This window comes from Trichomycterus rosablanca, chromosome 23, assembly GCF_030014385.1.
Source record: "Trichomycterus rosablanca isolate fTriRos1 chromosome 23, fTriRos1.hap1, whole genome shotgun sequence".
In the NCBI taxonomy this organism is placed as follows: Eukaryota; Metazoa; Chordata; class Actinopteri; order Siluriformes; family Trichomycteridae; genus Trichomycterus; species Trichomycterus rosablanca.
The window spans coordinates 10,125,887-10,197,975 of NC_086010.1; the positions used below are offsets into that span (position 1 = coordinate 10,125,887).

Here is a 72,089-nt window from a genome sequence, read left to right on the forward strand (position 1 = left end):
CCATGGTAAACTTTAGTGGACCTTGGTAGACCTTAGTGGACCTTGGTAGACTAAATTGGACCTTGGTAGGACTTAGTAGACCATAGAGGACCTTTGTAGACCTTAGTGGACCTTGATAGACCTTAGTGGACCTTGGTAGACCTTAGTGGACCTTGGTAGACTTTAGTGGACCTTGGTAGACCTTAGTGGACCTTAGTGGACATTGGTAGACCTTAGTGGACCTTGGTAGATCTTGGTAGACTTTACTGGACCTTGGTAGACCTTAGTGGACCTTGGTAGACCTTAGTGGACTTTGGGAGACCTTAGTGGACCTTGGTAGACCTTAGTTGACATTGGTGGACCTTAGTGGACCTTGGTAGACCTTAGTGGACGTTAGTGGACCTTGGTAGACCTTAGTGGACCTTGGTAGACCTTAGATGACCTTGGAAGACCTTAGTGGACGTTAGTGGACCTTGGTAGACCTTAGTGGACCTTGGTAGACCTTAGTGGACCTTGGTAGACTTTAGTGGACCTTGGTAGACGTTAGTGGACCTTGGAAGACTTAACTGGACCTTGGGAGACCTTAGTGGACCTTGGTAGACTTTAGTGGACCTTAGTAGACCTTAGTGGACCTTGGTAGACCTTAGTGGACCTTGGAAGACTTTAGTGTACCTTGGCAGACCTTAGTGGAACTTGGTAGACTTAACTGGACCTTGAGAGACCTTAGTGGACCTTAGTGGACCTTAGTAGACCTTAGTGGACCTTGGTAGACTTTGGTGGACCTTGGAAGACCTTGGTAGAACTTAGTGGACCTTGGTAGACTTTAGTGGACCTAAGTAGACCTTGGTAGACCTTGATGGACCTTGGTAGACTTTAGTGGACCTTGGGAGACCTTAGTGGACCTTGGTAGACTTTAGTGAACCTTGGTAGACCTTAGTAGACCTTAGTGGACCTTGGTAGACCTTAGTGGACATTGGTAGACTTAACTGGACCTTGGTAGACCTTAGTAGACCTTAGTGGACCTTGGTAGACCTTAGTGGACCTTGGTAGACCTAGGTAGACCTTAGTGGACCTTGGTAGACTTTAGTGGACCTTGGTAGACTTTAGTGGACCTTAGTGGACTTTGGTAGACCTTAGTGGACCTTGGTAGACCTTAGTGGACCTTGGTAGACTTAACTGGACCTTGGAAGACCTTAGTGGACCTTGTCAGACCTTAGTGGACCTTGGTAGACCTTAGTGGATCTTGGTAGTCCTTAGTGGACCTTGGTAGACCTTAGTGGACCTTGGTAGACCTTAGTGGACCTTGGTAGACTTTAGTGGACCTTGGTAGACCTTAGTGAACCTTGGTAGACCTTAGTGGACCTTGGTAGACTTTATTGGACCTTGGTAGACCTTGGTGGACCTTGGTAGACCTTGGTAGACCTTGGTAGACTTTAGTGGACCTTGGTAGACCTTGGTAGACCTTAGTGGACCTTGGCAGACCTTAGTGGACCTTGGTAAACTTTAGTGGACCTTGGTAGACATTGGTAGACCTTAGTGGACCTTGGTAGACCTTAGTGGACCTTGGTAAAACTTAGTGGACATTGGTAGACCTTATTGGACCTTGGTAGACTTTAGTGGACCTTGGTAGACATTAGTGGACCTTGGTAGACTTTAGTGGACCTTGGTAGACCTTAGTAGACCTTGGTAGACTTCACTGGACCTTGGTAGACCTTGGTGAACCTTAGTGGACCTTGGTAGACCTTAGTGGACCTTGGTAGACTTAACTGGACCTTGGTAGACCTTAGTGGACCTTGGTAGACTTAACTGGACCTTGGTAGACCTTAGTGGACCTTGGTAGACCTTAGTGGACCTTGGTAGACCTTAGTGGACCTTGGTAGACCTTTGTGGACCTTGGTAGACCTTTGTGGACCTTGGTAGACGTTAGTGGACCTTGATAGACTTTAGTGGACCTTGGTGGACCTTGGTAGACCTTAGTGGACCTTGGTAGACTTTAGTGGACCTTGGTAGACCTTGGTAGACCTTAGTGGACCTTGGTAGACCTTAGTGGACCTTGGTAGACCTTGGTAGACCTTGGTAGACCTTAGTGGACCTTGGTAGACCTTAGTGGACCTTGATAGACCTTAGTACACCTTGGAAGACTTTAGTGGACCTTGGTAGACCTTAGTGGACCTTGGTAGACTTTAGTGGACCTTGGTAGACCTTGGTAGACCTTAGTGGACCTTGGTAGACATTAGTGGACCTTGGTAGGTAGACCTTTGTGGACCTTGGTAGACCTTGGTAGACCTTAATGGACCTTGGTAGACCTTAGTGGACCTTGGTAGACCTTAGTGGACCTTGGAAGACTTTAGTGGACCTTGGTAGACCTTGGTAGACCTTAGTGGACCTTGGTAGACTTTAGTGGACCTTGGTAGACCTTTGTAGACCTTAGTGGACCTTGGTAGAACTTAGTGGACATTGGTAGACCTTGGTAGACCCTAGTGGACTTTGGAAGACCTTAGTGGACCTTGGTAGACCTTAGTGGACCTTGGTAGACCTTAGTGGACTTTGGTAGACCTTAGTGGACCTTGGTAGACTTTAGTGGACCTGGGAAGACTTTATTGGACCTTGGTAGACCTTAGTGGATCTTGGTAGACCTTAGTGGACCTTGGTATACTTAACTGGACCTTGGTGGACTTAACTGGACCTTGGTAGACCTTACTAGACCTTTGTGGACATTGGTAGACTTAACTGGACCTTGGTAGACCTTAGTGGACCTTTGTAGACTTAACTGGACCTTGGTAGACCTTAGTGGACCTTGGTAGACCGTGGTAGACCTTAGTGAACCTTGGTAGACGTTAGTGGACCTTGGTGGACTTTAGTGGACCTTGGTAGACCTTAGTGGACCTTGTTAGACTTAACTGGACCTTGGTAGACCTTAGAAGACCTTAGTGGACCTTGGTAGACCTTAGTGGATCTTGGTAGACTTAACTGGACCTTGGTAGACCTTAGTAGACCTTAGTGGACCTTAGTGGACCTTAATAGACCTTAGTGGACCTTGGTAGACCTTGGTAGACCTTAGTGGACCTTGGTAGACTTTAGTGGACCTTGGTAGACCTTGGTAGACCTTAGTGGACCTTGGTAGACTTTAGTGGACCATGGTAGACTTTAGTGAACCTTGGTAGACCTTAGTAGACCTTAGTGGACCTTGGTAGACTTTACTGGACCTTGGTAGACTTTAGTGGACCTTACTGGACCTTGGTAGACCTTAGTGGACCTTGGTAGACCTTAGTGGACCTTGGTAGACATTAGTGGACCTTGGTAGACTTTGGTAGACCTTAGTGGACCTTGGTAGACGTTAGTGGACCTTGGTGGACTTTAGTGGACCTTGGTAGACCTTAGTGGACCTTGGAAGACTTAACTGGACCTTGGTAGACCTTAGTAGACCTTGGTAGACCTTAGTGGACCTTGGTAGACTTTAGTGGACCTTGGTAGACCTTAGTGGACCTTGGTAGAACTTAGTGGACATTGGTAGACCCTATTGGACCTTGGTAGACTTTAGTGGACCTTGGTAGACATTAGTGGACCTTGGTAGACTTTAGTGGACCTTGGTACATCTTAGTAGACCTTGGTAGACTTCACTGGACCTTGGTAGACCTTGGTGAACCTTAGTGGACCTTGGTAGACCTTAGTGGACCTTGGTAGACTTAACTGGACCTTGGTAGACCTTAGTGGACCTTGGTAGACTTAACTGGACCTTGGTAGACCTTAGTGGACCTTGGTAGACCTTAGTGGACCTTGGTAGACCTTTGTGGACCTTGGTAGACGTTAGTGGACCTTGGTAGACTTTAGTGGACCTTGGTGGACCTTGGTAGACCTTAGTGGACCTTGGTAGACTTTAGTGGACTTTGGTAGACCTTGGTAGAACTTAGTGGACCTTGGTAGACCTTAGTGGACCTTGGTAGACCTTGGTAGACCTTAGTGGACCTTGGTAGACCGTAGTGGACCTTGGTAGACCTTAGAACACCTTGGTAGACTTTAGTGGACCTTGGTAGACCTTAGTGGACCTTGGTAGACTTTAGTGGACCTTGGTAGACCTTGGTAGACTTTAGTGGACCTTGGTGGACTTTAGTGGACCTTGGTAGACCTTAGTGGACCTTGGTAGACTTAACTGGACCTTGGTAGACCTTAGAAGACCTTAGTGGACCTTGGTAGACCTTAGTGGATCTTGGTAGACTTAACTGGACCTTGGTAGACCTTAGTAGACCTTAGTGGACCTTAATAGACCTTAGTGGACCTTGGTAGACCTTGGTAGACCTTAGTGGACCTTGGTAGACTTTAGTGGACCTTGGTAGACCTTGGTAGACCTTAGTGGACCTTGGTAGACCTTAGTGGACCTTGGTAGACCTTAGTACACCTTGGTAGACTTTAGTGGACCTTGGTAGACCTAAGTGGACCTTGGTAGACTTTAGTGGACCTTGGTAGACCTTGGTAGACCTTGGTAGACCTTGGTAGACCTTAGTGGATCTTGGTAGACCTTAGTGGACCTTGGTAGACATTAGTGGACCTTGGTAGACTTTAGTGGACCTTGGTAGACCTTGGTAGACTTTAGTGGACCTTGGTAGACCTTGGTAGACCTTAGTGGACCTTGGTAGACCTTAGTGGACCTTGGTAGACCTTAGTGGACCTTGGTAGACCTTGGTAGACCTTAGTGGACCTTGGAAGACTTTAGTGGACCTTGGTAGACCTTGGAAGACCTTATTGGACCTTGGTAGACTTTTGTAGACCTTAGTGGACCTTGGTAGAACTTAGTGGACATTGGTAGACCTTGGTAGACCCTAGTGGACTTTGGAAGACCTTAGTGGACCTTGGTAGACCTTAGTGGACCTTGGTAGACCTTAGTGGACTTTGCTAGACCTTAGTGGACCTTGGTAGACTTTAGTGGACCTGGGTAGACTTTATTGGACCTTGGTAGACCTTAGTGGATCTTGGTAGACCTTAGTGGACCTTGGTAGACTTAACTGGACCTTGGTGGACTTAACTGGACCTTGGTAGACCTTACTAGACCTTAATGGACATTGGTAGACTTAACTGGACCTTGGTAGACCTTAGTGGACCTTTGTAGACTTAACTGGACCTTGGTAGACCTTAGTGGACCTTGGTAGACCTTGGTAGACCTTAGTGGACCTTGGTAGACGTTAGTGGACCTTGGTGGACTTTAGTGAACCTTGGTAGACTTAACTGGACCTTGGTAGACCTTAGTAGACCTTAGTGGACCTTGGTAGACCTTAGTGGATCTTGGTAGACTTAACTGGACCTTGGTAGACCTTAGTAGACCTTAGTGGACCTTAGTGGACCTTAATAGACCTTAGTGGACCTTGGTAGACCTTGGTAGACTTTAGTGGACCTTGGTAGACTTTAGTGGACCTTGGTAGACCTTGGTAGACCTTAGTGGACCTTGGTAGACTTTAGTGGACCTTGGTAGACTTTAGTGGACCTTGGTGGACTTAGTAGACCTTAGTGGACCTTGGTAGACCTTAGTGGACCTTGGTAGACTTTAGTGGACCTTGGTAGACCTTAGTGGACCTTGGTAGACCTTGGTGGACCTTAGTGGACCTTGGTAGACCTTAGTGGACCTTGGTAGACCTTAGTGGACCTTGGTAGACTTTGGTAGACCTTAGTGGACCTTGGTAGACGTTAGTGGACCTTGGTGGACTTTAGTGGACCTTGGTAGACCTTAGTAGACCTTAGTGGACCTTGGTAGACCTTAGTGGATCTTGGTAGACTTAACTGGACCTTGGTAGACCTTAGTGGACCTTGGTAGACCTTATTGGACCTTGGTAGACCTTGGTAGACCTTAGTGGACCTTGGTAGACTTTAGTGGACCTTGGTAGACCTTGGTAGACCTTAGTGGACCTTGGTAGACTTTGGTAGACCTTAGTGGACCTTGGTAGACGTTAGTGGACCTTGGTAGACCTTAGTGGACCTTGGAAGACTTAACTGGACCTTGGTAGACCTTAGTAGACCTTAGTGGACCTTGGTAGACCTTAGTGGATCTTGGTAGACTTAACTGGACCTTGGTAGACCTTAGTGGACCTTGGTAGACCTTAGTGGACCTTGGTAGACCTTGGTAGACCTTAGTGGACCTTGGTAGACTTTAGTGGACCTTGGTAGACCTTGGTAGACCTTATTGGACCTTGGTAGACTTTAGTGGACCTTGGTAGACCTTAGTAGACCTTAGTGGACCTTGGTAGACCTTAGTGGACCTTGGTAGACTTTAGTGGACCTTGGTAGAACTTAGTGGACCTTGGTGGACCTTGGTGGACCTTAGTGGACCTTGGTAGACCTTAGTGGACCTTGGTAGACCTTAGTGGACCTTGGTAGACTTTAGTGGACCTTGGTAGACTTAACTGGACCTTGGTAGACCTTAGTAGACCTTATTGGACCTTGATAGACTTTAGTGGACCTTGGTAGACCTTGGTAGACCTTAGTGGACCTTGGTAGATCCTAGTGGACCTTGGTAGACTTTAGTGGACCTTGGTAGACCTTAGTGGACCTTGGTAGACGTTAGTGGACCTTGGTGGACTTTAGTGGACCTTGGTAGACCTTAGTGGACCTTGGTAGACTTAACTGGACCTTGGTAGACCTTAGTAGACCTTAGTGGACCTTGGTAGACCTTAGTGGACCTTGGTAGACTTAACTGGACCTTGGTAGACCTTAGTAGACCTTAGTGGACTTTGTTAGATTTTACTGGATCTTGGTAGACCTTGGTAGACCTTAGTGGACCTTGGTAGACTTTAGTGGACCTTGGTAGACCTTGGTAGACCTTAGTGGACCTTGGTAGACCTTAGTGGACTTTGGTAGACTTTAGTGGACCTTGGTGGACCTTGGTAGACTTTAGTGGACCTTGGTAGACCTTAGTGGACCTTGGTAGACCTTAGTGGACCTTGGTGGACTTTAGTGGACCTTGGTAGACCTTAGTGGACCTTGGTAGACTTAACTGGACCTTGGTAGACCTTAGTAGACCTTAGTGGACCTTGGTAGACCTTGGTAGACCTTAGTGGACCTTGGTAGATTTTAGTGGACCTTGGTAGACCTTAGTGGACCTTGGTAGACTTTAGTGGACCTTGGTAGACCTTAGTGGACCTTGGTAGACCTTAGTGGACTTTGGTAGACTTTAGTGGACCTTGGTGGACCTTGGTAGACTTTAGTGGACCTTGGTAGACCTTAGTAGACCTTAGTGGACCTTGGTAGACCTTGGTAGACCTTGGTAGACTTTAGTGGACCTTGGTAGACCTTAGTGGACCTTGGTAGATCTTAGTGGACCTTGGTAGACCTTAGTGGACCTTGGTAGACTTTAGTGGACCTTGGTAGACTTTAGTGGACCTTGGTAGACCTTGGTAGACCATGATAGATAGGTAGACGATGATAAGGAGGAATGGGCCCAACAAATGAGGCGATCACGAAAATGAGCCTGAACATATTTACGATTAGATGGACATAATTCAGGTACCGACTGAGTGGATAATGCCTCATCGATCTCCTGATCTATTTGCCAACGGATCGCTGCAGTAATAACCTCAGGTGCTAGAATAGGTTTCCTCCTATCCTCGTAGTCGATCGTCTGCTCACAAAACATACGTGAAAGTGCATCAGCTTTAGTATTACGGGAACCTGGACGGTAAGTGATACTGAAATTGAACCGGGAGAAGAACAATGACCATCTTGCCTGTCTTGGGTTCAATCTTTTAGCACTTCTTAAATATTCCAGATTCTTATGATCTGTAAACACTATGAATGCGTGTCTGGCTCCCTCCAGCCAGTGTCGCCACTCCTCAAACGCTAACTTAATAGCTAAAAGTTCTCTATCTCCAATCCCGTAGTTTCTCTCTGTAGAATTGAGTTTGTGTGAAAAGAAAGCCACCGGATGAAGCTTAGTAGGAGAGCCGAGGCGTTGTGATAATACCGCCCCTACTCCTACCTCAGAGGCATCAACCTCAACGACAAATGGTTCATTTGGGTCCGGATGTTTCAGTACAGGTGCTGACGTAAAAGCTTCTTTAAGTTCCTGGAAAGCCCTCTCAGCTGAAACTGTCCAGTTTAGGGTCTTCGCACTACCCTTCAGGAGAGAAGTCAATGGGTTAGCCAAACTGCTGTAATTTCTAATAAACCTGCGGTAGAAATTAGCAAATCCCAAGAACCTCTGAAAGTCCTTGATAGAGGTTGGAATAGGCCAACACAAGATAGCCTCAACCTTGGCTTCGTCCATAGCAATGCCCTCCGGATTGATGATATAACCCAAAAAGGTGGTGCTAGATAAATGAAATTTACACTTCTCAGCTTTTATAAATAACTTGGAAGAATATATTCTTCCATGGCCAGTTCGTCAGCTTGGGTAAGAGGATAAACTCGGGCTTTGGGAGGTACTGCACCCTCCTTGAGATCAATGGCACAGTCATAGCTACGATGTGGTGGAAGTTCAGTAGCCTTGTTTTTGCTGAATACTTCACTCAGATCTGCATACACCTTGGGAATGCTGAATGGTTTTTCAGAATCTGGACTTTCAATAGTAGTGGATGTGATACCTATATTAGGGTACTTCAAACAATGAGTGAAACAAAAAGGTGACCAGCTTATGATTTCCTGATTGAACCATGAAATCTAGGGATTATGCCTGCATAACCATGGGAGTCCCAAAATGATCGGATATGTAGACGAGTTGATTACAAAAAAGCTAATCTCCTCTTGATGCAGAGCACTAGCCGACATAGTCATGGGTACAGTTATGGTTGCCACCACACCATCTCCCACAGGGTCACCATCCACAGCAGAGAGACGGAGTTTCTTCTTTAAAGGGACCACCAGGATCTCCAGCTGTTTAACCAAGTTCTCATGAATAAAATTTCCTTCAGCTCCTGAGTCGATCAGTGCTGGAAAGGTAGAAACAGACTTAGGGCAGTAAAACATTACCTGAAGTAGAAATGATTTAGACGTTAACCCCAATATGGATGTACTCACCATTTTTGGAGTCGGTGCTGCTACATGGAGAGGACGTAGCCTACAATTGCGTAACACATGACCAGCTTGTCCGCAGTATAAGCATAAACCCTCCTGTCTTCTGCGCTGTCTCTCCTCAGGTGATAAACGAGAGGACTCGCACTGCATGGGTTCTTGAAGGTCCCTTGGAACTGGAGATCCAGCAGAGATGAGTCTAGATTCGGAAGTAGGGACTCGCCGAGTACCACTACTGACAGAGTTGCGTGGATGACGTAACTTTAACTGGTCCAAACGAATTGCTACAGTTCTAAGTTTCTCAAGAGATAGTTCATCGTCACGACAAGCCAGTTCAGTTAATATCTCCGGATTTAATCCATTTCGAAACGTGATCAATAGGGCTGGATCATTCCAACCACTGCCCGCTGCAAGGGTGCGAAACTCAAGAGCGTAGTCGGCTACAGATCGGTTGCCTTGTCTGAGCTTCATTAGAAGCTCCCCCTGGGAGCGACCCTCATGAGGATGATCAAAAACAGTCTTAAAATCGTCCAAAAATTGATCATACGAGCCATTTTGGACCTGAGGCCATATAGCTGTCGCCCATTCAAGAGCTTTGCCCGTGAGACGGGAAATAACAAATGAAATACGTGCTTGGTCTGAACTACGAGGTGAGTTGTTGAAATAAATTGAGCACTGTAACAGAAAGCCACGGCATAAATTAGGGGTGCCATCAAACTTATCCGGTTTGCTTACCGGAAATGTGTGTACCACTATCAACAGGTGGTACAGTAACAGGTGTGGGCAGAATATTGGCAGAGCTAGGAGGAGATAAAAGTTGTAATCTCGATGTAATCTCCTTCATGCCTTCTACAATGAATGCCATCTGATTCTGTTGTGCACCCTGTAGTTGTTTAACCGATTCAACTGATTGAGCTAAGGAATCAAACAAATGGTGATGCTGATTTATTGTTTGTTCCTGATTACTCACAGTTGCGATGAGCTCCTTTAAATCCGCCGTCTGCATGTAGGCGAAGTATTCTGTAACGGTGTACAAACAGACGAGACGCTCGCGGATTATAAAGTAGAAAAGTGGTTTATTTGCGAAGAACAGGCACGAACTGCAGCAAAACACGAAACAGGCAGAGGTACAAAGGGCTAGGCTAACACGAGACGGGTAAACAGGCGAAAGTCGGCAACGGGAATCAATAATAACGGCAACCAAAACCTTAGGGCAAAGACGAAGAGAGTAAATCGGTAAACAAAGATAATTCGTACCAGGATATCCCAACCATAGAAAACGCTCGGTATGCATACGACAAGTCGGTGGCAATACTTCGCAACACAAGTCTGTTTGAACCGGGTTTAAATACTAGCATATACAGGTGATTGTAATTAGAACTCAGGTGAATGTGATCTGTCAAGCGCGTGTTGATTGGGTGATGGAGTCACATGATCGGCTGTTGTATTCTGGGTGTTGTGGTCCTGTAGTGAATCTGTAGGCAGATCTACGCTTGAAGCTCTGTTAGAGACAGCTGCTTGGTTCTGAGGCGTGACACCTTAACAGACCTTACTACACCTTAACAGACCTTACTAGACCTTAAAAGACCTTACTAGTCTTTAACAGACCTTAACAGGCCTTACAAAATCTTAAAAGACCTTACTAGACCTTAACAGACCTTATTGGACCTTAAAAAGCCTTACTAAACCTTATTAAACAATAACAGACTTTACAAGACCTTAACAGACCTTACAAGCCCTTAACAGACCTTAGTGGACTTTAACAGACCTAACTGAACCTTAAAAGACCTTAGTAGACCTTAACAGGCCTTACTTGACATTAACAGACATTATTAGACCTTAACAGACCTTAACAGACCTTACTAGACCTTAACAGGACTTACTAGACCTTAACAGACCTTAATAGACCTTAAAAGACCTTACTAGATTTTAAAAGGCTTTACTTGACCTTAAAAGACCTTACTAGACCTTAAAAGGTTTTACTGGACCTTAACAGACCTTACTGGACCTTAAAAGACCCAACTAGACTTTAAAAGACCTTAGAAGACCTTAAAAGACCTTACTGGACCTGAACAGACCTTACTGGACCTTAACAGACCTTACTGGACCTTAACAGACTTTACTGGACTTTTACAGACCTTACTGGACCTTAACAGGCCTTACTGGATCTTAACAGACCTTACTGGACCTTAAAAGGCTTTACTGGACCTTAAAAGGCTTCACTATGATTTAACAGGTCTTACTTGACATTAAAAGACCCTACTAGAACTTAACAGGCCTTACTGGACCTTAAAAGACCTAACTAGACCTTACTAAACCTTAAAAGACCTTAACAGCCCTCACTGGACCTTAACAGACCTTACTGGACCTTACTAGACCTTAACAGGCCTTAACAGACTTTAACAGACTTTAAAAGACCTTAACAGGCCTTAATGGGCATTAAAGGGCCTTATCAGACTTTAACAGACCTTACTAGACCTTTAAAAGCCTTACTGGACCTTAAAAGGCTTTACCAGACTCTAACAGACCTTAATATACCTTAACAGACCTTACTAGATTTTAAAAGGGTTTACTTCACCTTAAAAGACCTTACTAGACCTTAACAGGTTTTACTGGACCTTAACAGACCTTACTGGACCTTAAAAAACATTACTAGACTTTAAAAGACCTTAGAAGACCTTAAAAGACCTTACTGGACCTTAACAGACTTTACTGGACTTTTACAGACATTACTGGACCTTAACAGGCCTTACTGGATCTTAACAGACCTTACTGGACCTTAATAGGCTTTACTGGACCTTAAAAGGCTTCACTGGGATTTAACAGGTCTTTCTTGACATTAAAAAACCCTACTAGAACTTTAAAAGCCTTACTGGACCTTAAAAGGTCTTACCAGGCTTACTGGACCTTAACAGGCCTTACTAGACCTTAAAAGACATCACTAGACCTTAACTGGCCTTACTAGACCTTAACAGTAGGGCTGGGTATCGCCACTAATTTCCTGGATCGATTCGATTCGATTCACAAGGTCCCGATTCGATTCGATTTCCGATTCGATTCGATTTCAATTCAACACAGTTAGGCATATTTGAGTTACATTAACAGGTTTTGTTTAAATATGTACAGATGTTCAGAGAACGAATGTGATAATTGTACAAAGAACACTCATTATTAAAAATATTTGTGTATTTTGTTTACATAAATAATTAATCCAAAACAGAAAACAGTAACATTCATTTTTTATTATTATTTTATATGTCTGACATACTACAACAGTGTAAATGTAATGTAAACATACACCTGGCTGTTGAACAGCTTATGCCAAGTTCACACTACACGACTTTCTGATTTGGCGGGTCGCTGTACAGTTCACACTGCACGACTCACAGGTGATGGGGGGTTTTACACTACACCATCTATCACCAACTGGAATCACAGGCGAGCTTCTCTGGTCTCCAAAACTACGTTTTGTCACGAAAACAAACGTGAGAAGTGATGAAAGGTTTAATGATACCACGTCCAAACATGCACATCAACAAGTAGCGAGAGATCAAAGTTTGTGCACTGATGTACAGCGTAAAATCAAGGAGAAAAATAAAGGAATCTGAGTGGATTTGGCAACACGAGCAGCAGGGATCGTTCTGCAGTGAGTTGGAGGTTAATAAATATTTTGTTTTGTAGAGAACAATCAGGTCAGAAATACTGTAAAACTCATGTGCTGATGCATTTTGATAGAAACTATATTACGCCCCTGTACCACTTGTTTACAACCTCTCCCCTGTGTTTCCCCTCGCTGTTTCACACATTGATTGAGAGCCAAGTTTTGATCGCAGAGCGAACACCGAGTTCCTCCCGAACCGTAAATCTACTCTAGCGCCGACCCGTCGCCGAGCGAAAATCAGGGCAGAAATCGTGTAGTGTGAACTAGTCATAACTTGAGCTTCTGCCATGCTGAACTGATGTGCAGGTCAGATCTCGTTGCGCAAAAAAACAGTGGCTGGTCACGCGAAATTAAAGGGGTAACAGATTTCCGTGTACACCGTAAAAAGGGGCGTATTTAAAAGATCGATCTCGCGTTTATATAAATCGATATCGGATCGTTCGAAACCGATTCGAATCGAAAAATCGATTTTATAAACCCACCCCTACTTAACAGATCTTTTTAGACCTTAACAGACCTCACTAGACCTTAACAGGTTTTACTGGACCTTAACAGACCTTACTGGACCTTAAAAGACCTTACTAGATCTTAACAGGCCTTACTGGACCTTAGCAGACCTTACTTGATTTTAACAGATTTTACTGGAATCTTATAGACCTTACTAGACATTAACAAACCTTTCTGGACGTTAGCAGACCTCACTGGACGTTAACAGACCTTACTGGACATTAACAGACCTTACTGGACCTCAACAGACCTCACTAGATTTTAACAGACCTCACTAGACCTTAAAAGGCCTTACTAGACCTTAACAGGCCTTACTAGACCCGAACAGACCTTACTAGACCTTAACAGGCTTTACTGGACCTTAACAGACATTACTAGGCCTTAACATACCTTAATGGACCTTACCAGGCTTTAACAGACCTTAGTAGACCTTAAGAGACCTTCCTAGACCTAAAAAGACCTTACTAGACTTTTACAAACCTTACTACACCTTAACAGAACTTATTAGACCTTTTTACTAAAACTTAAAAGGCCTTACTAGACTTTAACAGACCTTAACAGGCCTTACTAGATCTTAACAGACCTTACTAGACCTTAACAGACCTTACTAGACCTTAAAAAGCCTTACTTAACCTTATTAGACCTTAACAGACTTTACAAGACTTTACAAGACTTTACAAGACCTTAACAGACCTTACTAGACCTTACTAGACCTTACTAAACCTTACTAAACCTTACTAGACCTTACTAGACCTTACTAGACCTTAACGGACCTAACTAGACCTTAACAGACCTCACTAGACCTTAACAGGACTTACTAGACCTTAACAGGTCTTACTAGACCTTAACAGGCCTTACTGGACCTTAACAGACCTTAATAAACCTTAATAGACCTTACTGGACCTTAACAGACTTTACTGGACCTTTACAGACCTTACTGGACCTTAAAAGGCTTTACTGGACTCTAAAAGGCTTCACTGGACCTTAACAGGTCTTACTTGACCTTAAAAACATTACTAGACCTTAACAGGCCTTACTGGACCTTAAAATATTTTACTAGACCTTACTAGACCTTAACAGGCCTTACTGAACCTTAACAGGCCTTACTGAACCTTAACAGACCTTAATAGACCTTAACAGACCTTACAGGACCTTAACAGGTTTACTGGACCTTAACAGACTTTACTGGACCTTAACAGCCCTTACTGGATCTTACTAGACCTTAACAGGCCTTACCAGACTTTAACAGATTTTACTAGACCTCAACAGGCCTTAATGGACCTTAACAGGCCTTACTGGACCTTAACAGGCTTTACTGGACCTTTACAGACCTTACTAGATCTTAACAGGCCTTACTGGACTTCAACAGACCTTACTGGACCTTAAAAGATTTTACTGGACCTTAAAAGACCTTACTAGATTTTAACAGGCCTTACTTGACCTTAAAAGATTTTACTGGACCTTAACAGACCTTACTAGACATTAACAGACCTTACTAGACCTCACTAGACCTTAAAATGCCTTACTAGACCTGAACAGACCTTACTAGACCTTAACAGACCTTACTAGACCTTAACAGACATTACTAGACCTTAACAGACATTACTAGACCTTAACAGACATTACTAGACCTTAACAGACCTTAACAGACCTTCCTAGACCTTGAGAGACCTTGCTAGACCTAAACAGACCTTACTAGACTTTTTCAGAACATAACAGACTTTACTAGACATTAAAAGACCTTACTAGATCTTACTACCTTTACTAGACCTGAAGAGACCTTAAGAGACCTTACTAGATCTTACTACCTTTACTAGATTTTACTACCTTTACTTGACCTTAATAGACCTTAAGAGACCTTAAGAGACCTTACTAGACCTTTAAAGAACTTAGCACAGCTTACTAGGCCTTAACAGACATTACTAGACCTTACTACCCTTACTAAGTGGGCTAGTAATAAGTATGAATTTCAGAAAGTAAATGATGAAGAAAATGATATACCTTTGTGTCTGCTATGATCTTATTAACTTTTATATGTTTTTTAAAGAAATGCAGAATAACACCATACAAATAACATTTAAAAGTAATGTAAAAAGAATATTTCATTTTAATATTACTGGACATATTTTAAAGTTGCCCTATTAAAAACATCATCATTTTAACTATTATACACCTGACTATTTATAATGGTTTTTATTACTAAATTTCCCTTGTTTCATTGTTTATCTGCACATGGTTACATTGTATTTGGATCCATTTCATGCAATGTATAAAAGGTAAAAGGTATTACAGACTACTGTGATACATGACACTGTATATACATACATACATACATACATAACCTATATATACATACATAATTACAATATATAAACATATTTATACACTGTGGGTGAAAAAGGGATCTCTGTATCTTTGCCCATAATTTAGTCAAATCATAATCAATTTTTAAAATTATTTTACTGTTGAATTGAGGATTAACCTGGCAAAAAAAAGTGATTATTAAACTGCCCACCACACCTAATGTTGTGATCTAATAATTTTTACAGTGATTCTTATTAACGATACATGACAACTTTAACTATGAATAATAATACAGTATGTATGAATTTGACTATTTGTTTTTGCAATTGCAAGAATTGTGAAATAAAAATTGATCAACACAGATGTACAGAAGTGTTAGACTCTATATAAACCAATACATATAAACCATAAAAAGTAATTATATATTATATATTATTATATTATATATTATTATTTTTTCATTATTTTATTTATGACAATTACCAGCCTACCAGCTGATTCATAAGAACTACTCATTATACCCAAGCTCATGAATGTTGTTACAATAGTGCTTGACTTTCTATCTGTTTTTTTTTTCCTTCTGGAGGCACATATCATGTGCACCTGTGCACCCTTTTAAATGCCTGTGACATTTTACTACAGACAATACAGAAAGAAAGAAAAAAGGGTCCAATAAAAGTGCTGGTAGAGGATTTTAAATCCAGAATGCATTTGTTGACTGGTTATAGTGGTTTAAGTGCTCTGAGTTCTGTATGAAGATACTAGCAGGGCCTGAGAGGCTCTTTGAGCTTGTTCCTCCAGAATCACGAGAATGCTTCTGATCTAAGGCATCGTTATAGTACAATTTCTGTTTAAGACAGTTTTAATGTATTTTAATTTTGGTCAAATGTTAAGTAATTTTGCAGTTTTGTTTTGCTAATACCTTCCATAATACCTTCATCTTTAAATACAGACTGTTTATGTTTCCAAACAATTTCAATAATTTCTTATGTGACATAGAACTTTGGATGTGGTTCTTATGTACAGGGGCTCTTCAAAAAAATTCTGATATATTTTTTTTTTAACTCTATTTATTAAGAATTTCAAAAAACAAATCCCTTTTTTACACAGTCACCTTCTGATGCATTTTTCTCAGTTTGTTTGTTTATTAGGATTTTAACGTCATGTTACTCATTACACAAGGTTTTTCAGTTCAAAAGGTTGTTTCGAACACAGTCCTGGACAATTTTGTATCTCCAATTCACCTCCTTTGCACGTCTTTGGACTGTGGGAGGAAACCGGAGCTCCTGGAGGAAACCCACGCAGACACGGGGAGAACATGCACACAGAACGGACCCGGACTGCCCCACCTGGGGATCAAACCCAGGACCTTGTTACTGTGAGGCAAATATATTTAAAAATAAAATAATAATGTGTGCAGTGCTTATAATGTTTATTTTCAGTCTACAAAGATCCTCTCAAATTTTTAACCTAAAAGAAGCTGCATTTAAAACGTTGCCTTAATATTGCATATGAATATAAGACCCGAGGCTTGGCTTCACAGATTTGGTAAGGCAGTGGCTCCATCTGTTGGTGATGGATTGATATGGGGCTAAAGGCAGGCCTTACAAAATAAAATGTATTCAATGTATAGAATTATAATGTAATTTCAATAATAAACAAAACATTTAGAGTAACTCCAGTAACAATATAAGAACACAGCAAAATGAGTACACAGTGTATTATAATACACACACACACACACACTATTGGTGACTTTGCATATGTACAAGTTACTTATGCCACAGGCCCTGACTCACCCCTATACTACTAAAAATACTGGGTTTTTACTTGCATATTTGATACAATCAGGAAGGTCCTTTACCTAACCTTTCTAATGTCTTAAATGCTCTTTTTTGTTATAAATACAAGTATATTTTCCCTTAAATTATAGAATAGACATTACTGTAATAAACAATACACATTTCAGTACTGTACGTGTGCTGTACCATACACCATAATAAATTCCCTTCTTTTTTTTTATAAAATAAATCTCTCATATTTCTCTATTATTTCCTTCTTTATTTCAATAGTGGTGTATTTTGTAGGTGTAATTGCACGAAAGAAAGAATACTTTACTCAGCGATTTCCTTCTTCTCTCTCACTCACTGTCCCCTCTCTCTGATACACAGTGACAGCTACTGGCAGGAGTAATTATACAACAACAAATGTAACAGATTTATTGATTTTTCAACTCTAGGCTTTCTCTGCAGCTTCTTTGGGGACATTTTAATATTGAATTTTACAAAATATAAAGAAAACACAGGAAAAACATTGTTTATATATATATATATATATATATATATATATATATATATATACAGTGTATCACAAAAGTGAGTACACCCCTCACATTTCTGCAAATATTTCATTATATCTTTTCATGGGACAACACTATAGACATGAAACTTGGATATAACTTAGAGTAGTCAGTGTACAACTTGTATAGCAGTGTAGATTTACTGTCTTCTGAAAATATCTCAACACACAGCCATTAATGTCTAAATGGCTGGCAACATAAGTGAGTACACCCCACAGTGAACATGTCCAAATTGTGCCCAAAGTGTCAATATTTTGTGTGACCACCATTATTATCCAGCACTGCCTTAACCCTCCTGGGCATGGAATTCACCAGAGCTGCACAGGTTGCTACTGGAATCCTCTTCCACTCCTCCATGATGACATCACGGAGCTGGTGGATGTTAGACACCTTGAACTCCTCCACCTTCCACTTGAGGATGCGCCACAGGTGCTCAATTGGGTTTAGTCCATCACCTTTACCTTCAGCTTCCTCAGCAAGGCAGTTGTCATCTTGGAGGTTGTGTTTGTGGTCGTTATCCTGTTGGAAAACTGCTATGAGGCCCAGTTTTCGAAGGGAGGGGATCATGCTCTGTTTCAGAATGTCACAGTACATGTTGGAATTCATGTTTCCCTCAATGAACTGCAGCTCCCCAGTGCCAGCAACACTCATGCAGCCCAAGACCATGATGCTACCACCACCATGCTTGACTGTAGGCAAGATACAGTTGTCTTGGTACTTCTCACCAGGGCGCCGCCACACATGCTGGACACCATCTGAGCCAAACAAGTTTATCTTGGTCTCGTCAGACCACAGGGCATTCCAGTAATCCATGTTCTTGGACTGCTTGTCTTCAGCAAACTGTTTGCGGGCTTTCTTGTGCGTCAGCTTCCTTCTGGGATGACGACCATGCAGACCGAGTTGATGCAGTGTGCGGTGTATGGTCTGAGCACTGACAGGTTGACCTCCCACGTCTTCAACCTCTGCAGCAATGCTGGCAGCACTCATGTGTCTATTTTTTAAAGCCAACCTCTGGATATGACGCCGAACACGTGGACTTAACTTCTTTGGTCGACCCTGGCGAAGCCTGTTCCGAGTGGAACCTGTCCTGGAAAACTGCTGTATGACCTTGGCCACCATGCTGTAGCTCAGTTTCAGGGTGTTAGCAATCTTCTTATAGCCTAGGCCATCTTTGTGGAGAGCAACAATTCTATTTCTCACATCCTCAGACAGTTCTTTGCCATGAGGTGCCATGTTGAATATCCAGTGGCCAGTATGAGAGAATTGTACCCAAAACACCAAATTTAACAGCCCTGCTCCCCATTTACACCTGGAACCTGGACACATGACACCAGGGAGGGACAACGACACATTTGGGCACAATTTGGACATGTTCACTGTGGGGTGTACTCACTTATGTTGCCAGCTATTTAGACATTAATGGCTGTGTGTTGAGTTATTTTCAGAAGACAGTAAATCTACACTGCTATACAAGCTGTACACTGACTACTCTAAGTTATATCCAAGTTTCATGTCTATAGTGTTGTCCCATGAAAAGATATAATGAAATATTTGCAGAAATGTGAGGGGTGTACTCACTTTTGTGATACACTGTATATATATATATAGAGAGAGAGAGAGAGAGAGAGAGAGAGAGAGAGAGAGAGAGAGAGACAATCAGAGTCAACATGTTTGTGATGTCACGTGTTTCGCGAATTTCGGTTCGTAATCCGAAATTTGTTCGTACATCAAGTTGAAAAAGATCGCTCGTAACCCAAAATGTTCGTATGGTAAACCGTTCATAACTCAAGGGTCTACTGTACACGTTTTATTTTACTGTTCTTAAGTAGTAATGATTAAACACAAGCTTTGACACAAAATAACTAGTGTATAACAGTTTCCTATTATTCCGTGATCAAATTGTTTTTAAGATCTAATTTTGTGCAGTTATTTGATTATTATGTGCATATAAACATTTTATTGTATTTCACATCACCCAATTTAAAGTGGTATTTATTTGTTTTATTAAACTAAATATTAAAACAAATTCTGATAATAATGTTAGCTGTATGGGTAAATTAATAAATACATTGATCCTAAATCACTTAGTAAAAAAAAAAAAAAAGTTATCAGTTAGATAGAATCAGTGCTACAGTTTTTTTTTTTTTTTTTTTTTTTTTTTTTATTATTATAAATTTTTCCCACTTTTTCCCTCCAATTTTCTCCCCTAATCTAGTCGTGTCCAGTTACCCTGAATGCGTCCTCTATACTGAATCGACCCTTCACCGCTGACTGAGGATGCCTCACAACTCACATGCGCCCCTTCCGGCACATACAGTCAGTACAGACTGCATTTTTCACCTGCACGAGTCGAGTTTATACACCGACGGGCACTGTGTATGGAGGGCCACACCCCCATCAGCATTATTTCTCAGCCCTGTGCAGGCGCCATCAGTCAGCCAGCAGGAACCGCAGTTGCACCAGTTATGAGGACCTATGATCCGACTTTCTTACCCCTAACCCTGAACAACAGCCAATAGTTGTTCATGCTGCCGCCCAACCCAGTCGGAAGACAGAGCTGAGATTCGATACGATGTATTCGAAACCCCAACTCTGGTGTGCTAGCGTACTTTGCCGCTGTGCCACCTGAGCGGCTAGTGCTACAGTTTAGAACCAGTGAACATGTGGCTTAGCTAAACTAAATCTGATGATTATTTCTAACAAATAAATGTTAGTAATGACCACTTACTACTGTTTTACCTCAGTTTCTAGAAGAGACTTGCAGCCGATATGTGTTGTTCATCCCTCTCACTTCCAACCTGAGGCAAGTCCATGTCATGTTCCAAAACCCACATAAATGGTCAGTCTTTCACAAATGGCACTCCTGGAAAACATGAACAAAACACGCTGTAAAACATTACACTGTTTACACTGCTTATCAATTGATCTTTCATTTTCTTTTAGTAATTTGTTCAACCGCTATTTGCTAAGATAACAGACCCGTGTCTTACATTTATAACATTTAGCGGACACTTTTGTCCAAAGCGATTTACTTCAGGAGCCCAACACTGACCACGTGGTATAGGTTGAGCTTAAACCAGCAACTTTCTGATCACTAGTTTAGTACCTTAACCATTAAGCCATAAGTGCCACTGTCTTCTTCTATAAATCTTAGTCAGACTCAAACACATATTGCAAAAAATCTGAGACTGTTCCTCCACAGAGAACGTCTGAACGCAAAACCTTTACTCTGTGGTCAGTGAACCAATTTTGTGTTTAATGTGAGGGTTTCTACTGTTCTGATGTAAGATTCAGCTTCAGCCCAGTTTAAGTCTCCTGACTGAGGCAGGTTTTTATTATTTAATAGCATAAGGTACTAGAACAGGTTGTCCAGTGCATTTGGAAGAACAGCCTTACAGCAAAATGATGCCTCACATTGGTGATTAGGTACTTTTCTGCATGGCTATCCTTATCTGTGAGAAAGTCACTGATGGCTCCAGTTACATCCGCCAAACTGCAGGTGCTTGAGTTTGTTGGTCTTTATTCTGGCAACCCTTTTAATCAACTTATGTTATGACCCCATGATCTTATGTCTGTTTTTCCACAGATGTGATCCTTGGAGATTCTCTGGCCACTCAAACCATCGTTTGTACTGTGCGTATGGTCAGTATCGACATACATCATCTTTCTGGCAGATACTTAAGATTTTCATTACTGCCCTTACAGTAGAAACTGTAAAATCTCCTTAAAGCTATGTTCAAATCTGTGCAGCTTAATAGACTTTTGTCATATTTTTGGACTGTAAAAGGAAACCAGAGCGCCCGGAGGAAACCCACACAGACACGGGAAGAACATGCACACTCCACTCAGAAAGGATGGCCCCACCTGGGGATCGAACCCAGGACCTTCTTGCTCTGAGGTGACAGTGCTACTTACTGATAGATGAATAAGAGGACTGGTCCAGTGTATCACCTCACATTTATATAGGGTGGCCACATTCATAGTCACAAAAAGGAGGACATTACACCCCAAAAGGAGGACATCATACCAGGAACAGGGGGACATGATACTGCAACATGATGATACTGAGTTTTTGACCAATTTAAGCAAAAATGTACTCAGCATGTTGTGTCTAATTTTGATATTTAAGTCTGTTCCTCGCTGCCTCCAAAAGTTTACTAATTGACTCAAGCAGAGGTGTATGCAGAACAGAGGGAGAGGGCGAAATTCAACCACCCAATCACAGACTAGCATTTAGAGGGCGGACCTTCTGCGATTGGCCAGTGGTGGGCGAGCATTTGTTTTGACATATACCTGAGCCAATGACAGATAATATTGATAAAAAATGTAACCAGTTCACTCCAAAAGGAGGATTTTTAAGTGTCTGTCCTAGCGTTGCATGGGCGGAGGACTGGCAGCTGAAAAACCGGACTGTCCGACCCAAAGCCAGTTGGCTGGCCACCCTACATTTATACCCCAATAAAACTGCAAGTCCTGACTAACCTGAAAACATGAAATTAGATGGAAAAATACATCTGTAAAATGGTATTAATATGCTATTATCTACAACAATTGAAGTTTGGTTTTCAAGTAGTGACAAAAGTAGCGTTGGGGAATAGTGCATAAAAATAAAACGGCACACTATTTAGTAAGTCATAGTGTGGTTTAGGACATACCCTTACTGTTCTTCAACACTGTATAGCCCCTGGCATTACTTTAAATTGTTGGTTTAGTAAAAAATAGCCATTTCAAAACGCAAAATGATCTGGACTTGGCCATGTGCGTCTATGTTGACAGAAAACCACATTTCCCACAACCCCTGCTCATCCACGTGATCTCTGAAGTCACTCGATTGTTTTGGATTAGACTGCTTCACTCCCAATTGACTCTGAATCTGATTCTGATTCTTCATCTGTATTTCTACATATTGCTTTGGAATCGACTCCACCGCGCTGGAATCGACTCTTCATTCTTCATCAAAGTTCAGAATCTGAGAATCGATTCAATTTGAGTTCGACTCGCTGATGTACGTTAGTCTTCGTTTCCAAGGAGACGCTGTTACACGCCTTATCTGTACCGAGCAAATAAGCTGAACCTTATCTCACTCACACATCCACTATCTTCTGCTCCAGACAACGGAAACAGGGTGTTGTGCTCCAAGAACTGGTAAGTTTTAAACAAGGGGTGTAAAACAGAGATGTAGGCTGTTTTAAAGAGTAGATCTGTTTATACTGTAGTTACCTGGCACATATGGGCTACGCATGTTGTGCCTGACAAACCTAATGCGATTGTATACAGTTACTGACTGCTGTCTTTATGCAACATTATTTCTGTGCTTAATTTAACATGGCCTGATGATTTAGATCTACAATATATAAATGCATCAGTTGCTTCTAGGTAATGTGTAGCTTAACTTTAATGTATAAGTGCTTTGCATCATTAGATCACACTAGATGTATATGATCATTGATAGACATGACCAGATAAACTCATTGTCACATGCACTTCAGCAAGCTGACTTTATCACATGCACTGTACTTGTACTGTTTACCTGTTTCTGGGTAATGTGTAGCTTAACTTTAATGTATAAGTGCTTCTAGTGCATCATTAGATCACACTATGTATATGATCATTGATATACATGACCAGATAAACTCATTGTCACATTGCTGACTTTATCACATGCACTGTACTTGTACTGTTTACCTGTTTCCATGTGATGAATCACACGCCTGTTCAGCATGTGTGAGTGAGGCTGCATTATTCATCGACCTTGAGCAGCCTGCTAATGCCATCTGCCCTTTATACACTGCTCTAATTCCTCCTAAACCCTTTCCAGCTGATTACTACAGCCAAAGCCCAGTCATCTACAGGTGGGCGATGGTGCCATGCACTCTACATTTGAAAATATTGGCTTATATTAGGTCAAAACATATAGAAACACTACAATACAGGGGTCTGACTTTGGAATAACTAAATCAGAATGATAAACACAGCATAAAAAATATCCAGCAAAAAAATTTTCAATGAGTAAAAAGCTGATTTTGTATTCAATATTAATTATGAAGGATGGTCAAGCATGTTACATTTTAAAACATAGCTATTAATAAAACATAGATCAATTAAAAACATAGATATTAATATTCATACATACAAAATAAGCAAAATATATAAGGGTTTAGTGGCCTTAATACTATGAATTCCAGCTGTTATTAATGGGAAAATGTGAGATTTTTAAATATGTGACATTTAAAAGCAACTAACAAGTTCCAAAGAGGACAAAAGTCAAATATGGACAAAAAGACATCAGCAAATTAGTGGTCAAACGTCTAAGTTTACTGACATCAGTACATGGAGATTAAAGCCTTAAAATTACAGACCACAGAACTAAAAAGTGCATCTACGAGAGAACATCCCAAACATCCCAAAACTGGACATTTAAGGCAGATCATTAGCACCAACAGCACTGTGCACCAACGCCCAAACCTGATTCCAACTATGAAGCATGGTGGAGGGAGCATTGCAGCTTTTTTAGGGCATAATTAACAATTTGTGCATATAAAATTGTATGTATATTCTTGTATAGGCTCAAAACAGAATGCCAACAAGACAGTTGTTTTTAATAAACTGGCAAGTCTACTACTTCTAGAGATCCCAGCTGCTGGGACTTTATAACATCTGTTTCACAGTCACTCTAGCCTCTGTCTTCCAGGAGGCCTTTATCTAGCATAATCAACCAACTATGCCATTCTTCAGTCCTTTTCTATGCCCACTCATTGATACTGAAAGTACCAGACATTTTTAACATGAAGCCTCAGCTGTTTGTTTATTAGGATTTTAACGTCATGTTTTACTCTTTGGTTACATTCATGACAGGAACGGTAGCCACTCATCACACAAGATTCATCAATTCACAAGGTTATATCGAACACAGTCTTGGACAATTTAGTGTCTCCAATTCACCTCACTTGCATGTCTTTGGACTGTGGGAGGAAACCGGAGCACCCGGAGAAAATGTCCACGTGGACATTTGGAGAACATGCAAACTCCACACAGAAAGGACCCGGACCGCCCCACCTGGGGATCGAATCCAGGACCTTCTTGCTGTGAGGCGACAGTGCTACCCACTTAGCCACAGTGCCGCCCTCTAAGCTTACTGACATCAATACATGGAGATTAAAGCCTTAAAATACAACATAATCCCAAAAAGCATTAGCTTCTTATTGTGCCCAAACCTGATTCCAACTATGAAGCATGGTGGAGGGAGCACCATGATTTAACAATTTGTGCATATAAAATTGTATGTATATTCTTGTATAGGCTTTAATGGAAAAGGAATGCCAACAAGACATTTGTTTTTAATAACATGGCAAGTCTACTTAGAGATTCCAGCTGCTGGGTCTTAAATACTCATACAAAGCAGATGATTTTATGACCTCTGTTTCACAGTCAATCTAACCTCTGTCTCCCAGCCTCTGTCTTAATCTAGCATAACCAACCAACAATGCTGCACCTCAGTACTTAAAGTACCAAAAATTTCTAACATGAAGCCTCACTGAAATATTGCAGAATAAAGTAGAAAATATGCCCATACCAGCTAGAAACAAGCAATAACATGACATGGTACTACTAAACTGTTAGATATTTAGATATCATGTTAATACAATCTTCAGCTCAGGATTCCCTACAGTCCTACTATTAACAGTCTACAGAGTTATACAGGTGGATTCCATTCTGCATTTGCTGCCCATAAATAAGTGCTTAAGTGCCAAAATGTTTACATTTTGTTTAATCTTATAGTTTGAAGCCGTTTATTACATACAAGTGCTACTTAATGCACTGTTGTGTTTCTTAATGCAGCATATCTACTTAACATCAGATAAAATAAAGCTTTAACTGTGCTGTATGTTAGTCTGGACGCTACATAGTAGCTCTTAAAGTACCTCAAACTATTGTGTTGTTTTTACTGACATCTATTTAGTGACTGGATAATTAATTGCTCAAATATTTGTGTGTGATTAAGATGCTTTAATTAACTAATAAGTCATTACTATTACATCTAGGCTTTTGACATAAACTTTCACTATTTAATAAATATATATTTTTTTAAACATTAGTGGTGCCATTACACAAAAGACATAAATAATAAATAAGTACAGTCAAGCCAGCATAAATTGAGGACCCAGCACGCCGAAATCCAATTAGTAAGCAGTCCGATCAGTCCGCTTAAGCATAATGCTGAATGAAGATCCTATTTACACTCTTTGTGTGAGCTCCTCATGTCCTGGCTTAATCACCTCCCCCTCAGGACTAGACCCTGGAGTGAAAACCGAGGTGAGATGCTGACGTCAAGGAGGAAAATTAGGCAGCTGTATGTGGGTGTCACTGAGTGCCTAGAAGAAAAGCTTCGCTGTCTTGTTTTTGTATATTTTTGCTTTATTTTTATTCAAGTTTCTTCATTAACTATAATGGCTCCAGCAAATTACACTGAAGATCTTGTGGCCTGTCACGTGTGTATAATCCTATTTAGTTGTCTTTCCTGTTTTAATCTAACGCAGATGGTCCTCCTGTTTAAGGGTTGAGCTCTTGCATTACACTGGACATAATAATAATGCTTTAAATGCATTAAATGACATAAAAGCCAAAGGCCTTCAATACAAGATGCCATGCTGAGAGCCCGAGTTCGAGTCTCAGCGCGGCACCGGTCTGAACAGGTGATCTACAGCGCTATACAATTTAAAGTGAAAGGCAGGATGGGATTTTTCAGTACAGATATGCATCTTTAACTGACTTAAACAGCATGTTGATTACACAACCGTTTGTTGTTATTATTTTAAGTGCAATCTAGTATGTAAAATCATCCTTTTTACCATTTTCCCGCATTGTTTGTAAAAGGTCAATGACCTGTGACACAAGAAGTGCAGCCTGAGAGAGACAGAAAGTCTTTTGTGCACATGTTTTAAGGATTTGATTTAGAAAGTGTGTGGAAAATGGGTGTTTGTTTTTCTTATGTTTGCCCCAGAGCAAGTACAGAAGGATGGCCTGTGAGACATAGTGGACACATCATCACCCAAGCATTGAGAGGTGTTCTGTAACAGTTTGTCCAGCTGTGTATAAGTGAGCTGTCCGAACCAGGATGAATCGCTACACCACTCTGAAGCAGCTGGGGGATGGAACCTATGGCAGCGTGCTGATGGGTAAAAGCAACGAGTCCGGAGAACTGGTGGCCATCAAGAGGTACAATTTTATTGTTTTTTTATTTATTATTTTCTCTTCTCTAACACTTATTAGACTTATAAGTACGTTTTCACCCACCACCACCAAGTTGCCACTGTTGGACCCTTGTACCTTGTGTAGCAGTTGTAGCCTAGTGGTTAAGGTACTGGACTAGCAATCAGAGGGTTGCTGATTCAAACCTCACTGTTGGGCCCTTGAGCAAGGCCCTTAATCCTCAAATGCTTAGACAGTATACTGTCACAGTACTGTAAGTCACTTTGGATTAAAGCATCTGCTAAATGCTGAAAATGTAAATGGAAGCAATGGCCGTAAGCAAGGCCATTAATCCCATTGTTGCTTGGATTGCATTCTGTCTTTGTTGTAATTTGCTTTGGATAAAAGCGTCTGCTAAATGTGACAAGGTACCAGTTCTCAAAAAAAGAGAAAGTATAGGGAATCCCTTAAACAAGGGAGCGGCACCACAATCCCACTAATGTACATGTATTTACAGGTGGTACCGCTCTGGAAAAGGGACTTCACACCACCTCTGGGGCAGCATGCTCTCTTAGGGCAGTTCCATTGTAAGGTCTGGAAATAATAAAGGTTAGGCTAACATCCCACACCAGCAGAAACCCAGACCAGAACAAGCTTGAGGAGATAGAGGAGCTGGCAAGTCTGTGAGAGAGAAGAAAGAATTAACGCTCACAACGCGGAGGTGATCAATCATCTGCGCCTCTTGTCCTCTTTGCTGGCCAAACCTGGCACAGCAGATAAAGCAAACTGAGATTCTGTACTCCTCAAGTTCGAATGTCAGCTCTGCTACCGAATGGCTGAGCGTCCCCTAGCAGGCATAATTAGCAGTGCATGCAGCAGACAAAATTTACCACTAGTCTGCTGGTTGGGAAAGGACTACACTAAAAAGGGGATGGGCCTTCAACGCTATGTAAGGACCTTGGTCAGTGGCCCAAGGCACCTGTACAGAAAGTTGAGGAACGCGGAGATCAGTGCGTGACTCTTCGTGCATGAGACTGGCCTCCCGCGCAAATCCGCACAAATATATGCGAATAAGAAGGGATTGGTAGACTGAGGATGCGAGGGAGCATGTGTCAGGCAAATATACCCTCCTCGGACATGATTGGGGTTCACAGCAGCGGAGGACTAATTGGGAGAAAAATGCCAATTCCATAGTAAGGTCCGGAAACAATAAAGTTTAGGCTAACATCCCACCGGACCGGAGCAAGCCCAGAATCGCGGTTCCAGAGAAAATGCAGGTTGCCAGATACAGGAGCTGGCAAGTCTGTGAGAGAGAAGAAAGAATCATCTGCGCCTCTTGTCCTCTTTGCTGGCCAAACCTGGCATAGCAGATGAAGCAAGATTCTGCAACCGGGCCCAAATGGACCTGTTGCAGGTCGTCTATATAAAAAAGATGTAGCTGCCCTGATATATTCTGGATTTCACATACTTATTTTGGAAATTATTCCAATTATTCATGACCTTTAAAAAAAAAAAAAAAAAAAGACAAATTTTGGTGTGTATGGTTGGGTTACCGTAGCCTTTTTGTTAGCTCTCATTAATTAGGCATTTCCCGCAACAGAACTGCTTGAGACTGCAAGACTTACGTACAGCCTGTCTGCAACCAACAACACCATAATCGAAGTCACTTAAATGTCATTTTCCTGTATTCTGATGTCTGATGTAGTCACATGACTGGCTGATTGGATAACTGCATAAATGCGTATGTCTGCGGTCTAAATATTAATGAGTACAATGTTGTTGAATGGCCCGTACTGGGATTTTTATTTTTAAATGGGTTCTAAAGTACTGGAACTTTTCCACTAAACAGTCAATAGACCCTGATAATCCTTTCATCTATAATTGTCAACACAGCCTGAGATCAGGTATCACTCCCTATTCCAACCCTTAAAATGTCATAAAGAGTAGAGTTAAGGCTTTATCTAAATACCAGTTATCCACTATCTTACAAGTCTCTATTTTAAGATGGGACAAGTTAAGCTGAATTATAAATGACTGACCGAGACGCTCTAGCCGTCCAGGAAGAGACAGTTAGTCTGCAAAATGATACTCCAACGATGGCGAAAAGAGTAAAAGTGCACAGGCTTGTGTTACCTTGGTGCACCACCAACAAACGTCCAACATTGGCACATTGTGTTTCGGTTAGAACTTTTCCAGCAATGCAGGTAGACATGAAACCCTGTCTGGATAAGCTCTCACACACTTCCCTGTTAACCGTCTGACATACTGGATCTGTAAAGCACATAGCAACATCCTTGCAGAACTGGTTCCATCCGTGAAGATTGAGCCTGTCTGTTTCTTAACCTATGTGTATGTATTTTACAGAATGAAGAGGAAGTTCTACTCCTGGGAGGAGTGCATAAACCTTAGGGAAGTAAAGGTAAGACCTGCCACTAGTTTACTTTTCATCCCACACTAAAACAAGCAGATTTAATACAGGTACTTTTAAACAAAGTCTCCTTTTAAGCGCCCAGGTGGCACAGTGGGATATTCGGCTAGCACACCAGTGCTCTGCTACCGAATGGCTGGGCGCCCCCTAGCAGGCATAATTAGCAGTGCATGCAGCAGACAAAATTTCCCCACTAGTCTGCTGGCTGGGAAAAGACTACACTAAAAAGGGGGTGGGTCTTCGACGCTATGTCAGGACCCTGGTCAGTATCCCGAGATGCCTGTACAGATAAGGAACATGGAGATCAGTGCGTGACTCTCAGTGTGCGAGACTGGCCCTCCGTGCAAATCCGCACACATATATGCGAATAAGAAGGGGTCAGTTGACTGAGGATGCGAGGGAGAATGTGTCAGGCTAATATACCCTCCTCGGACACGATTGGGGTTCCCAGCAGCGGAGGACAAATTGGGAGAAAAAGGGAGAAACATGCATTAAAAAAATCCTTTTATATCAGCTTTTATTAAGAACTGTACTGGGCATTTACCAGTAATAAGGGAAAGACAAGATTCTGGGTGGACCGATTTAGAAATGTACAGGTTAAAGACCTAGTACCAACCTGAGGGTTTATATTAAATATCCAGAAATAATAAACTCTTAACCACCTAATTAAAATTATATGCATGCCCACAGAAATCCCACTAAATTACTGAAAGGCAGTTTATAAATAGCTACAAGCTGGACACGCTCACTGATTACTGATTGGTATAGGCCAGCAGCAATGACCTATGGATAAATATGTAGGGAGTTCCCCCCCATGGGTCAGCCTCAGTGCTGGCAGTAAGATAGGAAAAGAATAAAAAGTACATACAAGTTTTTATTTATAAGTCTGAGTAATTGTTTGGACCTCGCCAGCTTCTCTTAACAAACCATCATCCAGATTTTAATATACTGTAGACGTTCAGAAAGCAGGTGGGGAAAAAAATATGAACAAATATGGCTTTTTTGAAATAGTGATTTGAAAAAAAAACTGCCAGCAACACTTAGATTTGCAAAACTATATCTGAACAAACCACAAATGTTCTAAAGCAGTATCCTTTGTCTATTATGCTAGGCCACAACCTCAAAAGTGGGTTTTGTCACATATTATGTGAATGCAGGCTAAGATTGAACTCATTTTTAACCCTTTTCTTACTCATTATTCTTTCAAAAATTCTGGATCTGACTGTATGTTGTGTGTTTTCAGTCACTAAAGAAACTAAATCATGCCAACGTGGTGAAACTAAAGGAAGTCATCCGAGAGAATGACCACTTATACTTCGTCTTTGAGTACATGAAAGAGAATCTCTACCAGTTGATGAAAGACAGGTATGAAGCGAATCTGCAGAATTTTCCAGACTATAAAGCACTCAATTCACCCAACTGTCTCAATCAGTACTTAAAAAGAATTTCTTGGCGCAGCGGTAAAACACACGCTGAACACCAGAGCTGGGATCTCGAATACATCGTATCGAGTCTCGGCTCTGCCTGCCGGCTGGGCTGAGCTACCACATGAACAACGATTGGCCTGTTGTTCAGATAGGGGTGGGATATAAAAAAAAAAGCCAGATAAGGACTCTCTCATAACTAATGCAATTACGACCTCTGCTGGCTGATTGATGGCACCTGTACAGAGATGGGGAAAAGAGTGCTGTCAGGGTGTGTCTCTCCGTACACAGTGCTGATCCGCATTGCACCCGTCAAAGTGTAGGTGACAAAATGCATACGGATACGGGTCGGAGGGGGCGTGGGTTAGCTTCGTTCTCCTCAATCAGAGAGGGGATTGGTATTGGTGGAGAGGAAGCTTGAAGGGAGAAAAAGGGGAGAAAATGCATAAACAAAATATAAATTTCTGATTTTAATGAAAAATCCTTGGTCAAAAGTATGTAGACACCCATTCCACCAAGTAGATTTGGCTTTGTTTCAGACACATCTATTGATTTTGGGTGTGTTTAAAATCAAGCAAACATAGTGCCATCATAGTGCCAGCTCTAATATTTGCAATAATATCTGACCATCCAGACAAAATATCTCTTAGCATAGGGTGACAGTAAGGGTTTCCTTCTGGACCTTTGGCAAAAAACACTGTTTCTTTGTATAGGTACAGCCTATGAGCATAGAGAAGTAACCAGATGCTCTATATTAGGGATCCACATATGCTGGATAATCAACCTTACTTATTTTATACAGGCTTGGGACCTGCACTGAGAGTGCACTGATGTGTTCACATTACAATAGCTAGGCTGAGTAGAAAGCCCCCGCTCCTTTAGACATAATCATGTCTGACAGGATATATCAGGACCCCAGTGGTAATGGGCTAGCGACCCACTTGAGTACCTAGTCAATCATAATTAGGAGGCCATACCAAGTTAATTGGCATTAGAGACTATTTATCAGTTAATCAATGTACATATATTAAAACATACATACATACTTACTCTAAAGCTCTAGCTATATAATTCCTTTACAATCCAATAATAAATGATCAATTTACTTGAAATGATGTTGATTCTCTCATCTCCAGAAACAAGTTGTTCCCCGAGTCAGTCATCAGGAACATAACCTTTCAGATATTGCAGGGACTATCATTTATTCATAAGCATGGTAGGTTGCTGTCTCAGAACTCTGATATTCATGTTTAACAAAGCAGAACAGCAGCATGGGAGCCGGGTATCACCTCTACCACTTTCTCTACACTTTTTATGATGGTTCTGCTCTTCTCTTTATCTCTGCATGACAGGATGTGCGAGAGTCTTAGTATCCTAGATGCGCAATTACAACCGAACCATTGGAACAATCAGTTTGAACACCACAATATCCAAAGTAGTTTGATTGCTTTATAATATATATTATTTTTTTCCATCAGGTGCTTCCATATTTAGTGACCGGATGGCAGATAATTCTGTTTCGCATACATATTTGGCACAGATGCCCTTTTTGATGTTGCCCCAATTATATTTATCCAGGCTTGGGACCTGCACTAAGGGCACACTGACAAGTGCACCTCCCAATGACTAGGCAGTTGGCCATACCAGACAGACCCGCCCCCCCCGCCAACCATGTCTGTGTAGACGCTTGACTGGCCTCTAGTACCCAGTGAGATTACCGCTGCCCCACCTGAGCACCCACAATTGCTTTACAGCTATATAATACAAACCTACAAAAACGCATTTCCTTTTTTTAAGCTCGCACAACCTGTGGGTGAACGGTTTGGGGTTCTATTTATGATCTTATTCGGTGCTTCTCTTATCTTTTCTCTCCTTTGTGCAAAAAATGCTCCACCATCAGAGAAAATAACATGTTCACTGAAAATGAAATAAGGAACATCATTTTTCAAGTTCTGTCTGGTTTGGCATTTGTGCACAAGCATGGTAAGATTTTACTTGAACTATTCTGTCCTTGAGTCATTGCCCCTTTTTGATTTCCTTTATTTTTGTAAATTTGTCACATTAATTGTTTGAAACAACTAAATACAACATAAACAATCACAAAATAGCATTTTAAATGTGATCGCTTAAAGAAAATATGCTAACACCAACAGGGCCTGTGTTCAATCAGATCAGACATACCCATACTGGATTCCTGCCAGCCCTTCTAAACCTAAACATCACCTAAAAAACCCAACATTTTAATTACTGTGACAAATATCAACATAGAAGGAATCACAGGGAGCAAATACTTTTTACACTTCTGTACTAATTCACTACATAAAGCTTCTGTTGTCTACTGGTTTAGTCATTTTGAGATCCTATATAGTCAAGTTTATTTGCATTACACTTTTTATAATGGACATTGTCTCAAAGCAACTTTACAGCATCCAGGACCAACAGACCAAAAGAACCCTGTTGAGCAAACCAAGGGTGACAGTGGCAAGGAACCCCCCCTTCCTAAAATTACAGAAAGGAACCTTAAGAGGAACCAAACTCAGCAGGGACCCAATCTTCTTGGGTGGCCTGAAGAATAATTTCAATGTACTGGACAAACAAGCTTACGTCTTAAAGTCTCCAGACCCTGAGGTAGCAAAGCAACTCTAAACCAAGTTAGTCCTCCACCATGCTTCGTAGTTAGGATGAAGACTGATGTTGGATCAAGTCTTTTACCCTTCAAAAAGTTCAGCTTTTGCATTATCAGTCTATAGAACAGTTTTATAAGTGTTGTCAAAGAGCCAGGTGATCTTTTGAAACGTTGAGATGCAGCAGGTTTACCACATACACACAGTATAGGGGCAAAAGTATTAGGACACCCCATTCTTATTATTGAATTTATGTGTTTTAGCCTCATATATACTGTATATATATATACTGTATATATATATAATACATTAATACATTAATTATTTAAATGAAATTAAATTATTTTAACTTTGCAGTTTTAACAGCTTAGGGAAGGCCCTTTTCTGTCCCAGCATGACTGTACCCGTTTAAACCAAAAGCTTGGTTTAAAGACACTTAAGTGGCCTATACAGAGCCCTGACCTCAGCCCCACTGAACAGCTTTGAAATGAACTGGAACATCAGTTGAGGATTTCTGGACCAACATCAGTGCCCAGTTGTACAAATACTCTTTTGGCTGAATGGGCACAAATTTCATTTGCGGTTTGTTAACATAATGTAACCGAGCATTGTAGTGATGCACTTGCTTAATAGAGAAATAAATACACGGTATATTCACAAGTTGTCGGGAGCAGAACACTTTATTACTTCTTCCGTTACGGTACCGAATAGCAAACAGCTAGAGTCATACCGTTAGCCAAGCATGCTATTCCATGCACTATGGAAGCCCCAAAGGGTCAAAACACACTCACAATGTTTGCTGATGGAGAAATTTTAACCTACAATCTGACATTTATACGAAGTCAAGGGTCTCTGCTGGATAGTATTACTGCCTAGTATGTGAGTGAATAAAACTCCCTTACAGTTTTCTCTTGTCCCAGCAGTTTTTAACATGAGTACATTTAGCATAAAATGTGTTCACCATTTTAATTGTAACATTTCACTTAAAAATCCTATTTCTATAACAATACACAGATTTTTTTTAAATGCGATTAACTATATGAAATTCTGAGATTAATCGCGATAAAATTTTTTAATCGTTTGACAGCCCTAATTTAAATGTATTTAAATTATTTATTTATTTAATTTATTTATTTAAAAATAATAGAATATTTATTTATATATATTTTTATTCATTTATTTAGTATTATTTGTTTTTGAAATAGTATTTGTTTGTTAAATGATATTTGACAAAGAATCCATCATATACATTTACATTTTCCTGTAGAAAACAAAAATCAGCTTTCAGATCTTTAAACCAGCAGACACAGCAAGTTTAGCAAACATACTGCATGTCCTTGCACTGTTAGCTTGATCCTAGAGCAGATCTTTTTGGTGCTGTACTCACTTGTGTGTGTGATACTGTGTGTGGTTAGTGCTTGTATGTAGTCTAGTCCAGTGGTTCTCTTACACTCTCAGAGAGGATGACAAAACTTGTTATATTTCTTATGGGAATTTTGATGAATACATGATATCTTCTGATTTTGGTTGATGTAGTGGGAGCTTCCTCACCTGGGGTCTGCTTCTACAACTGAATCAGAATAATTTGTAGTCACCATCCATTAACCTTTTAACGGTCAATCAAACATTGAGGGGCGCTCAGGTGGTGCAGCGGTAAAACACGCTAGCACACCAGGGCTGACAGTTTGAACTTATTGGTTCGAAACTCAGCTCTGGGCGCCCAGAACAAAGATCGGCTTGTTGTTCATAGAGGGTGGGCAGCTGGATAGGGACTCTCTCATGCCTGATGCATTATGACCTTTGCTGGCTGATTGATGGTGCCTGCACAGAGACGGGAAAATAGTGCGTTGATCAGGGTGTGGCTTTCCGTACACAAAGCTGATCCGCATATGAACTCTACTAGTGTTCGTCTCGTCTCGTTCTCCTCAATCAGGGCAGGGATCAGCATCAGCAGAGAGGAAGCATAATGCAGTCTGATAATTGGACGCGCTAAAGTCGGGAGAAAAAGACTATAGACTATAGGTATGACATCAAGGAGAACTCCCGCCCCATCACGTGATTATTTTTTACTCCTCTCAATCAAATGCAACAGGACCCCCCCCTAGGCTCACTGAGGTTCCCTAGTTGAGAACCAACTAGTCTATTGTGTCGCAGCTGGATGTTTTCCATGCTTTAATGTTCATTTGATGTTCTCGATTTTTTTAATCTAGGTTATGTATTACAGTGTTGTATTAACTGAGCTATTGTTATAGGGTTTTTTCATCGGGATATAAAGCCAGAGAATCTACTCTGTATGGGTCCTGAACTGGTAAAAATAGCAGACTTTGGTCTGGCCAGAGAGATCCGCTCTCGGCCTCCGTATACAGACTACGTTTCCACACGATGGTAAGAACATTGTTACTTTCGTCTTAAGTAGACAGAACTGTAGCAAACCAGCTTTAAAGAACCTGTAAGCTTATGTTGGTTTTAAAATGGAGCAGGGCAACGGTAGTCTGTCAGACAGTGGACTAGACTCCATAACATTTTTAGTTTAAGTAGCGCCACATTCAAATTGCTGTTTGGCCCTTACAACCTTAACCCCCACAGTTGTTAGTCACTGTGGATAAAAGTGTCTGCTAAATGCTAATGTTGATGGAATTTAAATAATATTTTGTCCTCTGTTACAGTGTTCAAAGTTTAGTCTATAAAGAGTTTCCATACAAAAGATCAGCCATAAGTAATCTGAATGATTTCTTTCGGCCGCCCTGTTAGGGGTCACCACATTTGATTTAGCTCAGTTTTTACACCGGGTGCTCTTCTTATTGATCCGGGCTTGGGACCGGCACTAAGGTTGCACTGATGTGCGTCCCCCAAATGGCTAGGTTCACATATGCGCCTTCTGTATTTGTGAGTCCAGCCTGGGATTTGAACCCCTGGCTCCTACCACTACACCACACAAACTCACAGAGATATGAAATCTAATGTACTAAAATATGGCAAAAAATATCAGATATTAACCTTTTGCTATCTTATGACCAGCCGCTGGCCCAGATCGAAACGTCTTTGCAATCTTTCGTTCCATAATGTACCAAAATACAGTGTTAGAGTCTTTAGGTAATTTTGGGGGATTTCTGTGCGGGTATAAAATTGTTATTGGATAGATGAAATTTAAATCAGATTTAAATTAATCATTTTTTAATGGGCTGCTCAGGTGGCGCAGCAGTAAAACACGAATACATCGTATCGAATCTCAGCTCTGCCTGCCGTCTGGGCTGAGCGGCCACATGAACAACGATTGGCCTGTTGTTTAGATAGGGTTGGGATATTCAAAAGCCGGATAAGGGTCTCTCTCATAGCTGATGCAGTTACGATGAGATGGCGCCTGCACAGAGACGGGGAAAAGAGTGCTGTCAGGGTGTGTCTCTCCTGGGTTAGCTTTGTTCTCCTCAATCAGAGCGGGGATCGGCATTGGTGGAGAGGAAGCATGACACGGGCAATCAGGCAATTGGACACGCTAAAAAGGGAGAAAAAAGAGCAGAAATGCCTTGTTGAACCAGTTAACACATTACTTATATACAGTGGGGGAAATAAGTATTTGATCCCCTGCTGATTTTGTAAGTTTACCCCCTTACAAAGACTTGAACAGTCTATAATTTTTATGGAAGGTTTATTTTAACAGAGAGAGACAGAATATCAACAAAAAATCCAGAAAAAAAACATTAAATAAAAGTTATAAATTAATTTGTATTTAATTAAGAGAAATAAGTATTTGATCCCCTACCAACCAGCAAGAATTCTGACCCCCACAGACCGGTTATGTGCCCATGAGGCACACAAATTAGTCTTGTCCCTGTATAAAAGACTCCTGTCACAGAATCAGTTTCTTCCGTTCAAATCTCTCGACCAAAGAGCTATCAAAGGACGTCAGGGACAAGATTGTAGACCTGCACAAGGCTGGAATGGGCTACAAGACCACCATTCGAAAATGGAAGAAATACAAGATCACAGTCAATCGCCCTCACTCTGGAGCTCCATGCAAGATCTCACCTCATGGGGTAAGAATGATTCTGAGAAAGGTGAGGTCAGCCCAGAATTACACGGGAGGAGCTTGTCAATGATCTCAAGGGAGCTGGGAGCACAGTCACCAAGAAAACCATTAGTGACACACTTCACCGTAATGGATTGAGATCCTGCAGTGCCCGCAAAGTCCCTTTGCTCAAGAAGGCTCATGAACACCTGAATGATTCACAGAAAGCTTGGGAGAATGTGATATGGTCAGATGAGACCAAAATTGAGCTCTTTGGCATTAACTCCACTTGCTGTGTTTGGAGGCAAAGAAATGCCCGGTGGGGATGGTGTTCTTGGGGTCATATCCAGCATTTCTCTGCTCCCAGCTCCCTTGAGATCATTGACAAGCTCCTCCCGTGTAATTCTGGGCTGACCTCACCTTTCTCAGAATCATTCTTACCCCACGAGGTGAGATCTTGCATGGAGCTCCAGAGCGAGGGTGATTGACTGTGATCTTGTATTTCTTCAATTTTCGAATGATCGCACCAACAGTGGTCTCTTTCTCACCAAGCTTCTTGCTGATGGTCTTGTAGCCCATTCCAGCCTTGTGCAGGTCTACAATCTTGTCCCTGACGTCCTTTGATAGCTCTTTGGTCTTGCCCATGGTGGTCGAGAGATTTGAACGGAAGAAACTGATTCTGTGACAGGAGTCTTTTATACAGGGACAGGACTAATTTGTGTGCCTCATGGGCACATAACCGGTCTGTGGGGGTCAGAATTCTTGCTGGTTGGTAGGGGATCAAATACTTATTTCTCTTAATTAAATACAAATTAATTTATAACTTTTATTTAATGTTTTTTTTCTGGATTTTTTGTTGATATTCTGTCTCTCTCTGTTAAAATAAACCTTCCATAAAAATTATAGACTGTTCAAGTCTTTGTAAGGGGGTAAACTTACAAAATCAGCAGGGGATCAAATACTTATTTCCCCCACTGTATATATGGGCACAGAATTAAAGGTCTCATGTAAGTAAATGATTAATTAATTTAATATTTGTAAAATATTATTTGTACACAGGTATCGAGCTCCAGAGGTGCTTCTGAGATCGTCCATATACAGTTCTCCCATAGACCTGTGGGCAGTGGGCTGCATCGTGGCCGAGCTCTACACCTTACGGCCTCTTTTCCCTGGCAACAGTGAAGTTGATCAGATCTTTAAGGTCTGTCAGGTTCTCGGAACAGTAAAGAAGGTGCGTTTGGTTGTAAACCGAAATCTAAAATGTAATATGCTGGGAAAACATTGATAATTCAGTAACTGTGGTTTGTAGTTGAGCTGTATAAACTGTATGATGCAAATTTTGATGATCCCTAGTATTGTTATACAGTCTATTTCTTTTCCGCACATGTAGACCGACTGGCCGGAGGGATATCAGCTGGCTACTGCGATGAACTTTCGCTTCCCTCAGTGTGTTCCTACACCTTTAAAAACTCTGATTCCCAATGCCAGCAACGAGGCTCTGGCTCTAATGAAGGACTTGCTGCAGTGGGACCCCAAGAAGAGGCCGACAGCTGTACAGGTAAATCCTTGTGACTCCTTGTTTCTACACTCACTGTCCATTTTATCAGCTCCACTTACCATATAGAAGCACTTTGTAGTTCTACAATTACTGACTGTAGCCCATCTATTTCTCTACATACCTTTTTATCCTGCTTTCACCCTGTTCTTCAATGGTCAGGACCCCCACAGGACAACTACAGAGCAGGTATTATTTAGGTGGTGGATCATTCTCAGAACCGCAGTGACACTGACATGGTGGTGGTGTGTTAGTGTGTGTTGTGCTGGTATGAGTGCTCAGACACAGCAGTGCTGCTGGAGTTTTTAAATACCGTGTCCACTCACTGTCCACTCTATTAGACACTCCTACCTAGTTGGTCCACCTTGTAGATGTAAAGTCAGAGATGATCGCTCATCTATTGCTGCTGTTTGAGTTGGTCATCTTCTAGACCTTCATCGGTGGTCACAGGACGCTGCCCATGGGGCGCTGTTGGCTGGATGTTTTTGGTTGGTATGACTATTCTCAGTCCAGCAGTGACAGTGAGGTGTTTAAAAACTCCAGCAGCGCTACTGTGTCTGATCCACTCATACCAGCACAACACACACTAACACACCACTAATCCACCGCCTAAATAATACCTGCTCTGTGGTGGTCCTGGGAGGGTCCTGACCATTGAAGGACAGCATGAAACGGGGCTAACAAAGCATGCAGAGCAACAGATGGACTACAGTCAGTAATTGTAGAAGTACAAAGTGTTTCTATGTGGTAAGTGGAGCTGATAAAATGGAAAGTGAGTGTAGAAACAAGGAGGTGGTTTTAATGTTATGGCTGATCAGTGTATTACCACTTAAGATCAACCAACTCCTCATAGTTGTATATCATGCTCAATCGCATAATGAACAAGCCTTTTTTTATTATTTCAGGCCCTCAGGTACCCCTACTTCCAAGTAGGCCAGGTACTAGGACCACGGCCTCAGACTCCTGACCTGCGCAAGTCTCAAGTAAAAACAGTGAAAGCAAGTGAAGCTAAATCGGAACTGCAGTCGGCCTCTGAGCCAGTGCTGCGCTCTAGGGCTAAGTCCCATCAGCCACTGCAACAGATTTCCCTGTCCCAGGTACCTGTTCAAGCAGACCGCCAAGCTGAGCCTGTTCCGCTTAATACACACAAGGTAAAGAATGAAAAATAAGTGCTTTAGAAGCTTTGCTAGATCACATACACATTAACATACATTATGTAACTAATAAATGTACAATTCACTAGTAAGTATGTGGAGTGTACATCATGGACAAATAGGACCTAAAATGACCCATTTTGTGGACAAGTGGGTTTGTGTTTAAATCATTCAGTCACAGAAAAGTAGTAGTTACAGGCACCCAGGTGACGCAGACGGATATTCCGCTAGCACACCAGCACTGCGACTCTGAACTCCTCGGTTTGAAATCGATCGGCTGTGCACCATCTAGCGGGCATAATTGGCAGTGCCTGCAGCAGACACGGTTCTGCTAGGGCGGGACGACCGGACTATGTGGGTGGGGTCTTCAAACGCTGTGTAAGGACCCTGATTGGCAGATAGCGAGGCGCCTGTGCATAGGTGAAAAATGCTAAGGGCTGCACGCGGGTCGGAGGAGGCGTGAGCAGCAATATACCCTCCTCGACTGTAATCAGGGATCCCCCCCAGCAGCGGAAGACAAATTGACTACGCTACAATTGGGAGAAAATGGGAGAAAATGCGTAAATAAAATAAAAAAAAAACAGTTACAGAAATAATCAAAATATCGGGTATTTGCCCGATACCGCGCTCATTAACTTGTACTCGTACTCGCAAACGAGGCTCTGATACTAAACATCCGATACCGTGTGCCTAGTGCACGTTGCTGCGTTATGCCTGGTTCACACTACACGATTTTTGCCCTGATTTTTGGCGCTAGATTTGCCGGCTCTGGAGCAACTCGGCGTTCGCTCGGCGATCAAAACTCGGCTCTCGATCGCTAAGTGTGAACTATCCAACAACCAGATCCGACCGGCTCGCCAAGCGCTCGAGTTTTCTAGCACGTCAGATATCTGATCTCAGATGTGCGACTGGGAATAAGTGACATGTCGAACAGCCAATGAGAACGCAGGATACGGTGTGAGGGGAAACGCAGGAGAGGAGTGTAAACAGGTGGGACAGGGGGATAATATAGTTTATACCAGAATACACTGGCACACACACACGTTTTACAGTATTTCTGACCTGATCGTTCTCTACAAAACATAACAACAAAACACCAACATTGCAAAAATATTTATTAACCTCCAACTCACTACAGAACAATCCATGCTATTCGTGTTGCCAAATCCACTCAGATTCATTTATTTTTCCTCCTTGATTTCATCACGTTAGCACACAAACACTTTGATCACTCGCTACTTGTTGACGTGCATTTTTGGACGTGGTATCATTAAACTTCTCGTCACTTCTCACGTGTGTTTTTGTTTAAAAAGAAAAACGGTATTCTAAATAGGTATTGGTATCGGTATCGGCAAGTACAAAAATACATGTACTTGTACTTGTACTCGGTTGGGAAAAAATGGTATCGATGCATCCCTAATCAAAACCCTAATGTGTGTTGATTCCTGAAGAGGCCTGTGGGTAATGAAAACAGCCTAATGGGAGTGAAGAGTGGACGGAGACGCTGGGGGCAGGTCAAGCTTTCGGACAGCTGGGACGATTCAGACCCCTCAGACACGACCGCATCCAACTCCAAAAAACCCACTATGGGCACCGAAGAGAAGAAAAACAACGAGTTTAATTCTCAGTAAGTGTTGTTGGATTTCTTGTTGTACTTAAGTTATACAGGGGGCGGCACGTTGGCTCGGTGGGTAGCACTGTCGCCTCACAACAAGAAGGTCCTGGGTTCAATTCCATGTCCTCCCCGTGTCTGTGTGGTATATGCGGGTACATACAGTATATACAGTATGTATACACACCGATTAGGCATAACATAATGGCCACCTTCCTAATATTGTGTTTGTCCATCTTTTGCTGCGTGCTCCGTCGAGGCATGGACTCCACTAGACCCCTGAAGGTGTGCTGTAGTATCTGGCACCAAGATGTCAGCAGCAGATCCTTTAACTCCTGTAATTTGTGAGGTGGGGCCTCCATGGATCGGACTTGTTTGTCCAGCACGTCCCACAGATGCTCGATCGGATTGAGATCTGGGGTATTTGGAGCTCAATTCAAGTCGCTCCCCACGTGCATCAGCGAGCCTTGGTCGCCCATGACCCTGTCGCCGGTTTACGACTGTTCCTTCCTTGGACCACTTTTGATACTGACCACTGCAGAGCTGCAGGGTTGGAGATGCTCTGACCCAGTCGTCTAGCCATCACAATTTGGATCTTTCCTGCTTCTAACACATCAACTTTGAGGATAAAATGTTCACTTGCTGCTTAATATATCCCACCTACTAACAGGTGCCGTGATGAAGAGATAATCAATGTTATTCACTTCACCTGTCAGTGGTCATAATGTTATGCCTGGTGTGTGTGTGTCATCTTTTCCAGGCCAAAAGATCTAAAGCCTCTGTACAGTTTTAGCACTGTGACGAAGCTACCAAGCAACATCAAAACAAATTCCAGTCTCCAAAGCACATGTTCAGCCAGGCAGCATTACCTGCGCCAATCAAGATACCTGCCTGGTAAGGTTATATTTTTTATATGTTTAATTAGATGTTTGTTTTTTTTTTACAAATATACACACCCAAAGTAAAGAACTGAACTAGCCTCTTGTTAAAATTCTGCATAAGCAATTCACATAATGGGTGTGTTCGAAATCCTAGGGAGCTGCCTTGCGGTCTTACTGCCTACATAGGCAGCTGCCTTAGTAGAGAGGATTCTAATAAGTCAGTGACTTATAAGTCAGGTTATTCGAACGCGCTACTTAGATAGCGATTCCATCGGGTTTCGCATTTCGCGTTTAGCATTTAGCATCTTGCCATTAAAACCAATAAACTGAGGTAGCACAGCACGCTACCGTCAATATAACATCTTCCTTCATGTACCGATAACGGTTACATTTCCTGACAAGCCCGAACTTGCAAATAAAAACACTCAGTACAAGTTTATACAAGTTAAAAATCTGTAATATTTTATTTACGTTTGAAAATAACTCCATTCGTTTCTCCGCCCCGTCAGCCATGTTTATTTTTCTGTGAGAGAAGAGCACCCGACCCGCAATTAATTCTGGGATTGCCTTGATCACTAAGGCAGCGTCGGATGCTCACTCGTTCTTGACCAATTTAAGCAGGAATTCTATAACAAATTACTGTTTTACTCACCAAATGTCGAGTCTACTTTTGATATTTAAGTCTGTTCCTCGCTGCCTCCAAAAGTTTACTAATTGACTCAAGCAGAGGTGTATGCAGAACAGAGCGAGCGGGCGAAATTCAACCCCTCAATCACAGACTAGCATTTAGAGGGCGGACCTTCTGCGATTGGCCAGTGGTGGGCGAGCATTTGTTTCGACCCAGCATTTGTACCTGAGCCAATGACAGATAATATTGATCAAAAATGTAACCAGTTCACTCCAAAAGGAGGATTTTTAAGTGTCCGTCCTAGCGTTGCATGGGCGGAGGACTGGCAGCTGAAAAACTGGACCGTTTGCTAGATTTCATCCTAATGGGGTGGCACAACGCGCTAGCATGTCAACTAACATCTCCCTCCGTGTATCGAAAACAGGTACATTCGCTGACGAGCCCGAATTTGCAAATAATTGACACCAAATTGCAAGTTTATACAAATTAAAAATAAATAATAATTTATTTACGTATGAAAATAACTTAGTTTCTCCGCACCGTCTGCCGTGTTTTAAATTTTTCTGTGAGAAAAGTTGTGCCGCACTGAATGCTGGGATTGCCTTCACCGCTAAGGCAGCATCGGATGCTCCCTCATTCCCTCCCTCCCTTTTTCTCCCACTTTAGCGTATCCAATTTCTGCCCGTCAATCATCCTCTCACTAATGCTGGTCCCTGCTCCTGATTGGGGAGGACGAGGCTGCTCCACGCCCCCTCCGACACGCGCACAGCAATCGAACATCTTATCACCCACACTTGACGAGTGCAGTGCAGTGCGGTACAGCGCTGTGTACAGAGAGCCACACCCTCTACCACACTCCTTTCCCATCAGCCTGCAGAGGTCGTAATCGCACTAGTCTGAGAGAGAGTCATCATCCGGCTTAATCCCGCCCCTTATCTGAACAACAGGCCAATCGTTGTTCACGTGGCCGCTCAGCCTCAGCCGGCGGGCAGAGCCGAGATTCGATACGATGTATTGGAGATCTCAGCTCTGGTGAACAGCGTATGCTTTACCGCCGCGCCACCTGAGCGGCGCTCCCTCGTACCCGAGTCAAAATAGCGTTGAGATTTTAAGATACCCTAGTAGTGAGCATATTAAGGCATCTAGGATTTCGAACAGGATGGCGTAAAATGCTGTCTATGTAGAGAGCGCACGAGGTTTTCAAACACATCCACTATGTCTATAAATTTCAGGTTTGATAAGTAAGAGTTCACCATCAACTGTGGAAAAGGAGTCACACCGAGACGTGTGGGACAACTGGCCAGACCAACCGAACAAACCAGTCGCTCCTATTGGTGGAGCACCGATAACACGAGTTACTCCAGGTACGTTTGTGTGTTGAATGTGCAATAGACAGTATTAGTTTAACTAGAGAACACAATGAAACCGACATGTTAAAACAATGTGTCAATATACTGTACAGTGTATCACAAAAGTGAGTACACCCCTCACATTTCTGCAAATATTTTATTATATCTTTTCATGGGACAACACTATAGAAATAAAACTTGGATATAACTTAGAGTAGTCAGTGTACAACTTGTATAGCAGTGTAGATTTACTGTCTTCTGAAAATAACTCAACACACAGCAATTAATGTCTAAATAGCTGGCAACATAAGTGAGTACACCCCACAGTGAACATGTCCAAATTGTGCCCAAAGTGTCAATATTTTGTGTGACCACCATTATTATCCAGCACTGCCTTAACCCTCCTGGGCATGGAATTCACCAGAGCTGCACAGGTTGCTACTGGAATCCTCTTCCACTCCTCCATGATGACATCACGGAGCTGGTGGATGTTAGACACCTTGAACTCCTCCACCTTCCACTTGAGGATGCCCCACAGGTGCTCAATTGGGTTTAGTCCATCACCTTTACCTTCAGCTTCCTCAGCAAGGCAGTTGTCATCTTGGAGGTTGTGTTTGGGGTCGTTATCCTGTTGGAAAACTGCCATGAGGCCCAGTTTTCGAAGGGAGGGGATCATGCTCTGTTTCAGAATGTCACAGTACATGTTGGAATTCATTTTTCCCTCAATGAACTGCAGCTCCCCAGTGCCAGCAACACTCATGCAGCCCAAGACCATGATGCTACCACCACCATGCTTGACTGTAGGCAAGATACAGTTGTCTTGGTACTTCTCACCAGGGCGCCACCACACATGCTGGACACCATCTGAGCCAAACAAGTTTATCTTGGTCTCGTCAGACCACAGGGCATTCCAGTAATCCATGTTCTTGGACTGCTTGTTTTCAGCAAACTGTTTGCGGGCTTTCTTGTGCGTCAGCTTCCTTCTGGGATGACGACCATGCAGACCGAGTTGATGCAGTGTGCGGCGTATGGTCTGAGCACTGACAGGCTGACCTCCCACGTCTTCAACCTCTGCAGCAATGCTGGCAGCACTCATGTGTCTATTTTTTAAAGCCAACCTCTGGATATGACGCCGAACACGTGGACTCAACTTCTTTGGTCGACCCTGGCGAAGCCTGTTCCGAGTGGAACCTGTCCTGGAAAACCGCTGTATGACCTTGGCCACCATGCTGTAGCTCAGTTTCAGGGTGTTAGCAATCTTCTTATAGCCCAGGCCATCTTTGTGGAGAGCAACAATTCTATTTCTCACATCCTCAGAGAGTTCTTTGCCATGAGGTGCCATGTTGAATATCCAGTGGCCAGTATGAGAGAATTGTACCCAAAACACCAAATTTAACAGCCCTGCTCCCCATTTACACCTGGGACCTTGACACATGACACCAGGGAGGGACAACGACACATTTGGGCACAATTTGGACATGTTCACTGTGGGGTGTACTCACTTATGTTGCCAGCTATTTAGACATTAATGGCTGTGTGTTGAGTTATTTTCAGAAGACAGTAAATCTACACTGCTATACAAGCTGTACACTGACTACTCTAAGTTATATCCAAGTTTCATGTCTATAGTGTTGTCCCATGAAAATATATAATAAAATATTTGCAGAAATGTGAGGGGTGTACTCACTTTTGTGATACACTGTACACCGTGTGGTCAAAAGTATTGGGACACCCCTCCTAATTTTTTTAATTTATGCATTTCAGCCCAAACAATTGCTACCATTTACATTTTTAGCATTTAGCAGATGCTTTTATCCAGTGCTGTGACATACAGTATATACATATTGTCTAAGCAATTAAAGGTTAAGGGCCTTGCTCAAGGGCCCAACAGTGGCAGCCTGCAGTAGTGGGGGTTGAACCAGCAATCTACTAGTTTGATTACCTTAACCACTAGGTTACAACCACCCTTACGTGTGTAATAAACCAATAACATAAAGGAAATTACATTCTTTTAACTTGGCAACAGTTTAGGGAAGGTCCTTTCCAGTTCCAGCACAAAGCAAGCCCTTTAAAGACATGAAGATAAGTTAGTCAGATCCCTGACCTCAGCCCTACTGAACAGCTCTGGAATAAACCAGAACTTCAATCATGGCTTTCTGGACCAACATCAGTGCCCAGCCATACAAATACTCTTTCGACTGAGTGGGCACAAGTTCCCACAGTCATGTGAGAAGCCCTTTCAGAAGAGTGGCTGTTGTGATAGCTAAAGATCACACAGAAGATGGCCGCTCAGGTGGCGCAGCGGTAAAAACACCAGAGCTGGGATCTCGAATACATCGTATCTTATCGAATCTCAGCTCTGCCTTGCCGGCTGAGGCTGAGCAGTCACATGAACAACAATTGGCTGGTTGTTCAGATGGGCGGGACTAAGCCGGATATGGGTCTCTCTCCGTCAGACTGGTGCGGTTGAGACCTCTGGAGGCTGATTGGAGGTAATTACACAGAGATGAGGAAAGAGTGCTCTTAGGGTGTGTCTCTCTGTACACAACGCTAGGTGGCACAACACTCGTCAATGTGTGGGTGGATAAGATGCATACGGCTTGCTGCCCACGTGTCGGAGGGGGCGTGGGTTAGCTTCGATCTCCTCGGTCAGAGCAGGGATCGGCACAGGCGGAGAGGAAGAATGACGCAATTGGGCATTTGGACACAGAAGATCACATAGAGGTCACTCTATTTTAATACCATTTGTTTCTTAAATAAAATGTCCAACAAGCTTACGGTCAGGTGTCCAAATACTTTTGGCCATATAGTGTAACTGCATTTTACCAAACGTCTCAGTTGTATTTAAGTTTCTCTGTGTAGCAGGTTTTGATTTATGATCTGGATTATTCTGTGTAGCAAACATGCAATAAACAGCACTGTTAATATTAGCATAGATGCTAACCGTTTTTTAAAGAGCTTGTGCGGATTCTGAAGTGTCTTTTGTCTTAGGCAATTTTATCAGCACCACCTACAATCTGTCCGGAGGTTATACACCGTCCTTTCAGAAGAAGGAAGTTGGCTCAGTCGGTCAGAGGATTCAGCTAGCACCGATTGGAAATCAGCAAGCTAGTACGTATTAGCACATTAGCTTGTGTATCTTATTCATCTTTATTTAGCTTCTCCATTCCACTCTGTCATTTTCTCGGTTGCTAACCTCACTCACATTTAGTTTTTAATGCTAAGACTTTTAATTAAATCAAAGTGACTGAGCTGATGCAGTACCCAAAGTATGTGGACACCCAATTATCTGTCTTTGCTGCTCTGACTGACTTTATCAGACATCCCAAGTCTCCCGGAAGTTCCGGGAGACTCCCGCATATACATAGCGGCTCCCTGATGCCCACAAGTCAGATAAAATCTCCCGGAATCTAGAACGAGCGGCCAAGAGCGCACACACGCACGCGACACAGACTTTTTTTTTCCCCGATCGCGTATTAAATCCGTGATCTGATATACAATCTAGCGCACTGTGTGGGGAACATAAATCAATTGTCTAATATACTGTCTAGTGCACTATGTAGGGAACATAAATCCGTGATCTGATATACAATCTAGTGCACTGTGTAGGGAACATAAATCAATTGTCTAATATACTGTCCAGTGCACTACGTAGGGAACATAAATCCGTGATCTGATATACAATCTAGTGCACTATGTAGGGAACATAATTAATTATGTAATACATTATCTAGTGCACTATGTAAGGAACAAAAATCATAATCTACTTATACTTTCTTGTGCACTATGTAGTGAGCATGAATGCGTTATCTAATACACTATCTAGTGCACTATGTAGGGAACATAAATCCGTGATCTGATATGCAATCTAGTGCACTGTGTAATGAACATAAAACAATTGTCTAATTCACTATCTAGTGCTCTACGTAGGGAACATAAATTCATATCTAAAATACTATCTAGTGCACTATGTAGGGAACATAAATCCGTTATCTGATATACAATTTAGTGCACTATGTAGGGAACATAAATCTATTATTTTTCACACTATCTAGTGCACTACGTAGTATACAATCCTAATATGCTACCTAAAGCATTATGTAAGAATAAGTCTACATAAGTCTATTATCTAGTACACTATCTAGTGCACTAAGTAAGGAACATAAATTATTTTCTAATATACAATCTAGTGCACTATGTAGGGAACATAAGATATTTACCAAAGGTAGCACAATACTGTGTAAAGTATTGGAGTGTGTCTAAGGGGACTTGTGTCTATTAGTTCCACCAACCCAGTTTGCTAAAACATACTAAAGAGAAATATGCTGATATTTAGATATTTTTCCACAAAGTTGAAAGTATATCATTGAATTTATACCCCAATGTTTAAAACAGGTCAACTCATTAACCATGAGAGGTGTCCACGTAAACTATATGGCCAAAAGTATTTGGACACCTGACTGTCAGCTTGTTGGATGTCCAATTCAAAAACAAATGGTATAACTTTTCAGGTCGAAACTCAGCCTTGCCATCCGACAGGCTGGGCACCTACACGAACAACGATTGGCTGTTGTTTTAGGGGGGTTGCTGGACAGGACCTCATAACTGATGCAATTACGACCTGTGCTGGCTGATTGATGACGCCTGCAGAGATAATGCGTCGACCAGGGTGTGGCTCTCCGTACACAAAGCTGATCCGCATATAAACTCGCCTGGTGCAGGTGAAAAGATGCAGTCGGCTACTGCACATGTCAGAGGGGGAGTGTGTCAGTCTCGGCTCTCCTCAACCAGGGTCGAGATCAACATTAGTAGGAAGCAATATGCAATGGGGTAATTGGATACGACTAGATGGGGAGGAAAAAAAACAAATGAGTGACTTCTGTGTGATCTTTTCAGCTAGAATAGAGTGTGTACACTTCTGGCCATTTCATAGTAAGCCAGTTTTGACAAAATCTAGATATGCCCTGTTGGTGCCAGCATCAGTCCTTTGATTTAATCAAGTCTTAAATTTTTTGTTTTATTTTCTTCTTCTATTTTCCATCATTTTCTGTTTTCTTTCACTTAGTTGATCTCTCCAACACTGCTGATTCTAAAACTAACAAAAAATCTTTAAAGCCAAAACCAGCTGCTCCTACTTCACTGAAATCAAGCACTGAAGGTAAAACCTAATGCTTTGCTGTTCATGCACACGTACACTATAGGGCCAAAAGTATTTGTACACCTGACCATGAGTAAAATAGAGTGACCTCTGTGATCTCTTCAGCTAGAATAGCAGCCACTCTTGTGAGAAGGCTTCTCATGAGACTTTGAATCATGTCTGTGGGAATTTGTGCCCATCCAGTCAAAAGAGCATTTGTATGGCTGGGCACTGACGTTGGTCAAGAAAGCCTTAATTGATGTTCTAGGGTTCCATGCAAACCACTGGAGTTCCTTAGCACTTTCTTTCAAGTGACCCACATTTTGTTCATGTTTTTACCACAACCCAGGCAACACAAGTAATGCAAAACGAAACACAAAATGAAACATAATTAATGAAAATAGTGGAAATCTGGTCCCACTGTGGTTTACAAGGTGTAATGTAAAGCCTCTACAAGGGGGCATTCGTGTACAAGTTAATTCCGTATTTGTGCCAGTTAAAATTTGTTGATTTAATAATTATTATTTTTCTCTGCGACCCTTAAGCTTTTCTTCATGTCTTTATACGTAAAGCTTTATTACACCTGTTAGCAATTATTATTAGTCAATAATTAGAAGGCGTGTCCCAATACTTTTATCCATAGTGTATACTGACCTCAACTGGGACTGAAACTGTGAATTCCTTTTGTTTTTGTAAGTTTTGTAGAATTATATCTGCACTGATCAGCCTGATAACATTAAAACCACCTCTTTGTTTCTACACACATTGTCCATTTTATCAGCTCCACTTACCATATAGAAACACTTTGTAGTTCTACAATTACTGACTGTAGTCCATCTGTTTGTCTACATGCTTTGTTAGCCCCCTTCCATGCTGTTCTTCAATGGTCAGGACTCTCCCAGGACCACCACAGAGCAGGTATTATTTAGGTGGTGGATCATTCTCAGCACTGCACTGACACTGACATGGTGGTGGTGTGTTAGTGTGTGTTGTGCTGGTATGAGTGGATCAGACACAGCAGCGCTGCTGGAGTTTTTTAACACCTCACAGTCACTGCTGGACTGAGAATAGTCCACCAACCAAAATTATCCAGCCAACAGCACGTCAGCGTCCTGTGACCACCGATGAAGGTCTAGAAGATGACCAACTCAAACAGCAGCAATAGATGAGCGATCGTCTGAGTTTACATCTACAAGATGGACCAACTAGGTAGGAGTGTCTTATAGAGTGGACAGTGGACACCAACACCATGTCATTGTCACTGCAGTGCTGAGAATGATCCACCACCTAAATAATACCTACTCTGTAGTGGTCCTGACCATTGAAGAACAGGGTGAAAGCAGGGTAAAAATTTATGTAGAGAAACAGATGGACTGCAGTCAGTAATTGTAGAACTACGAAGTGGTATATGGTAAGTGGAGCTGATAAAATGGACAGTGAGTGTAGAACAAGGAGGTGGTCATAATATTATGCCTAATTAGTGTATATACAGTATATACTGTATATGACTTGTTCTACATATTATTGTATCCACTCTTTAGATGCTGATGGGTGGAAAAGAAGACCTGAGAGAACACAGACCAAGGGAACTCAAAGTTACTCAGTCATGGGAAAAAACTCTGCTAATCTTCTCCCTGTCCAAGCTGCAGCTCCTGCCCAACCTGTGCATGGTCGAGTGGACTGGGCAGCGAAATACGGAAACCAACGGTAGCACCTCTTAAACTCGAGCAGAGCCGTTTGGAACGCGCCGTTACAGACTGAAGCGGAGTCTTGTTATAGCAGTAGCAATTATGATGTAAATGATTCTTATTGGCTGGTGAGAAACTGTGATTATATTTTGGTTTAGAGCATCTTTTACACTTAAATTCTGTAGACTAAAATATATATATATATATATATATATAGTAAAAGTATATATATATATATACAGTGTATCACAAAAGTGAGTACACCCCTCACATTTCTGCAGATATTTAAGTATATCTTTTCATGGGACAACACTGACAAAATGACACTTTGACACAATGAAAAGTAGTCTGTGTGCAGCTTATATAACAGTGTAAATTTATTCTTCCCTCAAAATAACTCAATATACAGCCATTAATGTCTAAACCACCGGCAACAAAAGTGAGTACACCCCTTAGTGAAAGTTCCTGAAGTGTCAATATTTTGTGTGGCCACCATTATTTCCCAGAACTGCCTTAACTCTCCTGGGCATGGAGTTTACCAGAGCTTCACAGGTTGCCACTGGAATGCTTTTCCACTCCTCCATGACGACATCACGGAGCTGGCGGATATTCGAGACTTTGCGCTCCTCCACCTTCCGCTTGAGGATGCCCCAAAGATGTTCTATTGGGTTTAGGTCTGGAGACATGCTTGGCCAGTCCATCACCTTTACCCTCAGCCTCTTCAATAAAGCAGTGGTCGTCTTACAGGTGTGTTTGGGGTCATTATCATGCTGGAACACTGCCCTGCGACCCAGTTTCCGGAGGGAGGGGATCATGCTCTGCTTCAGTATTTCACAGTACATATTGGAGTTCATGTGTCCCTCAATGAAATGTAACTCCCCAACACCTGCTGCACTCATGCAGCCCCAGACCATGGCATTCCCACCACCATGCTTGACTGTAGGCATGACACACTTATCTTTGTACTCCTCACCTGATTGCCGCCACACATGCTTGAGACCATCTGAACCAAACAAATTAATCTTGGTCTCATCAGACCATAGGACATGGTTCCAGTAATCCATGTCCTTTGTTGACATGTCTTCAGCAAACTGTTTGCGGGCTTTCTTGTGTAGAGACTTCAGAAGAGGCTTCCTTCTGGGGTGACAGCCATGCAGACCAATTTGATGTAGTGTGCGGCGTATGGTCTGAGCACTGACAGGCTGACCCCCCACCTTTTCAATCTCTGCACCAATGCTGACAGCACTCCTGCGCCTATCTTTCAAAGACAGCAGTTGGATGTGACGCTGAGCACGTGCACTCAGCTTCTTTGGACGACCAACGTGAGGTCTTTTCTGAGTGGACCCTGCTCTTTTAAAACGCTGGATGATCTTGGCCACTGTGCTGCAGCTCAGTTTCAGGGTGTTGGCAATCTTCTTGTAGCCTTGGCCATCTTCATGTAGCGCAACAATTCGTCTTTTAAGATCCTCAGAGTTCTTTGCCATGAGGTGCCATGTTGGAACTTTCAGTGACCAGTATGAGAGAGTGTGAGAGCTGTACTACTAAATTGAACACACCTGCTCCCTATGCACACCTGAGACCTAGTAACACTAACAAATCACATGACATTTTGGAGGGAAAATGACAAGCAGTGCTCAATTTGGACATTTAGGGGTGTAGTCTCTTAGGGGTGTACTCACTTTTGTTGCCGGTGGTTTAGACATTAATGGCTGTATATTGAGTTTTTTTGAGGGAAGAATAAATTTACACTGTTATATAAGCTGCACACAGACTACTTTTCATTGTGTCAAAGTGTCATTTTGTCAGTGTTGTCCCATGAAAAGATATACTTAAATATCTGCAGAAATGTGAGGGGTGTACTCACTTTTGTGATACACTGTATATATATATATATATATATATATATATATATAAGTATATATGAGTAAAAGTCACTGTTGCCGTCCTTTCCTCCCACAGACACCGCCAATTGTGTATATACGTGAGCAGGCCAGTGGCACCACAGATGGTGGGCTGGCGTAATATACTGCTGTGTCTAATCTTGCCATGACTTTATTTTATTTTCATGTACCATTTTATCCTGCTCAGGGTCACAGTAGATCATTTACATTTTAGGCATTTAGTAGACGCCTTTATCCAAAGCGACTTACATTACAGTATACAGTCTAAGCAATTGAGGGTTAAGGGCCTTGCTCAAAGGCCCAACAGCAGCAACCTGGCAGTGGTGGGGCTTGAACCAGTGACCTTCTGATTACCAGTCAAGTACCCTAACCACTAGGCTACTAGATCAGGTTCACACGGTAACACTGGGCGCAAGGCAGAGCTGCAATCCATCGCAGGGCTTCAGCCAATCATGTCTGTGTAGATGCCCAGCCGGCTGTTAGATGGTGACCTAGTGAGCGTAATAACCTGCAGCGTCTAATTTTGGGTTAGACATGACATTTTTAAAGTTTCCTAAATGGACTATAAAATGAAATGTATTTTTATTTTCTATTTACAAATATGAAGATAAGGGATCTGTTTAGCAAAAGGATGTTAAAACAATTAACACAAACTAAATAATAGTGGAACTGTATTTAGTCTCTATAGAAAAAATAATAATAATGAATAAATTATTTAATTTCTTAAATTTTATGTAAACAAGGGTTAAGTTCTACTTTTGCTTTAGTTTTCATTCAAACTACACATGAGTTTGTTACGAAAGATGTTACCATTGAATGGAAAAGTTTCAATGAAGTAACTCTGTTTATCATTTAGGTGACAGATTTTGTCCATTAAATCCAAAGTCCGTTAAATGGAGGTCCATTAAATCGAGGTATTTCTGCATATTCCCAAAACCAGGCATGTATTGATAAATACATAATAACAACATACAAATAATATATTTATATATATATATATATATATATAAAAATACAACATATATTTTACTAGGTGTAGTGAATATAGATTTAAGTTTAACCAACTCTGAACCAACCCAGATCTGATGGTGTTATTCATGTAACAACTTGATGGCACATTTGCGTTCAATGCGATTCTACACTGCTACAAATGCAAAATTCAACTCTGCTTCATTTTTTTTTATCATTTATTACACATTTTATACAAAACAAGATCCCATTTGACTGTCACTATTCTAAATTCATCATGTTTTAAGACAGAAAACTAACATTGTTTTGTTTCTATTCTCTGGCAACACTTATGACCCATGTGGCTTCTGTAGAAATCCAATTCCAAGTTTTGCCAACATCAGGATGCTGGAAAAGAAATAAACAGATTTTTAGATGGTCTATGTGTAACTAGTTCCATTCATAATTAGAATCATGCTAGTCTGATTATTTGAATCACAGTGTCACTGTTCAGTCTGGGAAGGTTTTTGCATTTCTAAAACTATAGCTAAAAAACAGCTGAAATAGATCTACAGGTGAAAAAAATGTATAACAGAAACTGAATGAACACAGTAGTGTAAATGTAGCCTATGATTGACTGAGATTGGCTCAGTCATGTGTAGCATTATTTACCTTGCTCCAGCCACAATTCCCGCAGGCATGAACTTTCCGGAGCTGTAAAATCGCACCCCCATTATACCAGCCAGGGTTCCCGATGTAGCTGTCCAAGACACATTGAAGTATTAATGCATGTCAAATAACGTCTAGATGTCTCCTTTTTTTTTTTTTGAGAAATGCTGAGAATAGCTACCATATCTACCATTCTCCTGTTGGACTACTGGGATTTCATACACTCACATTTTTATTTCATACAACTTCAGACACCAGGGTGTAAAACTCCTAAGCAGGACACACTGTCAAACTGTTGCTGATTTGTAAATGATGCTGGAAAATGTCTGGCTACCTTTGCAACCCTGCTTCCAATCACACATTTGGAAAGAGACCCACCAAGATGCAGTTTATTATACCGGACCAATCTTAAAACATTATATTAAATTATGTATTTGAATTGTATTAATCTAGAAATTATTTATTAGGATTTTACCGTTATGTTTTACACACTTTGATTACATTCATGACAGGACAAATAATCACTAGTTACACAAGATTCATCAGTTTAAGTCTTTAATATCAAACACAGTCATGGACATTTTTTTGTATCTCCAATTCACCTCACTTGCATGTCTTTGGACTGTGGGAGGAAACCCACACCGACACGGGGAGAACATGCAAACTCCACACAAAAAGGACCCGGACCGCTCGACCTGAGAATCAAACCCAGGACCTTCTTGCTGTGAGGTGACAGAGCTACCCATTTACCTTTGCCAAAATTATTGCACCAAGAACTTTTTCACTTAACCTTGGACAGCATAGAAGTATTGCCTGTCATGTGAAACCAACTCTGATTTGGAACTAATTTATGACTTTAAACAATTTGAATATTCATGAACTGCAGATTTAGATGCCAGCTGTTTCTTCTATTGAAACCATTTAACAGCAATGAAAGTAATAAATAAGAGTAATTAACTGCTTAACATGTATGGCATTTAGCAGACACTTTTATTCCAAAGTGACTTTTAAGGGTTAAAGGTTTTAAGGGTGCTTAGGGCCCCAAACAGTGGCAAACTGGCAGTACAGGAGCTTGAACCATACCCTTATGATTATTAGTTCAGTATCCTAACCACTGAGCTACCACTGCTTAAACTGATCAGCCATAACATTAAAACCACCTCCTTGTTTCTACACTCACTGTCCATTTTATCAGCTCCACTTACCATATAGAAGCACTTTGTAGTTCTACAATCACTGACTGTAGTACATCTGTTTGTTAGCCCCCTTTCATGCTGTTGTTTACTGCTCAGGACTCTCCCAGGACCACTACAAAGCAGGTACTATTTAGGTGGTGGGTCATTCTCAGCACTGCAGTGACACTGACATGGTGGTGGTGTGTTAGTGTGTGTTGTGCTGGTGTGAGTGGATCAGACACAGCAGCGCTGAAGGAGTTTTTAAACACCTCACTGTCACTGCTGGACTGAGAATAGTCCACCAACCAAAAATGGTGACCTGTGGTCCTGTGACCACTGATGAAGGTCTAGAAGATGACCAACACAAACAGCAGCAATAGATGAGCGATCGTCTCTGACTTTACATCTACAAGGTGAATAGTCATGGAATTACTTTCCATGTAGAAGCCCGACTGGCCGATAGCACAGCTAAGATTCTAACCCTGAATCTACGGATCTCAGTGGTAGTGGGTAAGCGTAATTTATTGCTGTGCCACCCAAGCTCCTTAACTGTATATTTTTATTGATAATCTACATTATTTCTGCAATATACATCACTTACCTAAAGACACCCAAATGTTTCTTGGGTTCTGTGATATCTGGTAGGCACCAAAACCTGCCAGGCCTCCAAACAGCAGGCCAGCTGCCATGGAAGGAACGCTACCTGTAAAAAAGTTTAAATGTTCAAGGTTTTACAGTGACTTATGATTCAGGAATTTAGAAACTACATCATCTACAGAATAGACAAAATCGAATAGTTTGCTCAGTTTTTATCAAACAAATTATCTATAAATGTCATTATATTAATCGCTGTTACACAAATTGCCACTGTAAGCGTGATGATTTCAGAATACACACCTGCTTTGACATAACCCATCACTCCTCCAGATGCAATAAGGGCTGCATATCCATATCCTATGTAGTCTATAGCCATGATCAGCGACTGCAATGCAAAAAGGTGGTCAATTTAATAAAAGACATGTGGTGTATCCATTTCATATCTAGTCTATAGCCATTATGATTGACTGCAAGGCAAAAATATGGTCAATTAATTAAGACATGTTGCAAATCCATGTCCTATGTAGTCTATAGCCATGATCCTTGGCTGCAATGCATAATATTTGGTCAATTTAATAAATTGCATGTTGTGTGTCCATATCTTATCTAGTCTATTGCCATGATCAGTGACTGCAATGTAAAAATATGGTTGTGAATACATGTTGTGTATCTATATTATATCTAGTCTACAGCCATGTTCAGCAAAATATGCTCAATTTAATAAATTACATGTTGTGTATTCATAACCTATCTAGCCATGATCATTGGCTGCCATACAAAATTATGGTCAATTAATTAAAAGACATGTTGCATATCCATGTCCTATCTAGTCTATAAACATGATTATTGACTGCAATGCAAAAATATGGTCAATTTAACAAGTAACAAATTGCATATCCATATCATATCTAGTCTGTAGCCATGTTCAGCAACTGCAATGCAAAAATATGGTCAATTTAATGAAATACATGTTGTGTATCTATATTATATCTAGTCTACAGCCATGTTCAGCGACTGCAATGCAAAATTATGGTTAATTTAATAAATGACATGTTAGGTATCCATATTCTATCCAGTCTATAGCCATGACCAGTGGTCAGTTTAATAAATGACATGTGTCCATATTGTATCTAGTCAATAGCCATGATCAGTGACTACAATGTAAAAATATGGTCAATTTATTGAAATACATGTTGTGTATCTATATTATATCTAGTCTACAGCCATGATCAACAACTACAATGCAAAAATGTGGTCAATTTAATACATTGCATGTTGTGTATCCATATATTATCTAGTCTATATCCATGATCAACAACTGCAATGCAAAAATATGGTTGATTTAATGAAATACATGTGTATCTATATTCTATCCAGTCTATAGCTATGACCAATCAGTTTAATAAACGACATGTGTCCATATTGTATCTAGTCAATAGCCATGATCAGTGACTACAATGCAAAAATATGGTCAATTTAATAAATTAAATGTTGCTTATCAATATCATATCTTGTCTATAGCCATGATCAGCCACTGTAATAAAAAAAAAAAGGTCAATTAAAAAAAAATACATGTTGAGTATCCATATCCTATGTAGACTAGTCATGATCAGTGACTACAATGCAAAAATATGGTCAATTTAATAAATAGCTGTTGTGTATCCATATTATATCTAGTCTGTAGCCATGATTAATGAGAATATCCATCTCATATCTAGTCTATAGCCATTATAACTGACTGCAATGCAAAAATTTGCATAATACTATAAATTGTTGGATATAATAAATGCTCACCTGCTCAAAAAAGACATAAATGACAGTGGTATTCATTGTTGTAATAACAGATAGAGATGTACACTGACAGTATAGCAGTATTTATCACTATCTGTGTGTGTGTGTGTGTGTGTGTGTGTGTGTGTGTGTGTGTGTGTGTGTGTAGATTGCAAAAGCTAGTAACTGCGTATAAACACAGAGTAGCTATTATGCTAATGTCAAATTCGCAAAGTTAATACAGTTTGTGGCTCCCAATAGTTTTATTTATTTGCACAATGTAATATAATGAATTCACTTATTCGTAGCAAAATACATGTAATTTTACTCACTGTTTAAGAGGTAGCGTTCACCACCTGCACGTGAAAGTCGTCCTTGTGTACTACTGTACTCAGCCAGTATTTCCGGGTTCACGTATCATGGGAATCATGGGAAGTTGAGTTTTCTGAGTCAGGCTGTAGTTCATTTGAAGAAGCGATTGTCTCTACGAAGGGTACAGTATTTGTAGTGAAGACTAAGTGGTTTATATTCTAATAGAGGGGCGGGAGCCATTTGGAAAGCACTTACAACTACATTTCCAAAGCCAAAGTTTATAATTAGAGTTATAAAAGCACCGCTTATTTTAATTTCAGGTGTTTTGTTAATTCATGGAACTGCCTGTTGCAAAGTGAACACTTTTGCCCTACATCAAATGTGAACACCTCCACCATTGTTATTATGGACTTTCATTTACATTTATTGCATTTAGCAAAAGCTTTTATTCAAAGTGACTTACAGTACTGTGACATTATACAGCAACTGAGGTTCAATGGACCAACAATATCAGCCTGGCAGTAGTTGGGCTTGAACCAGTGATCTTCTGATTACTACTGCAACTACTACTAATACTACAACTTAATATGAAATTATCAAATTACATTATCCAATAAAAGCTGAAGTTTACAGCACATGTGCAAAACTCAGTACATACATTATTTTAATAAGGACACAAGTACATGAAGCAGTCCAATGCTGCTCTCTATAGTGTCCCATTCAGTGCACAACTACTAAAATACCCTACACTTGTGAGTGGACACGGTATTTAAAAACTCCAGCAGCACTGCTGTCTGATCCACTCATACCAGCACAACACACACTAACACACCACCACCATGTCAGTGTCACTGCAGTGCTGAGAATGATCCACCACCTAAATAATACCTGCTCTGTGGTGGTCCTGTTAGGGTCCCTGACCATTGAAGAACAGCATTAAAGGGGGCTAACAAAGCATGCAGAGAAACAAATGGACTACAGTCAGTACTTGCAGAACTACAAAGTGCTTTTATATGGTAAGTGGAGCTGATCAGTGTATTGTGGATGTATTGTAATTAAGAAAGCTTTTGTCATTTATTAGGCACTTTATAATTGCATTTTTTCATATATTAAGAGATTATTATCCAACATTCCCAAATACATGCACATTAACTACTATAATAACTAGTATACACAGCTACAATCAGAAATATTCAACCCCAACAAGTAAAACAAGGATTTATAATTTGTAAACCTTTCTGCAGAGCTAGAGCTTTTGCTTTAAATGAAGTCTGTATCATTCAAATAATACAACAAATTACCGAAATAAAATCAATGTAGCTTTTTTAAAATAGCAGGATATTTTGTTAATACTGACATGTAAGAATTATTCAGCTCCTACATAATATTGCTGATCTTAAAACATACAGCTAGTCTGTATGACCTAAAGTTGGGCTACAACATGATTAACTATTAGGAATTTAATAATAAGCCTTAATGTGATTCACATGTGATGTGTTATACAAACACCACCCAGAGATTCTAATGTTCAAGCTAAGATCATTTTATTGCACCAAAGGGGCAATGATTAAGACCTTGAACATTCCTAGAATCACCATTTCAGAATACTGTATTGTCAAACATATGGCGCAGCAGTAACACTGCCTGGTCATGAGAGAAAGTGCAAATATTCGGCCATAGCGATCTCATCCGGACATTGTAGAATCCTGACAAAGGCTGGGACAAATACACCGATCAGGCATAACATTAAAACCACCTCCTTGTTTCTACACTCACTGTCCATTTTATCAGCTCCACTTACCATATAGAAGCACTTTGTAGTTCTACAATACTGACTGTAGTCCATCTGTTTCTCTGCATGCTATGTTAGCCCCCTTTCATGCTGTTCTTCAATGATCAGGACCCCCACATGACCACTACAGAGCAGGTATTATTTAGGTGGTGGATCATTCTCAGCACTGCAGTGACACTGACATGGTGGTGGTGTGTTAGTGTGTGTTGTGCTGGTATGAATGGATCAGACACAGCAGCGCTGCTGGAGTTTTTAAACACTGTCCACTCACTGTCCACTCTATTAGACACTCCTACCTAGTTGGTCCACCTTGTAGATGTGAAGTCAGAGACGATCGCTCATCTATTGCTGCTGTTTGAGTTGGTCATCTTCTAGACCTTCATCAGTGGTCCACAAGTGGACTATTCTCAGTCCAGCAGGAACAGTGAGGTGTTTAAAAACTCCAGCCAGCAGCGTTGCTTTGTCTTATCCACTCACACCAGCACAACACACACTAACACACCACCACCATGTCAGTGTCACTGCAGTGCTGAGAATGATCCACCACCTAAATAATACCTGCCCTGTAGTGGTCCTGGGAGAGTCCTGAGCATTGAAGAGCAGCATGAAAGGGGGGCTAACAAAGCATGCAGAGTAATTGTAGAACTACAAAGTGCTTCTACATGGTAAGTGGAGCTGATAACATGGACAGTGAGTGTAGAAACAAGGAGGTGGTTTTAATGTTATGGCATGCCTGTTTGGCCATACTGATCCGTGATTTGTCATGGTGTTTGGCGACCACCAGTCACACAACCATCCTTAGTGCCTATGCCACATATTTACTAGTCTGACAGACACAGATTCAACAGTAGAGTGAAAACTCTGCTTGTTAAAAAAATGCGAAAAAGTGTTGCTTTGCCAGCCATACGCCCAGAGTGCAAAGCCGGGGTAAAGCGGCCGAGTAAAGTCAGCACGGACCCTGTGGAGCAAAGTCATGGTGTCGGTGACGCTGTAAAAAGACAAGGTTCCTCCCCTGTAATCCAAATAAATCCCCACCCTGTTGACCAACTTGGGGGCCACAACGGGGACGCTTTCACCCGCGTGACGAAACACATAAGACAGCTGGAAGCAGTCCAGAGCCCAGGATTGATCGTCTCCACCAAACCCATTCTCCAGAACTGGCGCCTGAGAAATGCCGATTGTGAATACGCCCTTGCCGCTCCACTCTACCTCCCAGTAACTGCGCCCTGTCAGACGTTCTCGGCACAGCACCTGAGGCCAAGTGTTCACCGACGTTGCCAGAGCAACACATTCAACTGCCCTGTTTCCTTCACACACACTCAGATTTGGGTGGTTCGGTGCAGACAAAGTAAGGAAGCAGGCATCTGTTAAATACAAGAATATCATTATGACAGAACTGAATACCCATCACATTATTGATTCTGTGTACGTTTGTGTCCGTTATGAACTTACATTGTAAAAAATCCTCCCTTATCTTTGGTTCTAGAGAAAGAAAACACAGAAATAATAACAGCTGATAAAAACATAATATATGCACTACATGGCCAAAAGCACGTAGACTCCTTTTGATGATTTTCCCAACTTTTTTTTCCCCAATCTAGTCATATCTAATTACCCGAATGCTTTTCACTTTCTTTCTACTACTGCTGACCTCCACTCCTGACCGAGAATAGCCACGACTAACTGCATGATATGCTCATATGGTGCTCAGTATCACATATGGAGAGTCACGCACTGATCTCTATTGTCCCTCGTTTCTGTGCAGGCACCATCGATCAACCAGCAAAGGTCGTAATTGCATAAATTCCTTTTGGCAATGCCACCCTACAAACGAGCCAGTCATTGTCTGTATAGGCACCCGACCTGCTGGCAGCAAAGCTGATATTCGAACCTGTAAGCACCCCATGCAGACTCCTTCGGTATTCGTAAACTTGAATACTTCCATTGCTAATGTCCCCTTAAATGTAGCATATACACATGAAACCTTTATAGATAAACATTGGCAGGAATAGGAATAGATCATGCTAAAGACATTACATTTTTAACTACATTTTCTGTTGTTTTACCCCGAGGTGGTTCTGATGGAAACCTCTTTACCCGCCCGAGGTTAAGGAATGAAGTCGAGACTGACGTGCCAACAATGCTGCTCCTGCCGGATGTGACGGAACCAGGCGTGTTTGCACCAAGAATGTCAAGAACTCACTACAGACCTTATTACACTGAATAATAACTCCATTATTATTTATTTATTTATCTATTTATTTATTGCTAGTTATGGGCGGCGCGGTGGCTAAGCAAGGAGATCCTGGGTTCGATCCTTTCTGTGCTGAGTTTGCTTGTTCTCCCAGTGTCTGCGTGGGTTTCCTCCAGGAGCTCCGGTTTCCTCCCACAGTCCAAAAACATGCAGCCAGGCTAATTGGAGACACTGAATTGCCCTATAGGTAAATGTGTGTTTGTTTGTGTGTGTGTGTGTGTATGTGTGTCTGCCCTGCGTCCAGGGTGGTACTGTGTGCCTTGCGACTATTGAATTGCTGGGATAAGCCCTAATTGGATAAGCGTTTAAGAAAGTGAGCGAGTGAGTGTTTTGTGTTTTCTTCAGACCCCTTAGTTTAAATGAAGGGACATCTTAATGCTTAAACATATAAATACATCCCAAAACCTAATAATGATAACGTGATGGTCGGGTGTTCACATAATTTTGGCCATATGTGTTTATTTCAAGCATAGCACAGATTCAGCACAGGATTACTGACCTGGGATGGAAACAGGTTGTGTTGCTGGTTTTGGTGTTTCTGTTAGAGAGAGTGTGTAAGTACAGCAATTAAATCATTAGAAAAAGTCTAATTTAATTTAACTTTTTTAAAGATAAAAAACACATAGCAGGACACTCACTTTTCCTGGCCTTCTTGCTCCGAGAGATACGGGCGTCCTTAACTACCAAAACATAAAAAATTAACAGTAACAGTGATATTATTGGTGCAGATTTCTTTCATCCTTTAACCAATGGCAAAATATTGCATAATAAAATTGGCAGCATTAATATCAAAAACTTAATGCAGTTTTATGTAAACTGTACCTAAATACATATTTAATTTAATGACTTTAATGAATACTAGTTTATGCAAGTACAAAATGAGTAAAAGTGGATGCATGCAGTGAAAGTATAGTAAATGTATAGTAAATGTATATTACATGTATATTACATTTATAGACTTACTGTTTCCACCCATGTAAATATCCTAAGTCACACACATACCCATAATTAATTTTATTTATATTTATTTTATTATATTTAATCCATTTAATCAGTTAACCTTTATCTAATGACAATAAAGGTTCTTCTTCTTCTTTCCTGCCCCCCAACCACTATAATTTCACTGAAGCCCATAAGGAACAGTAGTCCATTAACAATAGCTAATAGTCTAATAGCTTTAATAAAATAGAAAATGTCCGTGTATACACCTCAGTCAGAATAGACTAGTTAGATTGAGCCCATTCTGATACAATTTTTATCTGATTGAGCGAGGTGGGTAATTATTTAAGTAATTTGTTGAAAAGAAGAATATTAGCCATGTAAACCTGTTTCTGATCCATCATAATGAAAATGTAAAAAATTTATTTGCACTCTCCCACCAGCCATTAACGCACACTTTAGATGCACAAGTAGTGCATCTATATAATCTAATTTCATTACAGCCCTCCCTTCTTATGCAGCTGCCTAAGTAGGCAGTAGGCAGCAAGGCAGCTCACTAGGTTTTCAGACAGACCCTAAATGCTATCAACGTAGACTGTGTAAAGTAAAGTAAAAGCACATTTTTAAAAGTAGGCTTAGTAAACAAACTACACTATGAGTCTCACTTGTTTCTGATATGTTTTTTATCTCGGTACTGCAGACGTCCTTCAGGCTCTTCTGTAGTTTTGAGAGAGACTGAACGACACACTCGAATGAGGCTCCATGGGGGAAGACGGACACAGCTTGAAGCTCGGATGGATAATTCAAAGACAGGCAACTCTAAAAATACAGTGTAACATCATCTCTACTATAGAAATGCACACAGTTAACAAGTATAAACCATGTCATCAATTAATAAATCAACTTAAAAGATCTAAATGCATTTATTTAGTTAATCCAAGATCAGTAGTAACATAAAAGGTAAGAAAATTACAAAAGAAGGTCAACCTATGTTGTTTTACCAATAGTCGTATGCCAAAATGAGGTAAAATTAGCTAATGGTCAGATGTTTACACACATTTGGCCATTCAGTATGTGGTCAAAACTTAAGCTGATCAGCATGCCTGCCAATATATGGAGGTTTTTTTATTTTGTTTATGCAATTTCTCCCCCTTTGCTCCCTTTTAGCACGTCTACCAATGCCGATCCCCACTCCGATTGAGGAGAACGAAGCTAACCCACGCCCCCTCCGACACGTGGGCAGCATGCCATGTGCATCTTATCGCCTACACTTTGACGAGTGCGGTGCAGCTCAGCGTTGTGTACGGAGAGACACACCCTGAGAGCACTTTTTTTCTCATCTCTGTGCAGGTGCCATCAATCAGCCAGCAGATTCCTAGCCGGCAGGCAGAGCTGACATTCAATATGATGTATTCAGATGTATTCAGAGATCCCACCTCTGGTTCCAGTCTGTGTTTTTATCACTGCGCCACCTGAGCGGCCGATATATGGTTTAAAAATATATTAATGTCAATTTAAAAATTGGTAAGTTGATTACATATAACATTATTAGTCAACATTTTTGCTTATGGTACAGCCGCTCAGGTGGCGCAGCGTTAAAATACGCTAGCACACCAGAGCTGGGGTTTCGAATCTCATCATCATATCGAATCTCAGCTCTGCCATCTGACTGGGCTGGGCGGCTACATGAACAACGTTTGGCTGTTGTTCATTCAGGGAGGGAAATGCCGGACAGGGACCTCATAACTGATGCAATTACGACCTCTGCTGGCTGGGTGACAGCGTCTGCACAGAGTAGAGGAATAATGCTGATCAGGGTGTGTCAGGGTGTGTGAACTCGCCTCGTGCAGGTGAAAAAATGCAGTCGGCTACTGCACACGTGTCGGAGGGGGCGTGTGTCGGTTCGCTCTACTCAATCAGGGGCAGGGGTCAGCACCAGTTGAGAGGAAGCAATAACGCAAATGGGACGCACTAAAAAAATCGGGAGAAAAAGGGAGAAAATAAATGGTACAATAAAAATATGGTCAAACCTGAAGAAAATCAATGTGGTCATCAGTCTTTAGCATCCTCTCAAGCTCAGTACTGGTCTTTTTAAGATCAGTAATCTCCACTTCAATTTTCTCCAGCAGTCGTTGAGCTTGTTTTAGCTCGCTCTCCTTCTGGGATTCCAGCTGTTCCAGCACTTGAGTGCGCATCTTTTGGACAGAGATCAGCAGATCAGCAAAAATCTGCTTGATCTCATCACTAGCTGTGTGTGCTTTACGCTGTTATGAGGACGACATGTAAAAAATAAATAGCAGATTATACCAACATGTGTAATTCATAAAATTATATACAGACACAGACAGATTAATAACTTCTGATAACGTTTACACCAAATGGCAGAATGTGATCTGAGTGAGTCTGGACATGACATAGTTGTCTGTGCTATATGGTTTGGTTTACTTATGTCAGAAACGATGATCTTAATAAGATTTTAATGCATCTTTAAGGCTTCTTTGAGCTCACAGAAAAAATGAAATAATTATCCATATCTCCGTGCCCCCTCTGCCAGCCAAAAATGGCAATGCAGAAGGCAACTCCAAAATCTCAAAGGAATGTTTATTCTAAATGCAAGGAGTGTTAAGGGTCCATAACCACTGTTAGAAATCAATCTATTAAGTATTTAATACATTCTTTCAAAGTGTATATAGTTGTATACACCACTTGGCCAAAAGTATGTGGACACTTCAACATGAGCTTGTTGAACATCCCATTCCAAAAGCATGAGCATTACTATTATAATTAATATAGAGTTATAATAAATAATTAAAACCAGAAACGCTGGTATATAGTGTATTTTTTGCACCACGAACCGGTTTCATATAAGATATAATTTCACGGACCGGCGGGGGCGGGAGAATTTTACTAATATTGCTCACAAACGATGTAAAATGAGCTTTTTTCGCTGCAACAAGACGCTGCTCCCACCTAGGGGTGACAATAAGACAATAAAACTCAAAATAGAAGCAGTGCAAACTGCTTTTTTAGCGATTTCTAATTATTCATTCTTTCTGTGCGGCTCGGTAATAAATAGCTACGGACCGGTACCGGTCTGCAGCCCGTGGTTGGGGACCACTGGTGCATACAGTCATCTGTACAATTATTATATATTAGCAAAACAACCATGCAAGAGCAAGCTGATATTACCAAATACATGATGAATTATACATGGAAAAGTAAGTATACCTGCAGACTCGATGTTATGATGTCACAAAATGTAAGTCTGAACATGATAACGTTACCACGGTCCAAATCCACAAGTTTTAAAAAAGGACTGTGTTTTAGATTACTGAAGACTAGTGTTTCTGCCCTCCAATAATTCTTAACAATTAAATGAAAGACCGATACAATGCAAGCAGTTTATGATTAAGGGCCTTGAATGGGAAACCAACAGAGGCAACTTGGCAGTGGTTAACGCTAAGCTAAGCAACTACGTCAGTATAGTGTAGGTAGGCCAATACTTACCTTGGTACAATGAACTGCTTTTCTTAAATTTCCAGACTCTTTTTCTCTCTGCTCGATCATCTGATTTAATGTTGTGTCCAGTCTAAAAAGCTCCTCCTGTAATTAAAACAAAACCTTATTTATGAACATATAGATTATATCAGTGTCTCTTCATATTTTACCTCGCCTTCCTCACATTCTCAAGTGTCATTTCACTTTAAAAGCAGAAATGCTCAGTGGTTCAGTGACCAATAAGACTTCCAAAATTATCCCTGTAGGTGGACTTGGGTACTCTATGCGTGGGTGATCTAGCAAAGGAAACCCAGGCAGACACAGGAAGAACATGCAAACTCCATACAGAAGGGACCCGGACAGCTCCATCTGATCCAGGACCTTTTTGCTGTGAGGTGGCAGTGTTACCCACCGAGCCACAGTGCTGTCCCTCAACTACAATGCAATTTTACAATGTTTAGTATGGTTTCTTGTGATCATTTCACTTGATTAAATGTAAAAATAATAAAAGTATTTATAAAAATAAGAAACTGTAGTATAATGTGGTGCACGTCATGCAAGTATATGCTTTAACCCTTTCATGCATGGTGGTCACTAGAGTGGACAGCTATTTAAGTCATTATTTTCTATGTGCCCAGGTGGGGCGGTCCGGGTTTTTTCTGTGTGGAGTTTGTCTGCGTGTCCAAAGTCCTCCCACAGTCCAACGACATGCAAGTGAGGTGAATTAGAGATACAAAATTGTCCATGACTGTGCTCAATATAACCTTGTGTACTGATGAATCTTGTGTAATGAGTAAATACCGTTCCTGTCATGAATGTAACCAAAAGTGTAAAACATGATGTTAAAATCCTAATAAACAAACAAACAAACCACCACTTCATCTTAATCAGGGTCGGGTTGGGGATGATTCACTGGGCAAAAGGTAGGAAACATCCTGGACAGGTTGCCAGTCCATCTCAGGGCAAACACACACCTAGGGGCAATTTTAGTAGCTCCAACTAACATGACTGTATGTCACAGCTTCAGAAGGAAACCCAAACATAAAGGACCAGGAATCATACCCAGGACCTTCTTGCTGTGACAGTGCTACCCATCGAGCCACGTCGCCACCCCCTCCTCTACACTGCAAAAACCATTTTTGTTGCAACTGTACAATGTTCAATATGATTTTCCTGTGGTCATTTATTGGAATTGTCCTATAATGTGGTACATGCCATGCAACTACATGTTTTAAAGGCAAATACACTGATCAGCCAAAACACCTCCTTGTTTCTACACTTACTGTCCATTTTATCAGCTCCACTTACCATATAGAAGCACTTTGTAGTTCTACAATTACTGACTGTAGTCCATCTGTTACTCTGCATGCTTTGTTAGCCCCCTTTTATGCTGTTCTTCAGTGGTCAGGACCCCCACAGGACCACTACAGAGCAGGTATTATTTAGGTGGTGGATCATTCTCAGCACTGCAGTGACACTGACATGGTGGTGGTGTGTTAGTGTGTGTTGTGCTGGTATGAATGGATCAGACACAGCAGCGCTGCTGGAGTTTTAAAACACCTCACTGTCACTGCTGGACTGAGAATAGTCCACCAACCAAAAATATCCAGCCAACAGCACCCCGTGTGCAGCGTCCTGTGACCACTGATGAAGGTCTAGAAGCTGACCGACTCAAACAGCAGCAATAGATGAGCGATCGATCGTCTCTGACTTTACATCTACAAGGTGGACCAGCTGGGTAGGAGTGTCTAATAGAGTGGACAGTGAGTGGACACGGTGTTTAAAAATTCCAGCAGCACTGCTGTGTCTGATCCACTCGTACCAGCACAACACACACTAACACACCACCACCATGTCAGTGTTACTGCAGTGCTGAGAATGATCCACCACCTAATTGTAGACTACGAAGTGCTTCTATATGGTAAGCGGAGCTGATAAAATGGACAGTGAGTGTAGAAACAAGTAGGTGGTTATAATGTTATGGCTGATCAGTGTATATATATATATATATGCACAAAACTTACTGCTTTCTCAGCTCTTGCACTCTCTGCTGGCACCGTGTCGTGATTTTTATGGTCGTTCATGGTGCAAAGGCAACAAACACACATCTGATCTGTCCGGCAGTAAAACTCAAACAGTCGATCATGAGCAGAGCAGATCTTCTCCTGTAAACACCTGCATGCTGCAACCAGTTTGTGCTTTTTAAAAGCTGGAGATTCATAATGTGGTTTAACGTGAACATCACAATACGAAGCCAGACACACCAGGCAGGACGCGACAGCTGGTCGTTTTTCAGAACTGCAGGCATCACACATGACCCCTTCTGATGGAGCGAAGTTTGAGGTTCTCGAACCTGACGGCTGGAATCCAGTGTTTCTGAGTTTCTCCACCAGTTCAGCCAGAACCGTGTTTCGGTTCAGCTCGGGCCTGACGGTGAAGGTTTTCCTGCACTGAGGACAATGACATTCCCTCATATCCTTCTGATCCCAGAAGTGTGTGATGCAGGGTTTGCAGTAGCTGTGTCCACATGGAATGGTGACTGGATTGTTCAGCAGATCCAGACAGATTGAGCAGCAGAACTGCTCCTCTTCCACCGAAATATTCGCCTCCGCCATTCCTCTAGCTGTTAATCTGCTTAACACACTTACTTTCACTTTCCAGTCTCTAAAAATAGGAGAGTATGACTTCCTGTTCAAAGTGCAAGCTGTTATTCCAATCATCAGTTACACAAGCAACTACAGTTTAATCATTACAATTTTGACTTCTGCAGATTTACTGGTTTTACTGGTAGCAGTGACCTGGAAAAGACATTGCAAGTTCTATATCAATTAAACCTTGTGTAGTCTTCCTATTCTGTATACTGCCCATATTAAAAAATGACCTACATTTACTTCAATATAACCCATATTTTAACCCTATCATGCATGAATCATAACAACATGAATCAATATTTTTCCAGAATGGTTTAATAAAACTATTACTTTGTTTTTGATTCGCGTTATTGATTTGGCACAGTTTCTACACCGGATGCCCTTCCTGACACAACCCTCCCTATTTATCCGGGCTTGGGACCGGCACTACAATGCACTGGTTTATGCATCCTGGCAGCCAGGTACCTATAGGAAAATTCAGTGTCTCCAATTAGCCTGGCTGTATTTTTTTTGGAGCACCCAGAGGAAACCCACGCAGACACGGGGAGAACATGCAAATTCCACACAGAAAGGACCCCGACCGCCCCACCTGGGGATCGAACCCAGGACCTTCTTGCTGTGAGGCGACAGTGCTACCCATGCATCAATAACAGTAAAACCTACGCACATAGAGAATAATGACTTAAATAGCTGAAAAATAGCTGTCCACTTTAGTGACCACCATGCATGAAAGGGTTAATTCCTAAACTACCTTATTCATCACAAACATTGTGCATATCTGAGGTCACTCCAGGAAAAGCCAAATCTCAATAGAATTGAGATGCTCACGGTGGCTTAGTGGGTAGCACTGTTGCCTCACTGCAAGAAGGTCCTGGGTTCGATCCCCAGGCGGGGCGGTCCGGGTCCTTTCTGTGCTGAGTTTGCATGTTCTCCCCGTGTCTGCGTGTGGTTTCCTCCCACAGTCCAAAAACATGCAGTCAGGTTCATTGGAGACACTGAATTGCCCTATAGGTGAATGGGTGTGTGTCTGCGTGTCTGCCCTGCGATGGACTGGGGCCCCATTCAGGGTGTTACTATTGCACCCAGTGAAAAGCTGGGATAGATAATTTAATTAAGATGACTTATTTTAGGGGTTTATTTATTATAATAGTTATAATAATATAATAATTTAATTAAGATGACTTATTTTAGGGGTTTATTTATTATAATAGTTAATATAATTTATTTAAGATGACTTATTTTAGGGGTTTATTTATTACAATAGTTATAATATAATAATTTAATTAAGATGACTTATTTTAGGGGTTTATTTATTATAATAGTTAATATAATTTAATTAAGATGACTTATTTTAGGGGTTTGTTTATTATAATAATTAATATAATTTAATTAAGATGACTTATTTTAGGGGTTTATTTATTATAATAGTTATAATAATTTAATTAAGATGACTTATTTTAGGAGTTTATTTATTATAATAGTTAATATAATTTATTTAAGATGACTTATTTTAGGGGTTTATTTATTATAATAGTTAATATAATTTAATTAAGATGACTTATTTTGGGGGTTTATTTATTATAATAGTTATAATATAATAATTTAATTAAGATGACTTATTTTAGGGGTTTATTTATTATAATAGTTAATATAATTTAATTAAGATGACTTATTTTAGGGGTTTATTTATTATAATAGTTAATATAATTTAATTAAGATGACTTATTTTAGGAGTTTAGTGAAGGCAGGTCATTTTTGACCCCTAGAACAAGGAGAGTACACAGACTGTTCAGACTACACAATGGTTAAAAGTCATCGTTCTATAGATAAATACATATTTAATGCATTAATATTTACCTCTGCAGAAAATGTATAGTTATAAATCACTGTTTCTTCTTGGGGATGAATATGTCTGATTGCAACAGGTTTTTAAATGTGATTTGTTGAAAGCTGCTGAGTGACTTATCATATACTGTACATTGTACTGTAGCTTGAAAAAGCTGTTGCATTTACATTTATAACCACTAGATGGAAACAAAGTACAATCAAACTTTTAAATAACGCCACTGCTACACCGTATGGCCAAAGGTACGTATGTTGACTCGTT

General features: G+C 41.2%; 3 protein-coding genes across 3 annotated transcripts; 1 reads left to right on the top strand and 2 right to left on the bottom strand.

The window, feature by feature from the left end:
• Positions 1-22,858: 22,858 nt before the first annotated feature.
• Positions 22,859-51,623, top strand: mak (male germ cell-associated kinase). The gene is made up of 15 exons (XM_062985708.1): positions 22,859-22,946; positions 26,803-27,017; positions 29,355-29,409; positions 30,662-30,783; positions 31,979-32,058; positions 35,719-35,851; positions 38,532-38,703; positions 38,863-39,030; positions 39,933-40,178; positions 41,633-41,808; positions 42,554-42,687; positions 44,535-44,666; positions 47,643-47,762; positions 49,717-49,809; positions 51,330-51,623. Exons 2-15 carry the CDS (start codon positions 26,917-26,919, stop codon positions 51,497-51,499), a joined length of 1,902 nt encoding a protein of 633 aa, XP_062841778.1. The 5' UTR covers positions 22,859-22,946; positions 26,803-26,916; the 3' UTR covers positions 51,500-51,623.
• Positions 51,624-54,541: 2,918 nt separating this feature from the next.
• On the bottom strand, positions 54,542-58,958 carry tmem14ca (transmembrane protein 14Ca). The gene is made up of 5 exons (XM_062985604.1): positions 58,869-58,958; positions 57,067-57,151; positions 56,771-56,872; positions 54,998-55,085; positions 54,542-54,733 (listed from the first exon to the last, which is right to left on the bottom strand). The coding sequence occupies exons 2-5, from the start codon at positions 57,140-57,142 to the stop codon at positions 54,676-54,678; spliced, it is 324 nt and encodes a 107-aa protein (XP_062841674.1). The 5' UTR covers positions 57,143-57,151; positions 58,869-58,958; the 3' UTR covers positions 54,542-54,675.
• Positions 58,959-61,364: 2,406 nt separating this feature from the next.
• Positions 61,365-69,946, bottom strand: LOC134300779 (E3 ubiquitin/ISG15 ligase TRIM25-like). Its single transcript, XM_062985201.1, has 8 exons — positions 69,356-69,946; positions 67,341-67,436; positions 65,864-66,097; positions 64,485-64,652; positions 63,533-63,626; positions 63,394-63,432; positions 62,093-62,122; positions 61,365-62,004 (listed from the first exon to the last, which is right to left on the bottom strand). Exons 1-8 carry the CDS (start codon positions 69,944-69,946, stop codon positions 61,439-61,441), a joined length of 1,818 nt encoding a protein of 605 aa, XP_062841271.1. The 3' UTR covers positions 61,365-61,438.
• Positions 69,947-72,089: the final 2,143 nt, after the last annotated feature.

Excerpts from the sequence above, each read along its gene's own strand:
- mak (XM_062985708.1), top strand. The coding sequence starts at position 26,917 with ATGAATCGCTACACCACTCTGAAGCAGCTGGGGGATGGAACCTATGGC. Across the intron at positions 32,059-35,718 it reads ATCATTTATTCATAAGCATG|GGTTTTTTCATCGGGATATA; the intron begins GTAGGTTGCTGT and ends CTATTGTTATAG. Across the intron at positions 35,852-38,531 it reads GACTACGTTTCCACACGATG|GTATCGAGCTCCAGAGGTGC; the intron begins GTAAGAACATTG and ends ATTTGTACACAG.
- LOC134300779 (XM_062985201.1), bottom strand. The coding sequence starts at position 69,946 with ATGGCGGAGGCGAATATTTCGGTGGAAGAGGAGCAGTTCTGCTGCTCA. Across the intron at positions 66,098-67,340 it reads AAGCAGTTCATTGTACCAAG|CGTAAAGCACACACAGCTAG; the intron begins GTAAGTATTGGC and ends TCCTCATAACAG. Across the intron at positions 62,005-62,092 it reads AAGGGAGGATTTTTTACAAT|ATGCCTGCTTCCTTACTTTG; the intron begins GTAAGTTCATAA and ends TGTATTTAACAG.
- tmem14ca (XM_062985604.1), bottom strand. The coding sequence starts at position 57,142 with ATGGCTATAGACTACATAGGATATGGATATGCAGCCCTTATTGCATCT. Across the intron at positions 56,873-57,066 it reads GATGGGTTATGTCAAAGCAG|GTAGCGTTCCTTCCATGGCA; the intron begins GTGTGTATTCTG and ends ACTTTTTTACAG. Across the intron at positions 55,086-56,770 it reads AAACATTTGGGTGTCTTTAG|CTACATCGGGAACCCTGGCT; the intron begins GTAAGTGATGTA and ends TGTCTTGGACAG.